This window comes from Pseudonaja textilis, chromosome 2 (assembly GCF_049901715.1).
Source record: "Pseudonaja textilis isolate UNSWEBS1 chromosome 2, rPseTex1.2, whole genome shotgun sequence".
Taxonomy (NCBI): domain Eukaryota; kingdom Metazoa; phylum Chordata; class Lepidosauria; order Squamata; family Elapidae; genus Pseudonaja; species Pseudonaja textilis.
The window spans coordinates 192,700,634-192,772,722 of record NC_141991.1 but is presented as its reverse complement, the minus strand read 5'-3'; the positions used below and the strand labels follow the sequence as shown (position 1 = coordinate 192,772,722).

The following is a 72,089-nucleotide window of genomic DNA, read 5'->3' as shown; positions in this document are numbered from 1 at the left end:
TTAAGGTCATTTGTTAATAATTTGTTATCGGAATTTATTATCAGTGGGTTCAGTAATTCAGTTACCAAAAAGAGCTGAAGTTGTTAAAAATCTTAGCTTTATAAAAATTCCAGTCTTCGTAATAGCACTAACAAATTGCTTTCATTTTACTGAATGCAAGCAGAAATGTGCCTGCTGCCGCCTTGCCTGTAACACAGCAAATGACAGAAATGAGCATTTCAAGAGAGGAGAAAATAATTCCGAAAACAGAGACAACAGAGCCAGGTATGCCTCTTTGAAAGTGACTTCAGTGCAGTTAGTACAGTGGGACCTGGCACGTTTAAACATCTGTAATCAAGGAAGAAAACTATAATATTTGATATTTGAACACTTCTTACACAGTTAGCCCAGCTATGAGGCAGCAATCTAGCCAATTGTGGTGGATTTCATAAAGCTAAGTAAAGCAGGACTTGGATGAGAGGCACCAGGAAATCCCAGGGTTGTGTACCAAGTCCAAAGGGGTGGGTATGGGTATGGGGGGGGAGGGGTTATTGGAAGAAGAAAGGGGTAAACCACTTGCAAATAGTTACCAAGAAGAATATATTGTCACAGGGTCACGTTCAGTTCAAAGGAAACTTTATTTTTACCTTACATATTTAAGGAAAAAAGCATGCATGAAACTACCACAATGTTATTCTTAAATCATTGAATTTTCTTCCTATAAAAATGCCTAAGTTTGCTAATAAATTCAGTAGTCGAAATACACCAAGAACCCCATGCAAAATGCTTACTGTGTGTTAGAACTGAGTACATCTACTACTATAGTTACATTACAAATTTTGACAAGTTTTAAAAGTTCATTTGTAATATCAGCAAACTTATATTCAATCATACATATGTATTCATTTTCATATCCACACTCTGCTCTTTAATCAGTTTTTTAAGTGGGTCATCAAATGTTTTTATCAAAGCTTTATCATCATCATGGTAAATAGTATTTTTAAAGTAAACTTTCTGCAACAAATATTTAATGTATGGTGTAAAAAAAACCTTTTTAAATGCATTAAATTGAATATAGCTTAAAGGGAAAGTATTGGAATAACTTGATGCAGAAACTTTAGCTAGAAATTCAATAATGGGAAGAAATTTCTTGACTGCTTAAATAATGTTTTGAAGGAATCTTATAATATGGGAACGTTTCATATAACATTAGATATGGTAGAAGGGGAAACATCTACATAAAAATAAAGATATATTTCAGTATAGGCAAAATCTATACAGGTAGTCCTTGAAAAGTTACTTATGTCCATTTTTTTACGTGAGTATTGCGGCATTCCCGTGAACCTATAATCAAAATTCAGCTGCCTGGCAACTGACTCGTGTTTATGACAGTTGCAATTTCCTGGGCTTTGCAGCTTTCTTATAAGGAAAGTCAATGGGGAAGCCAGATTCACTTAACAGTTTTACTAACATAACAGCTGCAGTGATTCACTTAACTATGGCAAGAAAGGTCTTACCATAGGGCAAAATTCGCAACTGTCTCACTTAACAACAGAAATTTGGGGCTTGATTGTGGTTGGAAGTTGAGGACCTGTATTCAAAAGTCCACAAAAAGTATATTCTGAGCGTTTTCCTTTTCTCAAGTTCTGAAAATTAGCACTTTATATGGTTACTTGGCATAAGTGGAAGATAAAGTGAGAAATACATTTAGGCTTTTTACTTGAACATTAATACCAATATTTTCTTAAAAATAAAGAAATCCTTCGATAATAGCAGCTTGTTTATAACAATATTTTAAGATAATCAATGCATTCATAATTATGGCCTATGCAATCTATTTTAGATATAAAACAGTTTTATGAGCAAACAAGTTAGATATAAATTTAATTAACTCACTTTATATCTATAAATAAAGGTTAATTAAAATTTGCACACACCCCATGTTCAAATTTTTCCTCCATAGATTATAACTTACACACCAACTGGAATTGATTATGCATTAGATATTTTGCATGAATTACGTATTGATATAACTTACCACCTTGTTTATATTCGTTAATATTAAATGGATGGTTAATGTGGACGTACTTATTTTATTCATTTGAACTTTATACTCTCCCAGTACTTTGAATTATAATTCTCACAATTTCTTAGCACTATTTTTGCTAGTTGAGTCACATTTTTCTGCAATATTTTGTTCTTACATATTTAATAATTGAAACATCTAAAGAGTTTTCCCAATAGTGTCATCCTTGGTGCACTTTATCATAAGGTGAATTAGAGTTGGATATGAGACAAAGTAACTTTGAGGTAAAAAGCAGCTCACATGCATACATATTGACAATGTTATTCATTCTTGCGGCCTTTCTTTAAAAGGAAATAAATTTTTTAATACCCAATCCTGTCTTAACTCAAAATTTTAGAATGATTTGATATAACTTTATATAATTATGTGTGAAACATTTCTACATCATTAAAAGCTATTACAATGACAGCACAGTGGCTATTTTAATTCAACATTTAAATTATATCGGTATATGTCACCCTGTGGACGTTTAATGCATATTTCAGTTAGCTTAATAAAATGAACTTTCTGTTATGTAGGCAATACCATAAGTGAAGGAGATAATTGATCTCTGTCTGGAAAGTGGCAGAGGAGTCTCTAGTTTATCCGTACAATTGATTATAGGCCTGCACTCATCCTAGCTTTATATTGAAACGATAGCAACATCTCTATAACATACATACACATTTTGAGGTGCCTTTCTGTTTATTCTGAACGAGTGTAAGCAATTGCAACTGCTATGTGAAACAGTGATGGAGGAAAAAGCTACTTCAAAGCATTTTCAGTAAAAAATATTTTTCTAAAAAGGTGGCATAAGTAGAAATTAAAATGCTGTAATAACTAATAAACATTATTGTATGTCTGAGAACTAGAAAAATGTTAGCTTTCCAAATAACAGATCATAAGAGTCCCTCCATTATTGGATGTCTTGATTGGGGTTGATAGAAGTTGGAGTTAAATAATATTTGAAGGATTCTCCACACCTGTTTCCTCATCCCCCAGCATGTATTGCTAGACTGCAGAATTCTGAATCCACTGGTTAAGTCATTGCCAGCAAATGTCATGGTTCTGAATCTTAGTGCCTTTGATAAAGCTCAGTGTTGGAAAAAGTTCTTCTATTTCCAAAGTAGTTGTACGTATTTATTACAAAATTGTTTCAAATTGTTCAAAGTATTAAAACAACTCATATAAATATTCCTCAAGATAGTTTTAAAAAAGAAATGGGAAAGAGGAGAAAAACAACAAGACTGGTTGTACACCCAATATGTTCAAGAATGTTTTTCACCAAATAATTTTTATTGAATTAATTGTTTCAATATTAACATTGTCCATGAAACAACTACAGCAAATGTTCCACTGCTTCAAATCAATTGTTTCTTGATATGACAAAGATAGATGGGGTATTGGTTTCAGGGTGCTATCTTGCTATTGCCCAAATAAAAACAAATGGTAAAGAGGAGAGGGTGGTTCTTAATATCTGAGTTCAAGGAACTCGGAAGCATTCTGTTTTTTCCCCTGGATCATGTTGATCTGACTATTCCATGGATGGTCTGGCTATTTTCTACAAGTTAATTATTTGAGTGGGAAGCAGTTTATGGTGTTCTAAGCATAATCCAGATTGAAAAACAATTCCCAAATCTTCGCAGTTTAATTGTGGATTTTTAATCCTCTATTTTGCAGTTTAATAGTAATTGCATTAAAACCACAACAATAAAGCACCACTCTTGCATCAACAGGCAGGAAAATTCAACTACATAGATAATAGTTGCATAATACATTCAATGCATGTGCACCTTTTTGCACTGATAATAGTTGCACAAGCAACTGCAAAACAGTTAACTTATTCTGAATATAGAGACAGCACCCTGTCTGACCTAAACAAGTAATTAGTGCTCAATAATAGCAGTTTCATCCTATGTTTAGGTAATCACTTTTTCCTTTCATTCCTGCATCACGCATCTGATAGCATGGATGAAACTGGTCCTGCTACAGTACTTGGTAATACATATTTTGCTAAAATAATAGAAACTAAAGTTTTAGCACTCAAAACACATTATTTTAATAGCCAAGTTTTGCTTAGGGGGCAACAAATTCAGAACATTTTTGTTTCGGTCTCAAAGTTCTGGGACACTGGTCTTTCGTTTCACATTGAAATGCTGGAAACTTTCATTTCAAGTTCAATCAAACAAATAGGGATGTTTTTTATATCCTATTTAACAATGGAGCATGTGAAATGAAGATGATGGAGATGAAAGTTCAGAATAAAGCAGAAATGTATATTTAACCAACTTCTGTTGTTCTTTTAGTGGTTACCCAACCAAGTCCTTCAGTTACTCAACCTAATACATCTCAGAATGAAGAGAAAACACCTGAAATGCCCAAACCAAAGAAGAACAGATGTTTTATGTGCAGAAAGAAGGTTGGACTTACAGGTAAGATACTGAAGTTTGTCTTGTCCAGCTCCTTGCTTTAAAATAATGTACTTGGGAAACATTTAAAAGTCTTTCAAACAAAACAAACATTCTTAGAGGTTAGATGTACTGCTTAGAAAGATAATGCCATAGTTATAAGATTTCACCATAATTTACTTAAAGGTACTATTTCTTTGTTTCAGGATTTGACTGCCGATGTGGAAATCTGTTTTGTGGACTTCACCGTTATTCTGACAAGCACAACTGCCCATATGATTACAAAGCAGAAGCTGCAGCAAAAATCAGGAAAGAGAATCCAGTTGTTGTGGCTGAAAAAATCCAGAGAATATAAACTAACCTACTTGGTGCAAAGACTGACTTCCCTTGTTTTTATTTTAAAATATCCTAGGAAAATGTTAAAGAGCAGATGCATGGCCATTTTCCTTTGATGTTCTCCAGAGTTTTACTTTAGTTTGTCTTATTGATTGATATTTTAGAATATTGTGGGTGTTACAGGCAGAATTGGATAGATACAGCCCTTTAAAATGTATACATGCTCTCCCCCAAATGAATGAAAGAGTAAGACCTGCATTGGAAAACAGACATGCGCAAAGGACAGAGTTGTCTAGTTCACATGTGCCAAACAGATGCATAAAATCTGCATGTTTGCAGCAGATTTGCCTTTTGGGATTGTTGATAGAGGTATATCATCTTTGGATAGTGCTAATGTGCCTGTTTGATTAAATGATACACCAAGAAAAATGAGTCTACTTTTACCATAGTTAACCGTAATCATCTTTAATTTCCACACTTCATTGTTTTAAGGCTGAACTGCAGAGGAGCCAGTTTCTAAATGGAAATGGGTGTTCAGGTGCCATAAACTGCAGTTTAAGATTACCTCCTAGAGGATGTAATCTTTGGAAGTGATAAAAGTTGTTCAACTGTTAAAAACTAGTTCCTGAAGGAAACTTCAGAATTTTATGAACTAGCCTACAACAAAAGACTTGTCTGCTTCTTACTCTTAAGTAGCTAAATACATTGTGTAGCACAATGCAACAAGAATTGATTCCAGTTTACAAAATAGACTACATTTTTGATAAAAGTTATCCACAGCAGCTCTTTCAAATAAGCACCTGCATCTGATGAACCTAGTTTGCAAATGTATTCAAGCCTTTTAAGTTTTTCATATGCATCTTAAGTTGAATGTGTTCTGGTTTGAAAAGAAGGTTAGCCTTTTAATTTTCTATAGTTTCCAAATGTAGTGAGATTGCACCCTTTTGCATGGAGAAATCATACCCAATATGGCTGCTGTACACTTAAGTGGTACCTGGAACCACTCTGAGGGGCTGCTTTTATCATTTTAATAGTATTTGGGTGTAGGACTGTAGTGTTCTTGGGTGTATTGCATGGGCTGCATTATCTACAGCATTGTACAATAACAACTCTAGAAAAGGCAGTATACTTCACTGATGCTTGTCTGGTAATATCACTTCTGTGTTATAATGGAAGGGTTTTTTGTGATGTATGAAACTTGTGTTTTTTATATAAACAAGTACAGTTTAGAGTAGTATAGTGGTAATGCCTGTTCTCATTTGTAAATAGTTGTGTATACATAGGGCACTACTTCTGATTTCTATTGCAGTGTTCAGTCTTAGTTTTCTTCATTAAAAGCATCAGGTCTTTGCTTTAAATTTTGTCCTCAGTTGAGTTATTAGATAAACAAATGTGTACAGATAGTTCATATTTATGTATTGCACATAATCATGCTACCCAGCATCTATGCTATATTGTATTATGTAAATAATAAAATCATGTACAGAGGGATATAGTTCCTTTTGTGATGGTTCATTGGCATGGAAACTAATTGAATAACGAATGCTCTGCTGGTGGGGAAGAGGTGGTTGCAATTTATTCAAGCTTTATTGGTTTCTAATTTGGGGATTTAACTATAATAGTATATATGTTTCTCTCCTTGCTGAATTTTTAAATTATTGTTTCCACTTTCAAAGATGATCTAGTCAGCCTATAAGCAGGAATATATAGATACCTGATAGAAATTCAAAAACAGCTGTATCAGTATGACTGAAAGGGGAAATGTCTTACTTTCTACCTATTAATCCAGTTGGCATTTTTCTAGTTGACATTTTGGCAGCAATTCTGTAGCCATAATTGCAGCCCTTGATGATTCACTAACTATGGACGTAACTATTTTGTAGCTTGGTTAATTCCTGATGATTTGAACAAAGAAATGGAAAGGCAATTTATACCGTATGTAATGTTAATATATTTTTAAAAATATATTGCCTACTATGCACACTATTGTTTTGCATTTATATAAATTAGATTTATTTTAAGTTCAAATTGCAAAGAAAAGATCTTTTTTCTGTTCCAGTTTTACACAAATCACAGGCTCCATTTAGTAATCCCATGAGTCAAAATTCCTTCTGGAAATGAAGATTTACTATACTGATGAAATACATTTTGACTTGGAGGGTATTTGATATAAACGGCAATTAATGTTGGGTGTTAAAAAGTGATGGAAACTTGTAAAAAGACTGAATCCTTCTAATTTTATTGTGGCTTTGTCAAAGAAAGGGGGGGAAAGTGTCTTTAGTAGTATACAAATATAGACTTCTGTTTGGAATAATGAAGTCACTGGGCAATTTATGATGAGCCTATTAGCCCTCTAGTATTGAAAGATTGCTGCAGAGAGTTTATATTGGTGAAAGCATTATATAACATCATGCTTTTTCTTTTCTGACTTCAGAAAATCTTTGAAGGAACTTTTGAGTATCAAATCTAAGAAAATAACCTTAGCATTTGAGTTTTCAGTGTTCTGAGAAAAAGAAAGGGCAGTCAGTGCATGCTTCAGAAATGATGTGTAAGCAGAGCTTCCTGGGATAAGCATTTTACCAGTGCTGAACTTTAACTACTATTGGCTCATAAGATGTGCAATATCTGTTTATTATTATTTCATTCAATCATATCCGATTCTTGGAGATTGCCTGGACAAGTCCCTGCAGTTTTCTTTGGCATTTTTTTTTTTCAGAAGTGGTTTGCCATTGCTTGCTTCCTAGGCTGAGAACATGATCAGCCCAAAGTCGCCAAGCTGGCTTTGTTCCCAAGACCTGACTAGGGCTTCTAGTTTCTAGCCCAAACCTATACAAAATTTGCAAACGATAAAAGTTACCCAAGAAAAGCTTTTATAACTGGTACCAATATTTTGGAAATGCTACCCCTTAAAGATAAAATGTACTGTTGGAGTGCAAAAGTTTCATGAATTTCCAGTTGATTATTCTGCTTTACTATTTCACTTATTTCCAGAGAGATAATTGTAACTTAGTATATCTGATGAAGTAGACTAATGTATGTAGAAAAACAGAAATACTTGGGGTTTTAGTATCTTTTGATGTAAAAGGCTGATTTGTGAAATAGAGAAATATAAGGAGTTGAACTTTAAAAGCTAATTATCCCTTAAAATTACAAGTAATCCTTGACTTCATTTAGTGACTGTTCAAAGTTACAATGACGCTGAAAAAGGTAGCATGACCATTTTTCACACTTACGACCATTGCAACGTCCCTGTGGACATGTAATTAAAATTCAGGTGCTTGGCAATTGATTCATATTTATGGTTGCAGTGTCCCGGGGTCAGGTGATAATTTTTTTGACCTGACAAGCAAAGTCAACCATGTTACTAATTTGATAACTGCAATGATTCACTCATCAACTGTGGCAAGAAAGGTCATAAAAATGAGCCAAAACTTAGCAACATAAATCTTGGGCCTAATTGTGGTCATATCAAGGACTACCTGTATTATTTGGATTTTAATTTCTACAATGGAAAAAAGTGACAATAACTGATTGGTGGAGCACATCTTTTATTTCAGTGGATTCAAATACAAGGTACATTCTTGTTTTTTCAACGCTGGAACACTAAGGATATATTTCTCAAAATGAAAACAGAACTTCTCTAGTTACCAAGAAGTGAAAGACAAGAGTATTTTCTTCTCTGATAAATTACCTAACTGCACTTTCAAACCAAAGTACAAGCTAAACTATTTCCTTCAAAAACTAGTTCTTTGAATTTTGCAATGTTCCAATATAAAGCAGAGAATGTGTATTAGAACAGTACACACAAAAGCTAAAGAGAGTGCAGAATTGTTTGCAAAAATGCATCCCACCCAGCCAACCTCTATAAAAAAATTGACATGTATTTTAAATACTGTATATTCTTAATTTTTAAAAATTCAAATGTATGTAAAGCAGATAATGCATACTAAATTACAACGTGTACTTTGTATAAAGTAGGACATAATGAACTGCTTGAAATAGTTTAGGGAATCCTTCCAGAGAGAAAGAAAGAAAACCAATTCTTTGATCCTATTGAAAAAGATTCATAATTGTCAACTTGAATATCTTAAGATTGTATATTTTCATATTTAATCTGACATGGAATTCCTTTTTAACTTTCATTTCAGCATCTTTTAGCAACATAAATTGATTCATATGATTTTGAAAATCACATAATTTTAATTTTGACTATTTGTATGGACTGCATTTAGCAGTTCCTTGCATCATAGAAATGGGTATCTAAAATCTCTCCCGATTCCATTTGTTAATTTTTCTAGTTATATTGCATCTTTTAGCAATGGCAGGATGCAACCACCTTGCTATAGCATGCTTTTACATTTAGGAGAAAATCCAGTAAGTTTTAGAAATCAAAATCACATGTCTACTTGTACTTACTAATTTTAAAGATCACATTTCTGTAATTAGTGCTGAACTTTTAGTAGCTTTCTTACTGCTAAAATTAGCATTTTGTTCGATTTTTTGCATATCTAAAAATTATACCAGTTAAATACCTCAGCAGGGATGGTTTATTAAGGATGTTTTAATTAAAGCTTAGTTATGCATCTGTCTTGCTTGTGCCACTGTAGTTTGAGAACTAGAATTATCAGTAGAGTGTAACACTTTAGTAACAGTCACAGATAATTTGTTTTGTTTCTCATTTTCTCCACATATCCATGCTCCCTTAGTCTGGCTCAAATTTAGCAACTTCTGAAGAGCTATAGGTTGCCCATTCCCTTAAAATAATCTACATGAGTCTCATAGCATCTCATTCATGTATAGGTAGATGTTCTACCTTACTCCCAAGTAAGAGTTCTGTTGAATGACTTCCTAATAGATGCTGGGTTTTATGACGGGAAATCAACCAGGACATATGTTTATAAAGAGTAAGCTTCAGTATTCCAAATAACTTTAACCTAGATTGTAATCCTGAGAGCAGAAATTATCAAAATTGTTACCCACTTCCTAAAGCTAAGGGCATGCAGCAATCAGCTATTTCAATCAATTCATATCAGAGTCAACTCATTGTCTGGATCCAGAACCAAACTTGCACAAGCAGGGTGCCTTAAATGTGAGGGAAAGACTAATTACTGCAAATGTTTGTTATTGTTTTCAAGTGGAATGGTTTGGAATAATCATGCAAAGTACAGCTTTATACGAATATGGGGTTTATTAACTTCACTGTAGTCTTTGTAATGTTCTGTGTTTTGTAACCTATTCAAATGTTCCAAAGCTGAAGATTTTGCCTTGCTTGTTCCATGCACTATATAAAACTAATCACTTTTCAGCTGTGCCTAAAATGGCAAGAGGTTTACAATTACAATTTACAATTCTAGTAAATGTGTCCTCCGTGTCTTCCACCTCAAAGAACTTGGAGATTCTTCCCTGTTTGCTAAAGAAGAAATAAACGGTCTTGTTTCAATATACTATCTAATTTGAGCATAGGTGAGGTAAGTCATCTCCATTCTGGTGACTTCAATCATTCTACACCCCATGATGCCAAAGCTATAGCAAGTTCACACAAAGAAACCTTAACCCTGGAGTTACAGAACTGTTCCTTTCTTCTCTTCGCAACCCCAAAAGACAAATGATCCATATCTTTTTACATGGCTGTGAGCACAAAGAGTTATGCATATTTCCAGCTTAAATGCTTTCAGCCATTCTAGTGTCCCTGTATTCAAAATAACAGCTAGAGCACCCAGAGAGAAAATGGCTACAGAAATGAAAGCCCAACAAGTATAAACATATGTATGCTTCCCTTGTACTCTGACCTATCGAATTTAAGAGTTTCTTATGCCCAGGTAAGTATGCAGGAACAGCAAAAAAGGTATGGAAACTGCTCTTCCAGGTCTAATTCCAGTTGTCCACTGGGAATGTTTAATGGTGTTGCAACATGAAGGATAATGGTTTAAAAGGGAAGTCCTTTTCACTGCACATTATAATTTCCATCCTAGTTTACTTACCAGTAGGGGGTTATAATTGTATTTGCTAAATTAAAAAAAGTCAAATGAGTGATCTCAATTGCTATACTCTGGTGTCCCCCCACCAATGATAATAAAAGAAAGTCAACCGGCAATTTTGCTTGTATTCATGAATTTTATGTATGCCTTACAGACCAAGAATTCTATGGGATCCAATGATAAATGCAAAGGAAGTGCCTGCAGACTGGTCAATTGTGCGAGTGTTCCCTAACAGTACAATCAGGAAATTACAGCAGTTTGGCCCACTACGAGATCAAGAAACAAAAGACACCTGGAGGAAAAGCTGATAAAAGAGTATATATGTCTAAATATGGATGTGACCTGAGGAAGATCAGCAAAGCATCAAGACTTATTCTTGCCACCCAGCCCTGCTTAAGCCAATCCAGACCGATCTAGGAAGGATGGGTAGAAGACTCGGATTCTATGAGAAACTTGCAACGCATATGGAAGATAAAATTTATATTCAGCCTTAATTGGAATCTTGCTGGACAAATTCTTGACAGATAATAAAAACCATATGTTAACTGAAAGCCATTTGATTCTGTTGATCCTGAGGAAATAGATCAGATTCTTTGTTGGTTCTGCCATATACAGATTACATCCTGGTACTCATTGGTGAAAGCTACCTGGAAGATAACAAGAGACTGGATAAGGATGGCATGTGATGCATTAACCTGCCTGTGATGACCCAGGGTGGGATACAAAACAAATACAGAAAACAGGTGAAGCCCCTTTTATTCCTTCACTTTGCTTCCAATTCCGAATATCCTTGACTGAAGACAAAAGACTCCCACACAAACAGCTACAAGAAGGAAAAAACCAACAAACAAGGCAAGATAAGGCCTGGAAGACATCCACAGATAACAGAACACACACTGGGAAGAGAGGAACCACTAGAGATATTTCCATGCTTTGTTCCCAGCGTTCACCCGTATGCATGTCTGTCCTCTTATTCAGTTGTCACAGCTGCAGCCCGTGAAGACGATCAAGGCCCTCTCCTCCTGAGTAGACCACATCTCTCCCTTATCCTCTCCTCCCTGCATGCCCTAGGATGGAGAGGGGATGGGCCTGGGTCCTCCTCTGACTGTTCAGCTGGCCTCTGCCCTTCCCCAGCCTCCTCCACAACCTCTGGAGCCACTCCCTGTCGGCTGTTCCTCCTCTCCCTCAGAGTCAGTCTCCACCAGGGGCATGACACTGCCTTAGAAGAGGAAGACAAGTCTCAAGCTAACTGTATTTTTATTACAAGTAGTACTCAATTTGTTTAGTGATCATTCGAAGCTACAACAACACAGAAGAAAATGATTTATGATCGTTTCTCACACAGTCATTGCCGCATCCTCATGGTCATATGATCAAAATTTGGATATTTGGCCACTGGCATGTATGATGGTTGCAGTATTCCAGGGTCATGCGATCACCTTTTGCAACCTTCTGACAAGAAAAGTCAATGGGGAAGCCAGATTGTTCCTAAGTTAACAACTGCAGTGATTCGCTTAACAACTGTGGCAAGAAAGGTCATAAAATGGGGCAAAACTCCCTTAATGAATGTCTTGCTTAGCAACTTAAATTTTGGTCTCCACTGTGAGCTATAAGTCAAGGACTTATCTGTATTGGTTATCTCCAACCTCCCATTGGCATGGGACAGAGACTACATTAATCTGTCTGTAGATCAGCAGTCGACAACCAGTGGGCCACAGCCCACTGGTAGGCCGTAAGAAAATTTTGGTGGGCCACAGAGAAATCTCACCTCAAAAACACCACCACCCCCCGAAGCAATTAATCCAGGCTGCTCATGTTTTCTAGCTAAGCAACCTCCCTTAGGACTGAAGGTTTGCTTGCAAGCAAATTCAGTGCAGACTCACAGCAAGCAAATTTGAGAGACTGAGCTAGCCGATGGCAGATAGATAGATCTCTGAATGAATCTGTGATTCTGTGAGCAACTCAATCTGCCTGCCTGCTTTGCCTGATTTTGGGTAAAAGTTGCTCTTTTTTTATAAAAAATTCAATATTTATATACATATTTATAATATTTACATACAAGCCATGCCCAGCCAGTCACATGACCATCAAGCCACACCCACAAATTAGGCCACGCCCACAGAACCAGTTAGTGGTCCCTGGGATCCAAAATTATGAGTTCGGTGGTCCCTAAGGTCCAAAAGTTTGGTGACCCCTGCTGTAGATGATATATGCTACAGTCCAGTTACATGGTGTGACACTTCTTTTACTATGCCCCTATTCTTATGATGCCTGCATTCCTCCATCCAGATAATGCTGTAAAGCACTGTGGGATGGTATATAAGTGCTATTGCTAATATTGGGCTTTATATAGAAGTATAATTAGATTTTTTTCCAATATAATTGCTGGGGCAGATTGATACAAGCATGGCTGAAAGATTCTATTTATTCCCCAGGAAGACAGCTAAAGTTCTGGCAAAGTGTATCTGTCATTAATGATTTGTATAACCCCAGCAGGTTTCATTCATTTCTGGAGTAAGTTAATAGTAAGCTCTACACTGATGTTTCTGTTTAATCATTTAAAGATGGTCCTACATCAAATAATCGTTGCACATTTTTTCTTGCAGTGTTCGAGAATTATCCCAGAGGGATAATACAAATACAGTATATTGCAAGCGTAGTGATTTTCAAGAGTTGCTCTGTCCTTTTAAAGTTTTTGTATTTATGTGATTTTTTTTCCCAATAATTATTGAAAAATGCTATCTTGCCTTTATTCAGAAAATGCTGTTTGTGATTATACAGGTACACTATTGTTCCTATTTGGGGCGACAAAGATTACTTAATCAGATAGCTTGAATTATGTACTCTGCAGACAAGTGGAAGAAAAAAAGATGAGGGGACTCGAGGCTAAAAGATGTGAAGAATAGTCTAGTTTAATGAAAAGAAGGACTAGGGGTGACATGATTGCAGTGTTCCAATATCTAAGGGGCTGATACAAGGAAGAGGGGTCCAAGCTATTCCCCAAAGCACCTGAAGGCAGGGTAAGAAGCAATGGATGGAAACGAAGCAACCTAGAACTAAGGGGAAATTTCCTGGCAGAACAATTAATCAGCGGAATGGGTGTGGGTGCTCCAACAGGGAGGTTTTAAAGAAGAAATTGGACGACCATTTGTCTGAAATGGTATAGGGTCTCCTGGTTGAGTAGGGGGTTGGCTAGAAGACCTCCAAGGTCCCTTCCAACTCGGTTATTTTGTAGCTGTTGGAGTGGCTTATTTGAGTATTCTGACTCTTGTAGTGACATTTTGGTTATTATAAATAGGTCCTTAGTATTATTACAGAAGAAATCAAAGGATATGTAGTTGTTGTTTTTAAATATAGCCTATTGACAAATATTCTTATAAGTTGTAGAGTGTGTGGTTTTATTGCAGTTCAAAAGCCAAATTCTTTGACTTCTTTCAGTAGTTCTGCTGAATTTCCTTAGTTTGACATGGTGAAGATCTGGAGAAAAGAGTGCCATCTTCTGAAGGAAGAGCGCTATAGCATATCAAAATATCCACATTTGCCTTTCAGACAGAACCACTTCTTCAATGAAAGAGACATATGCTTTATTCTTTATATCGTTTGATGGGTCTCTCAGGATAGAACGTATGGGAAGGACAAGAAGAGGAACTATGTGGACTTCTTCACCTAAAAAAAATTATCCAGTAAATTTTATGGTTATATTCATGATTTATAAATATTTCAGACTGAAACAAATGTGGATTTAGAAAGCTAAATGCATCCTAGAACGTATCTGAGGAAAACAAAATGTTTTGTGCTATACTTGTGAATGAGACAGACAGTTTGGTATAGTGCAGGGGTGTCCAACCTTGGCAACTTTAAGATTTATGGACTTCCAACTCCCAGAATTTCCCAACCAGCCAATTCTGGAAGTTGGAAGTTCACAAGTCTTAAAAGTTGTCAAGGTTGGACATCCCCTGATGTAGTAGCTAAAGTACCAGGTTAAAAACTGCTTTAGGTATAAGGGCAGTTCTTCCTTCTCAGTCCCAGAAAGGAGACCGTGGCCAGCCACTTCTGAAAACTTGCCAAGAAAATGACAGAGATCTGACCCAGCAAATCACCAGGAGACAACAAGGACTCGAAGATAGACACACAAATAGTCACAAATACCATTAACATTTCAGGAACTTTATTTTCTTTTATTAAAACAACAAATCAGTTTTAAAATGGGGAATAAGAATTTGCAAGGAAAGATTTGCATGAATACATTTCAAGGTGAAAGATGCTTTCTAGTCTGAAGTGTTCTGGTTATTTGATAGTGGGGAATAAGAAAAGTATCACCATTTTTAAAATTCTTCATATTCAACTGCTTACATGAATAGTGGAAGACTATTCTCAGGACAAGGGTGGTATGTTGCCGGTTCACACTGGTTCTAGCAATCTGGTAGTGCCGGTCAGCAGTTGGCCCCGCCCCCTGCCCTTTCCTGTCCTATATTTCCTTTGTAGTTCAGCTGATAGGTGCGGGCGCACCTCAGCTGTTTTACTCAACAGTGCTGACAGGTAAGTTTTCACGCTTAAAATTGCCCATTATAGAATGTTCCCCATGCATGCGCCCACAGAACCTGTAGTAAAATATTTTGAATTCCACCACTGTCTCAGAGTAAATCAAGGAAGCATTCAAGAGAGAAAAACCTGTTGAAACTAAGCAGAGAAGAGCTGGCTAATACAAAACACCAGCTGGGCAAAAAGGAATTTGGAAAGAGCAAAAGCATTGTAATGAGAAGATTCCACCAGCAAATGCACCTCACTAGAATAAAATAAAAATAGGAACAGGAATAGAAATAATAGGAATAGAAATAGGAATAGAATAGAATTCTTTATTGGCCAAGTGTGATTGGACAAACAAGAAATGTAGAGTTAAGTAGGGCTTCAGGACTATTATCTGCACTGCTTTACTTTTAATGGCAGTTTTTTTTCTTTTTTGCAGTGGTTTGTCATTGCCCTTTTCCTGGGGTTGAGAGAAAGTTACCGGCCCAGAATCACTCAGTTGGCTTCATACCTAAGGCAAGACTAGAATTCTTGGTCTTCTGGGCTTACCTGAGTGCCTTAACTACTATGCTGTCTTACTAACTGATATTCGTATTTGTTTCAGTATTTTATTCAGTATTTACTTGTATTCCAGGAAATAGCTTGGCCTGTTAAGGAAAACAGGTAGTTGATGACGTGATGTATGATTTAAAATGAGAGTGAGCAACTCATAGGCTGACAAGGATGTGTGGCTCCCAAGCTTCAGGGGTGTCCAACCTTGGCAACTTTAAGACTTGTGGATTTCAACTCCCAGAATTCCCCAGCCAGCATGCTCTAGAAAATGTGTTCTTGAATATTGTCAACAATCTGCCAAGAAATGATTGTGTGGTTTTTCTACTGGACTAGAGGGACTAATTGGATATTGTCTGTGAGTGGTTGAATAGGTCTAATTCATTCCCTTCCTAACCAAAGAAAAATATGTCAGCAGGCTTCTCTCAAAATGTGGCACATTGCAGGGATGTCACCAAGTTACAGTTCTCTCATTTGTGGCCCTTAGCAACCTCCTTGAAATATATCAAAAAACCAAGCCCCTCTCCCTCTCTTTCAGCCATCCCCCCACCCAAAAAAAATCCCTTGATTCGAGAGAATCAAAAGGAGAGAGATTACATGTTTGGATCTATTTTGAGATATTTAAATGTGATATTCTTTTCAGTAATACAGTAATTTGAATATGAATATGGGAGGTTGTGTTGTACAAAACAGATTAGAACATTTCACTAGCTAACTCTGGAAACGTTTTATAGACTCTATTATTTCATTGCCAATGCAGCATCCTTAACCTTGTATTGATTGAGGTCACATATCTCCACGTTTTATGGTGGCTGGAGGTATGTATAAAAGCTGTTCCTTTAGGAATTCAAGTATTGTAATGGATTCTATGAGTGTAATATTGTGGATGAATAGATTTGATTCAAATGAATAGATCCAAATTATGTGTCTGCTTCAGAAAATAAAACTATTCAGACAAAAAGAAAGCCACACGGCTGCTTTTTTTTTAGGTTAATGTTTATATGCCAAAGTACTGACTATTATTTTTCATATATGCAGGAAAGTGGCTCATTCCAGTCTTTTCTCTAGTCCGTGTGCTGTCATCCAAAGCTGAGTTGTGGAAATAAATTCATGAAAAGGCATTTGCTCTGAATTCATCAAAAGGGTTGGATTCCTGCTGATTGTAAAAGATTCTGACAACAAAGAGCAAGTTTCTAGTGTTTCCTTCCCAGAGGGAATGGTGCAACCCCAACGCAATTTGAATCTATTTTTGTAAAAAAAATTGTAAAAAAAGAAACCCAACTTAATTCTCAAGGAGATGGTAAACAAGCTATTTTCAAGACAGGTGAGCAGATGTTGCTTTTTACCAATGGTTGGTTTGTGGAGGTTTAAAAATATTTCATGAGATTATTGCTCTGTATTTTCCACTAAAGGGTTTAAGGTATTGATAAAGGAGAATATTTATAGCTCAGGGTTGAAAGGAGTGGTCCTTGCTGCTTCCTGAGCTTGGTGATTTTCTTGCAGACATTTCATTACCCAAACTAGGTAACATCATCAGTGCTAGTAGGGAATAGGGATTGACCTCTTGATTTAAGATATTGCTGTTCTACAATATTCAATAGATTTATTTCCAAATTTCTATTGGTATGGAAGCTTGTAAATTAGTTCAAATACTTTTTTTTTCTTTAGATTGGCATGCCATGGGGGCCATTTTTCTGTGGTTTGTAGGATTGGATTCTTTTGGATAAAATCTCACTAGAAGAGGAATATCCTTGTCACTGGTGGTAGGACTAGATCCTAAACTGGCGAATGAATGTTATTCTTTCTCTCTTCACCCTTTTTATCCAGCATGTAGCTGACAGACAGGCTCCTTGTAAGATCCCTGCAATGATTACTTGTAGAAGGGAAATTAAACTGACAGCAGCAGAGACTCTGACATAGAAGGATGGAGCTGGACTCTATATTAATGCAATCCTGTGTATATTAACTTAAATATATTTTCCATTTACAGCTTTCTGTTCAGTTCAGAGTTTGCTTGTTAACAATATTCACGAGCCTCCCCTATCCATACAAACATTGGGCAGCGAACAATTTCAAAATGTAAACATTAAATGTAAACATCTATGACAAGAAACTACCAACAATGGCCTTCCAAGCACAGCCTGATGAAATAATACAACTTTACCTCATTTCCAAAAAGCAAGAGGGTTGTTTAGGCTAGGCTGAGAGATTTACTTGAGGCCATTATGAGCTGTGTGTCACCTGACATAAAACAGGCCTGGTGTGACATTTTGTCCCCAATGGTAATCCTCTCTTGCCCCTAATAACAAAGCACAGTGCCAGGGCAATGAATGAGAAAGCTTAACAGATTTTGTACACCTTAAAGCAGCCCCTGGATGATGCCAGCATAAATGGGGGGTGGGGCAGCTAAGGAGAAGTTAGGGTTTTAATTAAATTAATAGTAGTTTAGGGTCAATAGTTAAAGCTCATATCATTTCGTTTCTACACTCTGAACATTAATTCCAAAGCACGTTTCAAAGCAGCTGTTTTAAAGCAGGGTTCTCCAGACCTGGCAACTTTAAGCCTAGAGGATTTCAACTCCCAAAGTTGCCAAGGTTGGAGATTCGTTTTAAAGGATGTGCACAGCCTTGGTGACTAGACAACAAGGGAGATGGGCCTTATGCAAAGATGTGTTTTTCCCTCCGTTTGAGTGGTTTGGTTTATTTGAGAACTTCAATGGATGTGTTCCTCCAGAGTCAATCAGCAGATTATGGTTTTTCCACTTCCTTCAAAACATTAAGAAATGAACCAATGTAAACATAGTAAACATATCTTTCTTTATTCTGTTAAACAAGCACAGAGGGGCTCATTTATAATTACTGACAATCAAGCCATTGGAATACACAGCAACGCATTATTTTGGGGAGGAAGGGTTGTACTTCTCACCTTGAAAGTATACAGTCAGAAAAATAAAAATCTGGTAAGATTAATTCACATTATTTATTTTTTCATCAACCAAAAGCTGTACAATAAAATTATAGCACTCTTCATGCCAAGCACTCTTCATACCAAGATTGAAAAGTGGTGAAAAAGAGAAAACCATCTATCTGCAGGAAGTGTAGGGAAAGAGGCGGGGCTTCAATTCAGACTCCACAACCGCCACTTTGACCATTTTGACCCCTCAGTTGGCTGAGGCCAACTTCTTTCCTACACATTCCTGCTGTCATTAGCAACAAATAAATCCAAGCGGCTTTCCAAATCTATTAGTGATATGATAATGTTATACTTTTATAAACAGATAACATTTAAAGGATCATACTTTTAGTCACATTGATTTGAGGACCAGACAAAACAAGAGATGAGAAATGTACTTGAATGGTTTTAGGTTGTGATGGAAATCAATACATGACAGGCAATATCAACAGCACGACATAGTATCCTGGTAATTGGTTTTTCCAAAGAGTATAAATGAGAATGTTTACTCCTTCACTTCTACTCCAAACACATACTTCTTTTCACACTAAGAACAAAGTCCATCCAACTGGGCAATTGGACTTGTATGTGATGCTAATCTATCGCTTATTCGGTTTGTCGGAAAAAATGAATTTGTATATTTGTAAAGAAGACTTGAAAGTTTTGTTCTGTCTTAAATTGTTTATTATTTAATTTTCCAAGCCTTTTCCTCTTTTCTTTATTCCTCCATTTCAATTTTATATGACTTCATCAACACATATGTATAAATATATTTTTAGTTTAATATAATTAAATAGTATATTATTGATACAGTATATATTATTTACTCTGTAGTATGTATTAAAATAATATAAAGACAATTTTTAGCATATCTTATGAATGAGGCCTGTAATAGGTTAACAGATCATGTTAAGCCATGGTTTAACCATCATATTTCATGGCTAGCTCTCTAACATGCTGATACTCATAAACTTTGTCTATAAACCAAAATCAAGTCTAACTTCTTAGTGCAACAAATATAGTTCTGTGAAATATTATATTTCTCCTTCCTTGACTTCCAATGCATATTTGACTTATTTTTTTTATCAGCAGGAATAAAAGTTTATTTTTGGCATAAATGCAGAGGTTAGACCTTTTTTCCTCCTTTATTGTGCAAAAAATGCACAGACTTACTATTTTGAAAAAATAAAATAGATAAGTGAATAAAGTGCAGTTCCTTTCCTGAGTTGCCCTAGCCTTCTGTTTTGTAAATATTGTAAAGCATGCATATTAAAGCTAAGTCAACATTTTATACTGCTGAAATCCAACTGCCACACCAAAATCATTCAACTAACTCTACAAAGCACAAATTATATTCATTCTCATTAATATTTTCAAACGGAAGGTTAATAAATGGTACAGTAAGATGGAAATTCAAATAATTTCAATTTGTCATTCAAAATGCTTCTTGCTCACAAAACAGACATTTGGGCTTCTCTTTTCTCCCAAGTAAATTTCCAAGGCTCTTTTTCTGATTGTCCCAACCTTTTCAGCTAAACTTCATGCTGAGAGGGAACAAAGAGGTGAATGAAGAAGGCATCACACGTGCTGAGAGATAGTTGACAGTTTTCAACAAGCTTTCCAAAACATTTAGAGACATATCCCTTTAAAAAGTGTTCTATTTTATTTATACAATTATGAACAAAAGTTTATTTCCCACTGAGAATCTCTCAGAGGCCACCGCTGCACAGTAGAGTTCTCCTAAAATTATCTTCCCCAAAACTAAAATACCAATAATGATTCTAAAAGGCATACATTCCTCCAAAGGTGTTTTGTGCAAACCTATCATATTTATACCTGTCATCTCTCTTTGCAAAATAAAAAAAACAATATTTTTAACATTACCTACTCAGTATTTATCCTATGTACTTCATATACATAGGAATAGTGCAGTTATACAAATATTAAGAGATCGGGTTCTAAAACAAAAGCCCCCTTTTACATATTGATTTGATTGTCCTGATTGCTTTGAACTGTAGGGTAAGAATGAATTTACAATTTGAACAAACACTTCCAATTAGATTGCACCCAATTGACCCATATCAGTAAAATATCAAGGCTATAGCCTTATCCTCGTATTAAAAAGGGCCTTTTTCTCACTTGAAACGCATGCATAATGAATCCATCATATTAATCCAAATTTAAATTAGCCATATAACAGCTTTGCATTATGTGTGAACAAAGCCATCCTGGGTGACATAAACTATGAACACGGGATCTGACTCTTCTTTTGATATCCTCCTTCATAGCCACATTCATATCCTCATTTATATCCTCCTCATATTTGCAGTTAAGCAATCTGCACTCTAAGTGGACAAATCACAAATGTATGAGTATAAAGGTGGTGAAAGTTTCAGAAGACATGTCACTCCCCAGAAGAGAAAAAACAGATTTTTCCATTCCTGATTGGGCAACCCTGCCAAGATCACGTGATGTCTATTCAAGGAGGAAAATTGTAGAAAATGGACACCACCCAAAACAAGTATGTTTTGTTTCTAAGTCAGAGAGTAATAATATATTCACAAATAAGATCCCTAAATTCTCATCGGATACATTTTTAGGACTTGGGTTTTTATATTTGAAGAGAGGAAATACATTCTGCAACCATCTCTGGATATTCTTATTAAGGTGTAGGTGAAAAGATTGGTTCCAAATGCAAGTTCACTTCTTTATTTTAAAAACTGAGGCTGCTTCCTATCCTGCTCAAACAAGATAGATTTTTGGCATATATTTTGTTTTGTGTCACTGCCAAGTTGACAACCTTTCTTGCGCATATCAGAAACATACTAAATAAAATCAGCATAACAACAAGGCACTGCATTTCTACCCAGTTTTTCCAAACCAAACAATAACTAGTTGAGCATTTTTCAAAATGAGAATCCAATCTACACAGAGCTTGAAAATGGAACCACCAGTTTACCAGCCACATATACACCCTCGATATTTCTGTCATCACCTGAAAATAAAAAGATGAATGAGTATTTCCTTAGTATGCATTCACTACTACTAACTTCTGCAAATTTTCTTAAATGATAAACATATAATTCTGAACTTTATTTATAAACATGCATAGTTCACGTTCTTCCAAAAACTTGAGTTTGATTATATTTTCTCTGCTGGATATCTATGATCTGCTTTTTATTTATTTATTTTCATTCTTCCTGCTTTTTAAAATGTAAGCTAGCCAGGATTGCTTGGAGTTGGACAGCTTTTAAATAATATAAATAAGTTACAATAAAATGGAAAACTACCCATAGTAAGGCTGAGTTCCAGAGTATATGTTTGTAGCAGATTCTTCAGATGCAATTCTGTCCCAGTGATTTTTTAATGAAGCTCGTGGAGTGGGATTTGAAGTACTGAAGGATACCCAGAATTAAGCATTCTCTGACCGTCTGCTTTTACCCAGAAGTTTGTTCCATTGTTTCTCCCCACCCCCACGAGTCCTCATATCAGAAGTGAGATTTTATAGTTAAAGACATAGTTTGGTGCCATTATGCACAGTTTATATCCAGACTCAGTTCACATATAGAATTCTGAACTCATCCAAGCAATCTTATCATCTCCTAACTATGCTCCTGCATAGATAAACCAGAAAATCCTGGACATAATTGCAGGGACTTTCATAATGGCAGGAAATATCGCCATAGTGCTATACTTTGGAATGTTTGATTCTATTAAGCTTGGGTTAGCCATAACAAGAATTCCCATGTTGGCTGCAACAAGGCTAAAAGACACCAGATTGGGGAAAGCTGCTCTGAATACATTAAATATTTTAGAAGACATACTGGATTCAGTTCAAAGGCAATATAAAGGAAAACGGTGGTTTGTATAAGAAGACATAAATGAGAACCATCCATAATATTCCTTTCAACTTCAATGGCAATATATATCCTATGAAACACAATATGCCAAGAATTCAAAGAAAAAACCAAATAAGTTGTCTTGAATCTGTAAATTCATCTTGTCCCAGCATTTTGTACTGCACAGAAATCAACTTTTTAACAAATGATTTAAAAAAAAAACATTTCCATAATGGAAGAATAACATTTCATTATACAATAAAACTAATAAGCATTAAGCATACACACACACAATAATATTTTAACAATTTTTTAACAGTAAAGGGGAATACGTTAACTGTAGAAGAAAAAAACTACGTTGCAATCATATGAAACCATCTGTATAAATTATAACTGGTATACGTACCGAGGTACAGGAATTTTTCAATTATATCCTAGGATGTAGGGGAGAAAGGGAAATATTCAAAATGTAGTTCTTTTTTATTGTATAAGTAGATAATAAAATATTAATAATTTGTAAAATTTAACAAACATGCTATCACAAAAAGAAAAACTCAAATACAGTATGAATCCAAGATTACCCAGCACTGTAAAATATTGAAGAACTAGAATAAAGTCTCTTCTGATGCAAATTATTTTTCAATAAATATTTTCATTTCTTTTTTTGTTTATATTGCCAGGGTATCCTATTCCTTTCTTTTAATGGAATCTTTGAATTTTCAGGGTGAGGACCCGCATCAAAAGACCTGTTCCATGAAGTGAACTGATATTGATTCAGTTTAATTGTTGCATTTTTCTAGGAATCTTCTGAGATTGTTGATTTAATCAATTAACTGTTAGAGCTGATACTTTTTCATAAGTAAAACACTTTTTTAACTTCACAAAAAATACTACCCAATACACTGCTGGTGAAGAAAAAGGGATTGGCAAGTGAGCTGTTTGGTCAAATGGAGTCAAATTTGTGTTTCCTCAGTCTCACTTCAACATGTCTGTTAGAATTGATTTTTTCTCAAAAAATCAAGGTTTTTTAAAAATATACGTTTATGGCTTGTGAGGGAAAAGATTATGAGCTTCTCCAAGTATTTTTATATAAATTCAGCATCAACCCATCCAAACGTTTAAGAGATAGGAGTGATCTCACAAAAACTGTATACTTGGAGTTTCAGAAACCCTCAAAAATTTTCAGCAAACAATTACAACAGTGAGATCACGATCACAAGTTAAGAAAAGGAAACAAAGAGTTGGAATCAACACATTTTAGAGACTGTATTGGAGACATGCAAAATGGGATCACCAGGGATCAACATCAGGATTGGCACTTTTTAACTTGGTAATAAATGGTGTGAAATTCTGAGAACTAGAGATGCAACAAATTTAACCTTTGAGTCCAACAGTAAGAGTTCTAATCTCAATAAGAAAGTGCAATAATTCCAACAGTGCTTTTTCAAATGAATGAATTGGCTTTTAAGTAGCAAATGCTGTGAAATCAAATCAAGTGGAAAATGTTCCACATTTCTTCTTAAAACAAACATATTAATATAATTTGGACTGACTACAACTGATAAAGATAACAGGGAAGTGAGAAAGTCAGTCCAGTAGATTGCTACTATTAAAAAAAAGGAAAGTAACGTTCATGCCAGCAATCATTAGGAAAGTAATGAAAAATTGGAATGCCAATAGTTTTGTATCAAAATAATACAAGAGTTCTGACATAAAATCTATCGCATGTCTGCCAAATATATTGTAGATCTGGAAAAGATGCAAAACAAGATCCAAAATGATCAACTTGTAAGAAAAATTTGCAGCTTTTCTGGTGCTTCAACTTAGATTAAACAGCAGTAAAAAGAGATAAGATAGAGATAATAGAATCCTGGATGGTGTGAAAAATATAGACCAAGATTTCTTTTTCTTTCACAATGTTAGAACTTGGAACTAACTATTCATTCAAAGTAAATGGAGGGAGGACCAGTAAAAGGAGCTACTTTGTTTACCTTTCCAAAGGTAAATTATGGAATTTGTTATGAGCTAATGCAATGATTGCCCTTAATTTAGGTGATTTTAAAAAGATATTAGATACATTTATGGAAAATTCTGCTGTAAGCTAAGCACTAGTCTTGATTAACTACCTCTTAAACTACCAGATGCATGCCATAGATATCATCTTCTAGGAAATAACAACGCAAAAGGAATATCACATCTTCATGTTTATGTCCTTCCTATTATATCTGTTTGACTGCTGTGTGACAGAGGATGCTGAGCTGGATGGATTTGTTGCCTGACCAAGCAAGACTTATATTTTTATGAAGCAACCAGAAAACTCACTTGGCTTGAGTGATACGTGTGAGGCAGTCAAATTCAGGAACAAGAATTATTAGGGTTTCTGGGATGGTCTACACTGCTAGTAGGATAAAAGTATATAACCTTAAAAAACTGTTGAAGGAATTGTCTAGATCAGTGCTTTGCAACCTTGGCAATTTTAAGATTCTGGGAATTGAAGTCCACCCATCATAAAGTTGCCAAGATTGAGAAACACTGCTTAGATCAACTTATACTTTAAGATACAGATAATCTGGGTCTATTTCTCATGCTCCTCCTCCCCATCCGCATGGCTGAGGCGTCTCTCTTGCATTCGTTTCCTTCTTGCCTGTTCCCAGGGCCTACGAGACATTCCATCAAATGTGGATTCCTCCATACACATGCAACGTACTTCAGTTACACAGTATTTGATTACCTCAATTTGGTCAGAAGCAAACAGATCAAAAGGACTATCTGAAGCTTTGGCGTTGATCAGCAGTGCATCAAATTCCTTGCCAACTTCAAAATTTCCAATTATATGATTTAATCCTAAAGCTATAAATAAAAAAACACAAATCTCTTTATTTATACACCATGAAATTAAGTAGAAGTGATTATTTTTGAAATCAATAGAAAGGACCCAACAATACATTTGCAAAGGTTATATTTGTGTTCTTTGTTGCAATTCTGTTGTGACTATAATTCCAGTCTAAATAAAAGAGGAGGAGAAAATGACTCAAACTCTTTAAAATAAAATAAAATTTGATGATCAAAAGAAGAATGAACATTTAGCATGGAATTGATCCAGCATCAATTTGGAGAAGTACCTTTTTTAAATTCCAACTTTTAGTAACTTAGTACTGAAATAAACTCTCAGAGTGCCTTTCTATGGTGCTTTTCCTAATCTTTAATATAGTTTCCACATTAAACAGCAGGGGGCAGTAGAATATCAATAGCCACATGCCTGTCAAACTTTAATAAGAGAAGCAGAAGAGGATCAAAATAAATTTATGGATATATAGACCATAAAATTATCTATTTCAAACTAGGAAAAGGAGTTTCAGGGGAACAAATTTGAATCCCAGCCATAGAAGAAGGAAAAAGTTAATGTGTTAAATCCTTGTAGTATGCGAAAATATCGTTCAAATATTTTAAACATTTTAAACTTATTTATAGAGCTCAACGAATGAGAATCCTGTTTGTTCATTCATATAGATTTATATTCTCCCTTATTTCATAGCATATTGGATCAGTGCTAAGTCATCTCCAATCTTCCAGACAAAATAGTCATGTGAGAAGGAGAAATAGGAAATGATCCAAAACCACCCTTTGAATCTTTAGAGTAAAAAATAGCACTGAGCAGAGCTCACCTTGGTCCTCATTCAGCACTGTATGTACCACACCACATGGGGACACACATGTTTTAGCAGATTGGGTAACAGCGTCACATTAAGCTATAGAGAGTTAGTATGTTTAATTTTGTCTTGTTTGATGTCTGGACTTGTTTTTTGTTTTTTGTTTTTTGCAAATCATGAGTGAGAAAACTATGGTTATACATACAGGGTGCATTTGGTCAGTATAATGAAGTGATCAGGATGTAAGCTATGTTAAGGTCTAAATGAAAAGTTTATTCCAAGCCAGACTAGAATAATTTCTGTGTTTTAGGGATAGTCAATTCAAAAGAAGAGAATTACCTTGACTTCCTCCAAGAGTTGCTAGTCGGAATGCCTCCTTCAGAGTTAAGCCTTTTTCATCTGTTTCACTATTAAGGTGAAGGACTTCAGATACCACAATCGTATTTCTGATAGCATCAAGCATGGAAACAGAATAACCACCAGCAACATCTAACAATAGGGCAGAATATTGCAATCAATCTGGAAGGCTTATGCACTAGATGGAAACAGGCGTTTCATTAAATATGCAGGCAGATGCTTATGATTACAACATAGGTATGATCCCATCCTAGCTTTTTAGCATGCTGGCAACTTAAATGTATCTCCCTGGAATTCACTATGTACAGGAGGATGTCCATGCTCTAGGTCAGAGGTGCAAAAAGTGTGGCCAAAGGTCAGGTATAGCGTGCCAGCCTATATCCGGGACTCCCAAAGCTTGAATGGTGAGACAAAAAGTTTACTTTTTTTTTTTTACATTTTATTTGATTTGTCAATCGCTTACAAGATACGGGTATAAGAATAAATATAATTTTGAATACATGAGATAGATACTTATAAGAAAAAAAAAACAATAGGACAGGGACGGTAGGCACGATTGATGCACTTATGCACCAATTCTCCCTGTTTTGCAGTGAAGAGTTCAGAAACAAAAGAGATCTTCAAAAGAGAGCCACCCATTTCACCTCCTGAATCTTCTCCTCCCAGAGGAGCCCAACCTCCACCCACTTATGAGGGACAGGCCTGGTGATGCCAGTAAGGTGACAGAAGTTGAGCATTTTTGCCACAGGCCATTCCAGTTCAGGATGGACAGTGGTGCTGCTATAGCTATAATCTCAAGGATAAAGCCAAGACTCTGTACCACAACTGCTCCTCAGTGGATGGATCCTCAGACAAATGATAAACACCTGAGATGATATGGTGTGATGGGGCTGATGTTTATAAATATTTGATAATCAGGCAGAGGTTGAACAGGACCGTAGATGGTTGCAGCTGCTTGGTTTATTATGTTTATTTATTCATCATATTTATATAGCTGCCATCTCACAATCAAGTGACTTTGGGAAGTTATATAAATATATGAAATGTGTGCTGTAAAGATATTTTTATAAGACAGTTATACCCTTTCCTAAGCAGCTGTCAGAAAAAGTTCCATTTTATTTATATAATTCCATTTTATTCATGAAATATTTCACATTCCTATTGATATATCTTTTTACATAAGTTTGAATAGTGGTAATTTCAAATGGTCACTGAGTGAGTTGTCAGTAAGCAAGGATTGTCTGTATTCACTATGCATTGTGAGCTTATATATGTGGATCATCTCTTTTTTAACCTTTTAAAACAATACCTGAAAGAAAACACTTACATAATAAATCACTAACCTGTGCCTAATCCAAGTTTTACATTGTGGTTCAGAATCTTCCTTGTGTTTAAAAGGCCACTCTTTAATCTAGATTTGAAATAGAAGAATGAAAGGATATCATTTTTATAAGTAAAAAAAATTGATGCAGCAGATGTGCTGATGCATTAAAAGCTGTTCACAAAGTGCTAGAACAAGATGTAAAACAAGCCTTGCCGCTGATTTAAGTATAACTTCATAAGTGTTATTGCTATGAGCATATTCCACGTTAACTAAACTATGCTATATTTAATGCAGCTGAAAAAGATTCAGTATGCAAACCTAATGAGAATATAGTACCTCAATACTGCTCGTTAAAATATTTTCAACCTTCTGTGTGACCTGGAAAAAAGATGTGGCTGCTTTAAGAAGCACATTAATTTTAATTGCCGGATCTCTTAAATTAATGCCATTCAGACTGCCACATAAGTCTGAAAAAAAGGCATGGCTGCTTTAATGAACAGGAGACAAATGCTGGGGTCCTATGAAATTTTAAAAAAAGTCTTTTTAATCATTTCTGAAATGTCTACAATCCTGGTATTTCAGCTTGGGCATAAAATCAATAAAATCCAAGCATATAAATTAGATTTTTCTGGTATATAAATATGTGAAAGAAGATTGAATGAATCAACCATTGGAAACAACCAGAATGAGTGTTGAGGTAATTCCCCATTAGGAGAATGAGCGCATACAGGGAGACATATTTGAGAGAAGCGTTTGAATAATACACACACAGCACACAGATACACTGTACAGTAAATGTAGGTTTTTACTTCCAGAAAGTTTTAAGCAAAGTTCAAAACAAGCAGTCCAAAGTCATTCACAGGTAAGTCAGTCAGTTTTCAGTTCAGGGATAATCCAATAACAAAGTCCAGTATCAAAAACAGTTCAGTATCAGACTTACATCAAATCCAGGAATAGCAGTCAATTAGAAGAAACGACAATACTCTCCAACAGAAGGAAAAACAGAGACTCACTCACACTCTCTTCTGAGACTAAGGCTAAGACTAAACAACCCAGGTTTCTGGCTCCATCTTATGGCCGTTTGAGAAACCACACCCAATTACATTTTTGCATTTCTTAAAGATACAGTTTTAAAATGTCTATCCTGGTTTATAAATTGTCCAACCCAAATAGCTGTTAGGTGACTTATATTCCTAACAATGTGTTTTATGGAATTGATGAGTATATTTTAGGTTCCCCATCTCACTTTAAGATACCCAAGATTCATATCTGAAAAACCTGACAATCAAATACTTTCAATATTTAATCCAGATGCACCTGGACATGTGGCCCTGGACATCTAGTAATGCAGTCCCTTAAGATTGTCAACTTTTAACAATATTATATCATTTATATACATTAATTATGTTTATATATTTTATACATGACCCAAGCAATTTTTTATCACTTAATGCAGCTCATGCAAGCCAAAAGGTTGAACACCTGTGTTTTAACTCATGACGGATATTTTTTAAACGACCTACCACAAATCTGTGCTCTCCATCTTTATCTTCATTATTTAGGAGTATGAGAATAATTTAATACGTAGCCCAAGAGCACCAGATTGGGAAAGATTGAACAGAAAGGGCATTGGTACTTACCTGATACGCCCATTCTCTGTGAGCTGTGAAGAGCATCCAGTGATGGGAAGATGCTTCAGTCCCTTCTAGGAAGGCTGGGCTTAAACTTGAGGACACTCCTCCTCCTCCACGAGACTCCTCCTTAGCGTCCCCAGTTTTGCGAAGCCAAGGTATCGATACCCTATATGCTTAAGCCTGTGTAATAACCCTGGCCAGAACAGACCCCCTACCAGAGGGAATAAAAGGGAGGGGCTGGATGCTCTTCACAGTTCACAGAGAATGGGCGTATCAGGTAAGTACCCATGCCCTTTCTCCCATGAGCTGTTCAGAGCATCCAGTGATGGGACATACCAAAGCTTGGCACTGTCCTAAGGGAGGGACTCCATCTGGGTTGCAGACCTAACTGTCTCTGAAATAACTTGCTGCAAAACTCGCCTACCAAATGAAGCCTCAGCAGAAGCAAATACGTCAATTTTATAATTTCTAATAAATGGAGATGGAGAAGCCCAGGTTGCAGCTCGGCAAATCTCCTCTATTGTAGCTTGGGTCGCCCATGCTGCAATGGTGGCTGCACTCCTTGTGGAGTGAGCGGTAATGCCTTGGGGCACTGGAATCAAGTGAGAGTCATACGACTTGTGATGGTGGCCCTTAGCCATCTACCTATGGTAGAGGATGAAACCTTGAGCCCCAGGGTATTAGGCTGAAAGGACATGAAGAGGGCTTCTGTCTTTCTGGAGGGCGCCGTGCGCTCTATGTAGATGCGTAAGGCTCTTCTTACATCCAAGTGGTGCCATTGGTGTTCGAGCCTGTGTGATGGACGTGAGCAAAAATTTGGGAGCACCAGCTCTTGAGTTCTATGGAATGCCGAATTAACTTTTGGAATTAAGCAGGGATCTGGTTTGAGAACCACTCTATCCGAATGGAAAATGCAGAGATCTTTGCGCACCGATAATGCAGTTTGGAGATTCCTTGGGCAGATGTAATTGCTGTCAGGAAAACTACTTTGTAGGTTAGAAATCGAAGCGTCGTGGTCCTTAGTGGCTCAAAGGGACCTGTAGTAAGGGCCAATAGTACCTTATTTAAGTCCCAAGTTGGATATCAGTGCACTACGTGGGGCATCAAGTTCTTGGCACCATGCAGAAAACTGCGAATGCGAGGGTGATGAGATATGGAGATAAGATCATCCCAAGATATGACTGAAGCCAGGGCTGCCACTTGTCTTCACAGAGTATTGGGTGATAACCCTTTGTTTAGGCCCTCCTGTAAAAATTCTAATAACTGCACTACTGATGGGGAAGTGGGGTCGATCTGAACCCTTTGACACCAATGGCAGAAGCTAGACCAGATGGCCTCATAGATTCGGTTTGTCGAAGGATGTCGAGCCGACTGAATAGTGTGAATAACTTGACTAGAAAGGTGTTCACACCCCCATCCAGACCTGGCACCTATATGAGGGCACAGAGGTCTGTAACTGATAATTAGATCAGTTTAACTGCACTTATTGACTGTGGAATCCAGCAGTTCAAGTCCTCTATCATCCAGTGGACTGGTGGTAGGGACCTCCCCTTTCCAGGTCCCCAAGAAGGGAAACCTTGTTGGGTAACTTGCCTCACAGACAGTAACAATTACTCAGCAAATTTAACCATGTGGCCTTTAAAATGGTGCCTGCCTTGTGGCAGAATGAAAACGAAAGCAGCTATCACCTCCCGGCCTGCTGAAAGCAAAACCACTCAGTGGGAAGGCGCAGGGGCTAATTCCCTGCCCTGAGGTGTTCTGCGGGGAAAGCCTCGTAATAAAAAGGAAAAAAGGCTGCACTTTTAAATGGAAGTTTCAAACCTCGAAGGGACAGAGCGTTTACTCAGCCGGCTGGGAGATCGGAGAGATAAGCCTCCTTGTTTAGAAGTTTAAGGCAGCGTGTCTCTGAAACGAGAGGCTTTTAGTCTCAGGGCAGATTGGAAAGATAAGCCTCCTCGTTTATGAGGCTTTAGCCTCAGGAGGCTGGAACGTAAAAACAAAATAAAAGAAAAGAAAAAACCGAGCAAAATGACTTTTGGAGGTTCCCAGGGGCGTGGTTAGTGACAGAAACTATGGTTTTACCTGACCTGAGAAATAAATCAACTAAATCAGCTAAATCGCCAGTGTTCTGTTCTGACCAGAGAAACAATAACACAACCTGTCTGAAGAAAGGCTGAGCTAAAACTGGGGACGCTAAGGAAGAGTCTCGTGGAGGAGGAGGAGTGTCCTCAAGTTTAAGCCCAGCCTTCCTAGAAGGGACTGAAGCATCTTCCCATCACTTTATGCTCTGAACAGCTCATGGGAGAAACTCATTTCTTGAAAGTGTTATTACTTTGTGACACTGTATTACTCACGATATGTTTGAATTAGGACAATGTACAATGGCAGCTCCTCTACGTTTAAATATGTCCAGCTCTTCATCAGAGAGATAGCACCCATGAGCCATTATAGTCTAAAAGTAAACACAGTAATATCACCTTTACTTATTTGAATTATTTCATTTTGACAATTCAGGTTTTAAAACAACAATTTTAGGATCTATTGTGAAAATCACCATAGCAATAACCCGTAATGCACCAATATTGCTCAACATTTTTAGTAAAATTTTCAGTTTCCCAATTCCTTACTGAAAGGCAATTAAAGTGGCATCCATTTAGGGTTACTAGTTAGATGCTTATATTTAATGCAGTTCCTTCAGATGTTCACATCTGCAGATAAAGTAAATAAACATTCATCTTAATAGGTCCTACCGTATAACCCTTGACAACCACTGCTTACTTCTATGGTAGCAATACACAATGAGCTTAGTGAGAGTTCCTTCTGAACTCATGAATGTGCTATTGATATATTGGAAATTTTCATGCAATTCTTACAATATCATGTGAAAACTGGGAGCAGTTAGAATTTTAAAGTTGTGAGCTTAACATAATAGAACAAGGTTAGATTACAAGGAAAAATATAGGAAGCTTAAAAAAAGGAAAGCATCCTTTTTTAAAAAAAATCTAAAAGTAGTCTACTATGTATTTTAAATGCATTTTTATAAATGGTAGCTAATATATATAAAACATTTAACATTTTGTCAACTACCAAATTATTTGTCTTATTGGGTAAGTACAAATGAACTAAATACAGGCAAAGTACAGAACAATACAAACTCAAGGTTAACCGCACCAAACTTGACTGCAGAAAATACGACTTCAGCAACAAAGTGGTCAATGTTTGGGATACTCTGCCTGACTCTGTGGTTTCTTCCCCAAACCCCAAAAACTTTAACCTTAGACTGTCTACTATTGACCTCACCCCCTTCCTAAGAGGCCTGTAGGGGGTGTGCATAAGCGCACCAATCGTGCCTACCGTCCCTGTCCTATTGGTTTTTTTAAATTTTTCTTATAAGTATCTATCTCATGTATTAAAAACTATATTTATTCTTATACCTGTATCTTGTAAGCGATTGACAAATCAAATAAACACTTAAAATACTTATATATATTTTATATGTTCAGCCAACTGCCAAAGGGATAGAACTTTCTATAACCCTTTGCCACTACCTAGTAATCATCTGAATTTATGAACCCAGAGCTGAATGGTAAATAGCTTCTTGAAATAAACGTTGGGGTTTTTTTAAGTTTGTTTTTCTAACAAAACTAATTTATACACAAGTTTTAAGATCTTTATAAAAATAATGAGATAAAGAAAGGTCAGAACACCAAAAACTAAGCAATGCCCTTTTGTTAGCTTGATCAACATTGATTCTACTTCAACAGTAACTCAACACTTGTAACTCCAAAAGCAGCATTACTCAAAATATTTTCATGATTGGTAAAAATAACAAACCTTGTTTGTAAGTAGCTTATTTTTATCATATAGCTCTGTATAATGTTGATAATGTGGAAACGTGCTTTCTATAAGTCTGACCTCCCCTTTAGACTCACTTATGTGGCTCTGTAAGATGGGAGAAATACAGAGAAAGTGGTCAGTATTTCACAATAATATGAATGTCTCCATACATGCAAGTTATTGAAGCTATTCAATACAAAGCACTTACAAAGTTACATATTTAATGAAAACAATATTTATAAAACTTCATAGCAAGTAAAGTATTATTGACAGTTTTATGGTAAATTAAATTATTATTTGAGAACTTCTTTAGACAAACAATGCCAAAAAAAAATTAAAAACAGAAGAGAAACATTTTGCTTTAACAGATTTTTAAAACCCTTACAAAAATTAATGATATAAAGAACTATGGTAGCATTGCATGAAGCAAAGCTGCTTAATCTAGACCACATTTTGAAAAGTTGGAATATTGAATTTTAGATGTTTAATATGAAAAAAGAGCTTATGGAGCTCCCTCCATAGCTGAGAACAGTATTTTAAAGAGAGATAATATAGACAGCATAGAAGAAGCCTGAATAATGTTGGGCTCCTTCAATGCATAGCAGAATAGTGCTGTGTTTATTCAAGTTTTAAAATATTTCTTCCACGTAATTTTCAATTGGCACACACCAATATTTATAATGTAACTTAATCCTGGGAAACAAAGTTGAAGTAGGTCAGCAGGAAGTCTTTTCAATTTACTGTAAGTGATGAAATTCATGAATCATACTTTACAGAGAAAAAAAGACTACACATTATAATTAAAGACTGAAACAAATGGATATTGAAAAGCAGTGACTTGTGATTTAAGGGATGTAAGAGCAGTACAGGATCATAACAACAACCTATAGAGTCCAGTTGCCATCATAGCAATGCCCCTCTTCATCTGTTGACTTCATATCTGTGTCTTACTTAGCTACTTGCATATTTTCAGTATGGCAAATTATTGCCTTGTGTTGAGTGAAACATGATAGCTATTTAAAAATGCAAGGATTCCTATCAAGTAAAAATATTTCATTAATAAAATTTAATTGCACCGTTCCAATACACTATCGGGGTTTTTTTGTTTGTTTGTTTGTTCTAGGATAGAATGCACATTTGATTGAGTACAGGTAGTTCTCAACTTATAACACATCTCCCCAAGAATGTATTTATTTATTTATTTATTTATTTAATTAATTAATTTTATTTGCCTGCCCATCTCATATCCAACAATATAAAACATTGAAAAACATTAAAAATCATCCATTATAAAAACACAGCAGATTAAAAACATTAACAGATAAAATCAAGGAGAAAAGATGGCAAAGAAGGGAGCCAGAATTTTCCCACTGGGTCCCCAAGCCATCTGGTAGAGCCAGGTCTTGAGGCTCTTTCAGAAAGGTGGGAACCGATTTCATTTCAGGCAATAAGATGTTCCAGAGGGCAGGAGCCACGGAAGAGAAGTGCAGGATCCTGCCAGCCGAAATTCCTTGGCTAACAGGATCCGCAGTATGCCCCCTTTGCCAACACTAGGGGGTCAATCCCATCAGGATGAGGCAGTTCCTCAAATAGACTAGACCCATGCCATGCAGGGCTTCAAAGGTGATGATCAACACCTTGAATGCACCTGGAAGTACATTGGGAACTAGTGCAGCTCACGAAACAGTGGTGTAATATGAGCCACTCTAGGGGCCCTAAGAACTGCCTGCACCACTGCATTCTGCACCAGCTGTAGCTTTCGAATGCTATTCAAGCGTAGCTTATGATCTAGTTTTGAAATTCCAATGGCTGCTAACACACTGTGGTCACATGATCACATTCTGGGTGCATTTAAGGCTTTTTGCATGGCCCTGCAGTCACATGACCATGATTTATGATTTTGGGGATGGGTGGGTAAGAAATTAGCTTTTACTTTTGATTTCTGGCAAAAAAAAAAGCCCAGTGAGTACAATGGGTTCACTTAACCACCACCCTGTTCACTTAATGACTACAGCATTCATTTAATAACCATGGCATTTGCTTAATGATTGGTGCAAAAATGTCATAAAATTGGGTCTGGTCAAATGTTGACTTACTTAATGCCTGGCAATTGAGCCACACCTTGGTGTTTTCAAGGCTCAGACACCAAAAGTCAATTTAACCCCATCAACTATTTGAGATTACAAAAACAAATGCCAAGTCAGATTGAGAAAAGGATGTGTGTGTGTGTGTGTGTGTGTGTGTGTGTGTGTGTGTGTGTGTTCCAGGAAAGGTAAAAGTAAAAGGCCTACAGATGAGAAAGTCAAGATGACACCTGCAAATTGGCAGCTATTACAAGCAGGCAAGGGGACTTTCATTCAATCGCCAGTACCACAACCAATGGTGAGCAGCCTATCCTGATAGGAGTCCTGCCTGGACCTTTACCTGGAGCTCAGAGATTAGGAACAATCACACTGAAAAGCAACTCATCCCAACTAGAATAAAAATGTCTGGGAAAACGCAAAAAGATTGTGTGTTACTTTAAAGCAGGGGTGTCCAACCTTGGCAACTTTAAGACTTGTGGACTTCAACTCCCAGAATTCCTCAGCCAGCAAAGCTGAAGTCCACAAGTCTTAAAGTTGCCAAGGTTGGACACCCCTGCTTTAAAGACTTTGAGAGTTTTGCTTGGACTGAATATCAAAAGATTGAGCATAAAGGTCTCATCATTAAAGACATTCACGTGGCAACGTCGCCTTTCAAGATCCTAGAAGGGGGGAGTGACAATACAGAGCAAGAGCTTGTTGTTGGGGAAGGTGTGTATCGTAATAAAGAATTCTGTGTAGATCTGCTCTGCTGTGGTGTGTGCAATTGTTGGAGAGCAAAGAGCCATTTTCTTTATATTAATAATGAGCTGTTATTTCATAGACTCAACTATCTTTTTCTCAAAGAACCACAAAGTGAACGTTGAATTGTGTTCTTTGAAGTTCTCTCGTGTTTTGTTGCATGAAAGGAAAGAATTAATAATTAATTAATTAATAACAATTAAAGAACCACTTTGGCTTAGTAGTTAGGTCTCAAGGTAGAAGCCAGGACACCGTGAGTTGCAGTCCCACCTTAGGCAAACAAACCAGCTGTGTAACCTTCGGACAATCTCACTCTCTTGGCCCAACTCACCTCACAGGGTTGTTGTTGTGGGGAGAACAGGAGGAAGAAGGACTTATTTGCTGCCTTGACTTATTTATAAAAAAAAGTAATCAAGGCAGGAAATAAAAATAAATAACTCCATTCCCAGCTTACCCAATCCATGAAACTATAACAGTACAAATTTTAAAGCGATATGAATCACAACCTGATAGTAATGAATTCCCATTTCCCACAAGTTAAATGTCAACATAATAGCAATACACCAGTCCTAAGCTCTCGCATGTGGTTTATTTTTCTCAAAGGAAATGTCAGAGGCTGATTGACTCATCAGAGTGCTTTTGAAAGAGATCTATTCTACCTAAAAGACAGGTTAATGGAAAAACAAGGAAAAGGAGCAACACAATGGTATCTAGCATCAAAATAGCCTTCTCAAATTACCTAGAATAGTTTTCTGTTCTCATCTCAAGGCCAGCTTACAAACACAATGGTCTTCAAATGCTGCATCTGAATAGATTCATGCCACTGACTTTTACGTAGGCAGTAGCGTGTATAGTAAAAACACAAGACAACTGCAGCAAAATCTTTCTGGGTGATTCTCCTAAAAAAGTAACCTGCTTCCAGGACAGAGACATGTGGACTGAGGGAGGCTGATGGAGGGAGGACTGAGGAACTGAGGGAGGCTGAGAGGCAGAGTAACCTGCTCTTCTCAACTTGATCACTGGAGCTTCCAGAAGGAGAACTAAAAAAATATAAGTGAATGAAAGGAAGCCCACTGTAACTACATAGCCAAAAAGGCATTAAGAGTTGTTAACCTAATTCTGAGTAGCTTTTTCTCTGATAATATCACACTACTAACTAGAGCATACAAAACATTTGCTAGACCAATACTCAAATACAGCTCATCAGTCTGGCATCCGCATTACATAATGGATATTAATACAGTTGAGAAAGTCCAGAAATATTTCACAAGAAGAGTTCTCCACTTCTCTACTCATAGCAGAATACCTTATGCCACCAGACTTGAAATTCTACACCTAGAAAACATAGAATTATGCCACCTTCGGTCCGATCTAAGTATAGTATATAAAATCATACATTGCAATGATTTACCTGTCAATGAATACTTCAGCTTCAACCATAACAATACAAAAGCACACAATAGATACAAACTTAAGGTAAACTGAACCAAACTTGATTGCAGGAAATACGACTTCAGCAACAGAGTGGTCAGTGTCTGGAATACATTACCTGACTCTGTGGTTTCTTTCCCAAACCCCAAAAACTTTAACCTTAGACTGTCTACTCTTGACCTCACCCCTTTCCTAAGAGGTCTGTAGTGCATAAGTGCACCAATGTGCCTACCATCCATGTCCAATTGGGTTTTTTTTTATTCTTATCCATTTCATGTATTCATAACCATGCTTATACTTATACCTGTTATCTAATACTTGCTTGACAAGTAAAATAAATAAATAAATAAATAAAAGGAGTGTGTGGGAGTGTTGTGGCCCTTCAGCTGCCAGCACTGACTTGTTTGAATAGAGAAAAGACAGTATATACATCTACTTGTGACTGGAAAGCCCTTATGGACTTTTTCTGTTAAAAAAATGAAGTTATGATTGAAGGTTTGAAGATTAGATAGGGCCAGAAGTGGTATTCAGCAGGTTCTGACCAGTTCTGAAAAACAGGTAGTGGAAATTTTGAGTAGTTTGGAGAACTGGCAACTATCACCTCTGACTGGAGATTTTACAGTAGCCTTCCCCTGCCATGCCCACCAAGCCATAGCCACAGAACCGGTAGTAAATTTTTTTGAATCCCATCATTGGATAGGGCAGATTATAAAAAGAGAGAGAGACACACAATTTAACTTTAGAGAGAGAGTATTAGTACTATGAAAACTGCTGGATGAAGAACATTTTAGTAAATACAATAACAAAAGGTTTACCTGTATATGAATATCATGAGTCTCTGCCAGGTTACCAAGGCTACTAAGTAACTCCTCTGTACAAGATAGCCCAAAACGGGGTGTTACTATAGGAAGTATTCTTGGATACTAGGGATATTCAAGTAATAGAACAAATAGACAATAATTATGTGAGCACAACAGCATTTTAAGCTATACCTGTTGCTGCATATGTATCATGTATTAAACCATTATTAAAAGAGGCTTTAAGATCATTTTCAATCCCATTATTATGAAAAAAATAATGTAACCTAGCAAAATAGTGATTATCACTAGTAAAAATAAAGCACCAAGTGTATGCAAATTCAGGCTTTAATTAATAATTATATATATATATAGTGATATTTGATTCTAGAAAGTCTGTTAATTCATACATAGTACAAAATCAATATGTATATAAAACAGTTATTATTTTTATATATTTATAATGATAACTAAATGCAGTCTAAAAGATATACTGTGGGAAGTTATCTAGAAAATGAGTTAAATAAATAAGGCAGAATTGCTATTTGGGGAAAGCACCAGTGATGAATACTTTCCCATCTCTCTATCAAAACAAAATATCCACATAACAAGCCTGTGAAATAAGCCACTGATATGGCCTATTTCATAAAAATGGTTTATAAAAGAGACAATGAAATTAACCTTCATTACATTCACTGAAATTAGTGTTCTTAAGTTCAGAATTCATTCCCGCCAAAAATGTGATTGTAACTGAAGCAACTCTTTGGCTGTCATTGTGGCTACTTTTTTGTTAAAGATAAAGTTTTCTATCTCCTCTCATCACCTGTGGCCCATCCTTTGATCTACACCCCAACATTACCCCAACATTTTAGAAGTCAATCTGAAAATGAGAAGAAAGCTATGTAACGTGAAAGAAAGATTGGTTCCGTACGGAGTCCCACACACAAAAAAAGAAATTGGATTGGAACTGAAGAATAAAATATAAAGACCAGGATAAAACTATAGCTGCATAGTGTTCACATGTAATTAAATGTAGCTGATGTTTAATAATGTTCTCCTTCTAATAGATTAGAACTTTCCGTTTGATTTTCACTTTTGGCAGAGCTTTAAAAACTAACGCAACACCTTCTGTAGACTGATACCATTCTAGGCAAAACATGAGACATCCTATTGTCCTATCTGAATGAGCGCTTATAATCCATGACTTATAGCAGTTATAGGAACAGGAGTTCAATATAAAACATCTAGGCAGTACATGTTTCATATTGCAAGATCATTTTGTTGCATAAAAAACCTAAACATAAGATATAAAGTAATTATATATACTGTTCTATTGAAGAAAACTCAGCTTACTTACTTTTTTCCCCAGTATTCCTTGAACAAATCTGAAAAGATCAAAAAAGGGAGTTAGAAAAAGATGTATAAATGAATGTGCAAGTCTGGTGATCAACCATGAAATCAATTATTATTTCAATTTGATATGCTTCACAAGGGTCTTGACTACAACTTCCAGAATTCCCTGTTACTTTAATTCCCAATATATCCAAGGGATGCCATATTTGGAAAGACTGCAGGAAATCAACACTTCCTGTGGCAGTTAATGAGGCTGTACAAATGTGCACCAGCTAAAGATTTTGATCTTAAATGTGCACAAGCTGTTGATAATTAACAGTAGACAACTGGTTATTACTATGTTTCCTGTGACAACTAAATAGATAACATACAAAATCAAGTGAAAGCATAATTGTATGTTATAGTTATGGGCATATTTTTTAGAAAGTAAAACTGTATCAGCTCTGTATCAGAAAACTGAAATGTTCTATTTTGATAAGCGGCATTTTGTATGGCATAAGTAAGTTTCATCGACAATACCCTGAAAATGTGAATTCTAATTTCAAATCTGTCCTACATTTACTTAATTGATACTATCTCTCTCCCCGCCACAGCTTTTTTAGTAATATTTATCTGCTTTTGAACAATACAGAGATACAAGCTTTGTTCTTAAAATCTTAAAATAGATCAGGTGGGTTCCACAATTATTGCATTGGAATGTCTAATATAATTCTTGAGGTAATTCAGAACTTTGCTCTTTCTAAACTAATTAGAGGTGCCTACAAACATTTCTGGTTATAATGCAGGCTATTTATGAATGTGGCTACTGAAGTCATGCTTCTGTGCAATGCATAAAAATATTTCATTACAACCTACCTAGAAAAATATGTGAACTGGTTTCTTGGCAGAGCATATGGAAGCTTGGTGGTGCTGGCCCCCACAGTATAAACACAAACCATTTGTGCCCCTTTGTGCCTTTTCTGTCAGATGACGGTGAGAATCCCTGATCTACATGAGCTCCTCTGGAGATCTTTTCTCAAGGCTAGGTAAGGACAGCTACACTTGACAAAGATGTTTGCTAGTTCAGTGGGCAGAGATTCTTGTTAGCTCAAGCTCTAGTTTTTGCTGTTGTTAACTATTATAAGACACAGTTGAATTACTTCCTGAATGTCTTGTTAGCTCATCCAGAATTTCATCTGCCAACCTTTCCTGATACTGATTGATAAGTGCTGCTTCTTCATCCAGGCCAGATCTTGGGAGATTAGCTGGAAAGCTCTTACATAATCACCCTTGTTTCAGTTCTCAAATTTTGTCAATGTGTTGTCACAGGGTCAGAACAAATGGGTTTAGATCTGTTAGTTAAATTTAGCAGACATTGAGAAAGGGGCTCTGTTGTGTTAACAATGGTGTGGCCTAGTAGTAACAATTCCAGAATAAACCCACCTTAATGTCTGTTGGAAAATCCTCCCCATGCATGTTCATATATAGATTGAAATATGCCCCACAGGTAAGAAACTGATACAGCATCCCATGAGACTTTTGTAGACAGGCAATAGGAAATTTTCTACAAGAGTGGGGAGTGGTTGCTGCTAAAGTCACTGCTTATGTTGACTGGACTTGTAATGTTTGCATTTGGGCTGTGAGTAAAGCAAGCTGCTGAGTCAGCTGGGTGTTCCCAATGGCAATTTCTCTGTGCTGTTTATTTTTCGCAGTGTGGCTGTTAGTTAAAGTTTCACTCCAAAGTCAGCTCAGGGTTAATGAGACTGGAAATAAACTGTTCTGCTTCTGATTTCAAATACTGACCCACACAAAGTTGCGGTGGTAATTCACAGGCTACTCAAAGTAAAAGAGGTAACTACAACCAAAGCATACAAGTCAAAACAGAGTGTTTGACTAATGAAGAGTGAAGAACACTCCAAAACCACTCCAAGAGCTGGGTGAGGATTGTCAGTCAGTCCAGAGATCAGAATTTTGTGGGAAGAATCCATGTGAATTGTTATGCAAGAGCTAGAAACTAGACAATTGTTTCCAGCAAAGACATGTGTGTCAGGGCTGGGTCTTAAATCAAACTGCAGTCAGCTGCCATTATTCAAGAGATTTGTCCCTTTCTTGGCGACCCCTCTGCTTTGCTTTCCTCTGGGAGGCTCTGGGACGCCTTACATCATTCTTATCACATATATTCCACCATAACTTATTAGTTTTCAAGTTCCCAGCAAATAGCACAAAGTAGTTTCCAATGGAATGCCAATGTGTTAATCTTTCTAAAATCTTTGAAGACATAAATATGTTTCAGGCTTGGGAATCAGGTAAATAGTGGGATATGGTTATGGTTAAAGTTATTGTAGAGATTTATCTTGTCTGCCTTCATAGGGTTTTTATGCTGTTTTATTATTTATTCGGATTGTGCTTTTATATATTGTTAGCTGCTTGGAATTACTAAGGCAAGGTGGGTGACTATATCCAATGAATTAATTGATCGATTGATCAATCAAGCTACACAGAAGTTGAAGAGGAGAAGGATGTTTCTTCACATGAACAGAAATATATGACTATGCTCATATATACATAATCAGCCAGTGCTATCTGAAATACATTGTAAGCAACCAAAATTGCTTAAGAAGGGCAGCCTATAAATAAATAAATATCTTTAATACTTGAACTTTCATAAAAGTGTGGCATTGTTCTGCTTATACCTTTATGTTATCCACACGAGCTTTGAGTTCAGTTCAATGACCTTTAAGATGTTAGAAAAGTTATGTGCCCACAAATGTGTTATATAAGAGCTGTGGTGGTGCAGTGGTTAGAATGTAGTATTGCAGACTAACTCTGCATTCTACTGCCAGCAGTTCCATCCTGATCAGCTCAAGGTTGGCTCAGCCTGTCATTCTTTTGAGGTCAGTAAAATGAGAACCTAGATTGTTGGGAGCAATATGCTGATTCTGTAAAATATTTAGACAGGGCTGAAAGCACTATGAAGCATTATATAAGTCTAAGTGTTATTGCTGTTGCTATTGCTACATCAATACAGGCATCAGTTTCTCTAAAGTTGCTTTTCTTCTTTTTTTCAAAAAATTTGGTAACATTTTTGAGAAAATCCCAAATATTGTGAAATTATTCCTACTGTGGTAGGAGCCTATTAGAAACATTTAAATAGAAACAGATGCCACATGTTAGTCTTTGCTTTAATTTTTGGTAATCCATGTCCTCTTTCTTTCATCATGCTTTAAAAATGTTGCTAATATGGTTCTGCATTATATCCTACAACACCTTGAATATCCAAATACCTATGCAAGGGTCCTCTTTGTAAACTTCAGTTCAGCATTCAATACCATCAGTCCAGACATACTTTTAAATAAATTAAACCAACTAGGGGTACCTGAACACACTTGCAAGTGGATCATAAGGTTCCTAACCGACAGGAAGCAGCAGGTGAAGCTAGGCAGAATCACATCTGATACCTGTACAATTAGCACAGGGCCCCCCCAAGGCTGTGTGCTTTCTCCACTTCTCTCTTCCCTATATACCAATTACTGCATCTCAAGTGATCCATCTGTTAAAATATTGAAGATTGCTGATGACACAACAGTGATTGGTCTCATTTGAGACAACAGCGAATCCGCATGCAGACAGGAGGTTATACAACTTGCCTTGTGGTGTAACCGGAACAAACTGGAACTGAACACACTCAAAACCAAACAAATGGTGGTAGACTTTAAAAGAAACCCTCCCATACTACCACTTCTTACAATACTGGACAACACAGTATCAAGAGTAGAGACCTTCAAATTTCTAGGTTCTATTATATCACATGACCTAAAATGGACACCTAACATCAAAAACATCATCAAAAAAGCACAACAAAAAATGTTCTTTCTGAGCCAACTCAGAAAGCTCAAACTGCCCAAGGAGCTGCTGATCCAGTTCTACAGAGGAATCATTGAGTTTGTCATCTGCACCTCTATAACTGTCTGGTTTGGTTCTGCAACCCAACAGGACAGATACAGACTTCAGAGGATAATTAGGACTGCAGAAAAAACAATTACTACCAACTTGCCTTCAATCGAGGCCCTGTATACTGCATGAATCAAAAAGAGGGCTGTGAAAATATTTACAGACCCCTCATATCCCAGACATAAACTGTTTCAACTCTTTCCCTCAAAATGATGCTATAGAGCAGTGGTTCCCGAAGTGGGCGGTATCGCCCCCTGGGGGGCGGTGGGATGCCTTAGGGGGGTGCTAAGAGGCAAGGGGGCTGGCAGGGGGGCTCTAAGAGATGGCAGGGGGCATTCGAGGTGCCAGCCCTGCAGGTTCACTCATTGACTGTAGCACCGGTCCAGAGCCGGCGCCTCCAATGTGGAAGCAGTGGCACGTTATGTGCTGCCATGGCAGCGTTCAATGCACCATTCCCCTGCCACCTCTTAGTGTCCCCAAGGGGGCCAGCAGAGGGGTGCTAAGAGGCAGCAGGGGGGCGTTCAAGGCACCAGCCAGCCCTGCAGGTTCACCCATTGAGGCGCCAGCTCCGGAGCAATGCTACAGTCAGTGGGTGAACCTGTAGGGCCGGTGCCCTGTCACCTCCTAGCATCCCCAAGTGGGCCAGTAGAAGGGTGCTAAGAGGTGGCAGAGAGCAAATGCGGCCATGGCAGCATGTAACGTGTGCCACCGCTTCCGCATTGGAGGCACCAGCTCCAGAGTAGTGCTAGTCAATGGGTGAACCTGCAGGGCCGGCGCCTCGAACGCCCTCCTGCTGCCTCTTAGCCCACCTCCGCTGGCCCCTTGGGGATGCTAAGAGGCAGCAGGGGCGTTCGAGGCGCTGGCCCTGCAGGTTCACCCATTGACTGTAGTATGCTCCAGAACCGGTACCTCGAATGTGGCAGCACATTGGGAAAAGCCACTGCCACCGCTTTCCCAAAGTGCTGCCGCTGTCGCATTCTGTCTGTCTGTCCATCCGTCCATCCATCCATCCAAAAGGTCTATCTATTTGCCTGCCTGCCTGCCTGCCTGCCTTCCTGCCTACCTCTCTCTCTCTCTCTCTCTCTCTCTCCATCCATCCATCCATCCATCCATGTTCGAACTGCCAGCCCCGCAGGCACATCCGGAAAGTAGAGCAAAGCCAGTCTGAGAGGGAGGAAGGGAGGGAAGGAGGGAGGGAGAGAGAGAGAGAGAGAGAGAGAGAGACAGAGACAGAGACAGAGAGAGCGAGACCTGATGCATCAGATTGAATGAGGCCTAGTTTAGACTGAGGCCCTTTTCCACACTGAAAAATCTTTGCCAGCACATTGAAACCTCTTTGGCTGCTATTAAAGGTTTGGTGGACGAAACATGGTCAAGACTATCAGGAAGCTCTCACATTTTGTTGAGGCTTTAAACAGGATCCATTGGACCAGATCTCCACCCTAAAAGTTACTTTTCCCAATGTATTACAGTGCCAATTCTGAAGAAGGCAAAACTGGTAAATTACAAGAAGAACAGACACACACACACACTCCCTTCTAACCCTGCTGGAGCAGGTGATTGGACTGGAATAGATATATCATTATCTTTCTCCTCCCTCCCTCCTTCTTTATTTCTTTTTCTTTCTGTCCCTTCCTTCCACCCTCCCTTTCTTTGTCCCTTTTTCTTTCTTTCCCTTTTCTCTTTATTTTCTTTCCCTCCTTCTTTTCTCTCTCTCTTTCCCTCTCTCAGGCTCATCCAAAGGATCAGGGGTCGCCAAACTTTTGGACCTCAGGGACCACCAAACTCATAATTTTAAATCCCGGAGACCACTAATATGAATTTTGACTGACGGTGGCTTTCTGGTGTTGGTAGGAGAGAGAGAGAGAGAGAGAGAGAGAGATCTGATCCAACCTCTCTCTCTCCCTCTCTCTCACACACACAGGCAGGGGTGGGATTTAGACCCCTGATCTAAAGCTGTCAAAATTCCAAAAACTGGTCAAGTAGCTCTGGGGAGGCCAGTCATAAATTAGAACACTTGCTAAAAAACTGGTCATAAAGTGAGGACCACTTGTATTTGGTTTGCCAGTCACCTGGCCACGCCCACCCAGTCACTGACCAGCAAGCCACGCCCACCCAGTCATGTGACCAGCAAACCACACCCTCAAATTAGGCCACACCCACAGAAATTTGAATCCCACCCCTGGGTGGGGGGCACCGAGGATGAGTTTGTAGCACCAAGGGGACATTGGACCGAAAAGTTTGGGAACCACTGATATAGAACACTACACACCAGAACAACTAAACACAAGAACAGTTTTTCCCGAAAGCCATCACTCTGCTAAACAAATAATTCCCTCAACACTGTTCAACTATTTACAAAGTGTACACTACTATTACTGTTAACCTTCTCATCACTCCTTATCACCCATCCCCTCCCACTTGTGGCTGTATGACTGTAACTTTGTCGCTTGTTTCCTTACGGTTTATATTGACTGTTTCCTAGTATGATTTGATTGCTTATTGTACTCTATGACTATCATTAAGTGTTGTACCTTATGATTCTTGACTCTTGACGAATGTATCTTTTCTTTTATGTATACTGAGAGTATTTGCACCAAGACAAATTCCTTGTGTATCCAATCACACTTGGCCAATAAAAAGTATTCTATTCTATACAGGAAGAACTACCTGGCTCACCTTTCAGTTTCCTCAATTGATTCTTTGGTGGCTTCCTTGTATTCTGGGAAGCTTTCATTGATATCCATGCAAACTTTACCCACAAATGCCCTCTGGCCAAATTTATCTACAAGATAAGAAGGAGAACAAGATTAAGAATAATTTTCTTGATCCTCATTTTCAACAAGTCTTTTTTTTTAATGCCAATAAATTCTGACATTACAACATACCACACAATTCCAGGCACTCATTTGGAATGGAATAGAAGAGTTCCGTGCACTTCATGATTATCTCTCTGTGTAATTTGTATCCTTTAGTCACACCATTATTACAGTCCCACCCACCCCCAAAAGCATTTACAAAATATAGGATATAACATAATATAGTTACCATTGTGAGATGTGAGTTATAAGTTCCTTAGTTAAAACTTATTTCATCTATACACAGTGTAGATTCTTTTAGAGGAATTGAAAGCAAAACAAAGTATTTCAAACATTGAAAAAAATGCTATATAAGTAGTAGGAAGTAAATAAAAATAACGGTAGAAAAATGCATATTTTATGGAAATATTTTCTCATAAGGATGAAAACTATAAACTTAATTGGGATTTGTTGGTTTGTTTTTGGTGATTAGATGAATTTATGTTAGCTTTTGATACGCAGCTTTCACAGACTAAGAGCAAAGAATAACTATTTTCATATTTAGTTGGGAAGCTTCCCAGATTTATTCACTGCCGTTGAAGCAGAACGTACAGCTTGAATGAGTTATGACTCCAGAAAATAAATCTAGATTCCACTAACCCAGAAACCAAATACAAAATAGTCATGTGGGCGCACAGACATATACTAAGAAAAAAAATATATGATGCCTCATACACTTAGTCCAGGAATTTGAAATCAAAAGTAGTCCTGATTTTCCTTCATGCGTTCTTTTACTGGCAACTAATTTGAGAAGGAAATACACTTTAATTATTGTTATTATTAGATAATTGCACTTCAGAAAGGCTTACCAATCTACTTTTAATCACTGACCAATAAATCCCAATTTATTTTCTGCTAGCCCATTCTAAAAGTTCTTGACAATCTTTCAGTCTTACCTATAATGTCAGCCAGAAGCAAAGCAGCATCTGTGTGAATTGTGGCAAAATAGCAAGCTGTAGTTGTACCATTCTTGAGTGTTCGCCTCTATAGAGGAAAAAAAACCCACACAATTAATTTGTTTCAGGAAAGAATAATGCACTGAATAATGCTACCATTTTCTTAAAAAAAAAAACCTGTCATATCTATATAATCAAGGACAACTGGCAGGACAAAAATATTATTATAGAAATTACAGAAAAAATACCTTTATTATACTACCTCATGTCATCTAATTTTAAAAAAGTCTTAGTGGTGTATTAACATTAACTAACGTGTCCTAGGGTTCTAGCTTTCCTTGGCGGGCATGTTTCTTCCCTTCTGTCTCTTGAGAACTACTAAGGATTCAATTATGGCCTTCAGCAAACAAAGCAGAAACTATTATTCTTTTTCCTGTACAAAGATTTAGTTCAAATTATGCAAAACAAATACGCTGTTTCTTGCCTCCAGTTTAGCATATTGTTAAGCATTATAATTTATTCAATAAATCACAGTGAAACAAATCCACTGTGCAAATATAGCCAGTGATAAATCAGAATAGCTGGTTTATCTCTGTTTAATCTGAATGACTAATATGTGGGTATGTACAGTTTTAGACTCCCATTTTATTTTTTTTCCTTTGTACAACTGTGTTAATTTGTCCTAATTTTTTCCTGAAATTTATGTTTTTACAAATCATATCAACTTGTATCTTGTCTTTTCATATAATGAAGGATTCGATTTCGCAGAGAAAATAGAAGAAAAGCAAAGAAGAGTGTATATTAAAGGGAAGCAGAGTGATAGGATTGGTCATTTTTAAATTGATTATAGAACTAAGACTACGTCGTATTTAAAGGACACTAAGCAGCAAAACTGTGATTCCATTTCTAACCTCTCATTAATCTAATCTATTCAAAGTTGGCACCCTTTTTAAAATCTCACAAATTTCAAAGAGAAAAAAAACTGCATGCCCCGTTTCAGCATTGAGATTAGTTGCACTTAAAAATGGCTATATCATGAGCAGAGATTAAAAATGATGCATGCATCTAATAAGTGTTTCATAAAGTATTTTATCAAAACAACAGTATTATATTTACTTAGCCTTTCCTGTTTTATAAATCAGGTGTAATAACTAGGACATCATCCATATGTATTTAAAGAGTTGAAAACTACTCCATGCAAAACTAATTGTATAAAAATTGATGTCCAGCTGCATAAACATGTATTCATTAAGGCTAGGCAGCATTTTGTATTTAATTCTTCAAAGCTGTTTCAGAAATGGCATGGTATGAGCTCTTTAAAGGAAGCATGCTTTTCCCCCAGAATTCTACAGTTGATCTTTGCCGCTATTTTAAAGAGCTGCAGATGGATGCAGTGTCCGTTCTGCAGTGCTTTCCTGAAATCAAGTCCAAATAATTACTCAAGTTTTTTTATCTTTCTGACTTCAGTGGGACTTCTTCCAAACAACCGAGTTTTGCATTTTATTTTATTTTATTCATCAAATTTATATGCCATTCATCTTACAAACTAAGTGACTCTGAGTGGTTTACAAATCAACACCGTAAAATCCTACAGAAATAGACAAAGTTGAAAAGATGGAAAGAGCACTCTCAAGCCACCAACCACCCCCAGGTTGCGTTCCACTCTTGGGTATCCAGGCTAATTTACAGAGCCAGATCTTAATGTTCTTCCAAAAACCCGGAAAGTGGAGGCCAATTTTAAAGCAATCTTAAGCTTTATTTGCTTATGTTTGAATTATCTAGGACAATTAAACATAGAGGCTTAATTATTCCAGCTTTAGAATAATGTTTATTATACTGTATATTCCAATTGTTCCTGTTTATTGATGTTCAACATGTTGAACCATAAGGAATCAGGAAGATTTTTTTTCTTTGTATGTTTGTATTGAATTAGAAATGAAGAATTCAGAAGAAGAGATAAAGGATTATCAAATTATTATATAAAATTCAGCATAACCTTTCCCAAATAATCTTTTGTATATATAATTGTAAAACATAATAATAGTAGGGAAAGAACCCCAAGATGTTTATGGTGATAAGGAAAAGAGGTACGATAGATGGGACAAACTGACAAGCAGACAGACAGATCTGTCTTACCACAGCTCTAGTGTACACTTCTTCAGCAAAATCAATTTTTTTGAATTCAGCCTCTACTGGATAAGTGGTTTTTTCCAACCATTTCAAAAGAGTCATATTTCCTCGTATCCCTGTAAAGGAATACTGTGGGGCATGGATATGGGCATCAACCAAACCTGGCATGAAGAATTCACTGGGAAAGAAAAGTATGAGAAACAAGCACATCAACTTTCCAATGTTATTATTTTCATTTTATTAAATCCAGTGATTTCAGTAACAGTGATATTAACATCATATATTCATGATGATGTAATCACACAAATGTTGCAGTTACATACAGTACACTATTACATCATGATGATGTCTGACACAAGTGTGTATTTGTGTTATGATATTATCATGTATCATTTTCTTCTGCTTCTTCAGAGGCCCTAATCAAATCTCACCTGGATGTCTTACTATGCTTGTGAAATAATCTTAGCTTGAAATCAAAGCACCTGAAGCAGAGGTGGTATTCAGCCAGTTCTGACCAGTTCTGGAGAACTGGTAGCAGACATTTTGAGTAGTTCAGAGAACTGGCAAATACCACCTCTGACTGGCCCTGCCCCCATCTATTCTCTGCCTCCCCAGTCCCAGCTGATCAGCTGCCTCCCGAGTCCCAGCTGATCAGCTGGGACTCCTTTTGTTGCCCTGCGCAGGAGAACGGAGCTGGAAAGCAAGTTAGTGGGGTGGGGTGGGGAGGGAATGGGGATTTTACAGTATCCTTCCCCTGCCACACCTACCAAGCCATGCCACACCCACCAAGCTACACCCACAGAACCGGTAGTAAAAAAAATTGAATACCACCACTGACCTGAAGACCATATATATATCATAGCTGGTTAGAAAACAGTAGCCTACGGGTGTCCAACCTTGGAAACTTTAAGACCTGTGGAGTTCAACTCCCTGGATTTCCAAGCTGGGGAATTTTGGAAGGTGAAATCCATAAGTCTTAAAGCTGCAGAGATTGGATGCCCCTGAGTGCATCAGGGTGGTTTCAAGTTGAAAAAGAGGCTCTTAGCCAGGAAACAATAGACCTGTATTGTAAGCCTTTCTTATAATTCAGCCTTTCTGGTTAATTTTGCACCCAGAAGCAGTGGATAATGAGAAGTCATAGCAACGATGCTGACATGGCAAATTTTGGATGTTTAAGTGAAGTATGGGGGGGGGTTAGTTTTGCTTCTGCCATTGTTTAGTTCATTGTTATCATTTATGTATATTGTATTTTTTGAGTATCTGGTGCTAATTGATAAGAACACCAATCTTAAACTATTTATCATGGTTTTATAAATCATATAATAATTCCATATGATTTATCTTCTGGTGGCTTTTTATAAACAATTATTAAGAAATCTTATCCAGAAGTCATGCTATCTAAAATGTACTGAAGGACACACAGTGTTTCTTGTGTAACTTCCTTGTTCTTTGTTCTTTCTTTACAGGGCATATCAAGGTGTTTATTTTAAAAAGCTGTTCACTGCTAATGAAGTGAAAGTCACTGCAAACATAAATAAGCTGTCATAGATGCTACATGGATTATGCCCAAAATAAACTGCTTCAATCAAAACGGATGACTTGCACAGTATTTAAGAATTTATTGCAATTATGTTCAGAATTATTATGTACTAGTTTTAGCCCTCTTGAATCCTGCAGTGTAATCATCTGGGTCAGAGTTTCTCAACCTTGGCTACTTTAAGATGGGATGATTTCAGTTCCCATAATTCCTCTGACCGCCATCCATCCATTTTAAAGTTGCTGAGATTGAGAAACGCTGGTCTAGGATTTGCCTAAAATCGTGCTTTCCAGTGGCAAGTTACACTCTGCTCAGTCTGCTGATAGAAGCAATTGTAGTTTGTAGTAGGGCAGCTGAAGAACTTGTCAATACTGTGCAGTAAACTGGGAAATCTCATTGATTTAACATGAGTGTGTAGTAAAAATAATTGTTGATTGGTTGACATAGTCGACAGACATCCTGGCATTCTCTACCCACAAAAATGGACAAGACATTTTGATATAAATTACAGAGAAGGAATGAAAGATCTGGATAGTTTTTGGTTCAAACATCAAGTCACGCTCAGATAATAACATTTTTCTTGAAAGGAATCCTTGGTATCATAGTTAAATACGAAGTATTTCAAATTATAATTTCTTGTGGAGTAAGATTGTGGCAATTGTAATATCAAGACTTCATAATCCATACCAGCAGGCAGTCTGTGCCCATCATAGGATAATTCCTTAAGTTACATAATACTGAACCAGCTGAAAAAGATTTTTTTTTTGTTACACCATATATTTTGTATATTATTGTCAACATTGCATGTTATGTGATTCATGAACATTCCAGCAAATATTCTGGAATGAATGGTCAATGTCTCAGTGGAACATGTTTTTCTTAAGCTTATTTAAACCAGGAGCAGCTTAAGCTGTAAGATAAATGTTCTTTATGTCTTTCCATGTGCAGTAGCTGTGATAAACTCCAAGCTGACATCAATACTGTATTGGTGTGTGTCTGTATGTGTGTGTGTGAGAGAGAGAGGGTTTATTATTGTACATTTATACAGTGTTTAATATAAATTTTTATCAATTGTTTGAACAGTTTCTCTTAAGTGCAAATTGTTAGGAGATTTTTTTGTGCAATGCATTACAGAAATAGTTTAAATAGATAATCAAATGATACAACTGATTAATAATAGAGTTGCACACAGTTTGCAAATTATTCAGAAGTGTTTCAGATTTCCCATCAGCAGAGCCTCCCTCTAATGTTCATAAATATAATTATAGGTTGAAGCTTTAAAAAAGATGTGGCTGCTTTAATGAGTTGTGTGACTTTCCCCCCCAAGACCAAACAATGTCCAAAACATTTCTGCAATAGTTTCAAAGCCTGTACAACTCTTATTAAGTTAGAAAGCCATAAAATATTAATAAATTGGAATGGCTCATGGCAAAGGAAGGGAAAGGAAGTTACATAAATGGATTTATTTTTTTCAGCCAAGTAAAAAAGGACAAGAACAAACAAGAATCAACAGAAATAATCTTACAAAGTCTCAGGACATTTAAGATTTAAATTCTTGCATAGTGATCCTTTTCTAACACAATAAAAACAATTGTAGTGGTGCATAGTATTTCATTAATCCTATTTGGCTTTGTCCTTAGCTTCTTTGCTATTACTGTATATCTAAACTGGTGCCACCAGTTGTTCTGCTTTTAGTCAACTAGATTTATAGCCACAATTTGTTCTTGAAAAAAATACAGACAAATAATTTGTTGAGAATGTAACATAGAACAAATGCATACTTATTACTGAGCTCTTGTATATCAGATGCTTTAAATCCCCACTTCTTCACTAGTTTGTCTTGTCCATCAACTGGTTCAAAAAATGCGATCTAAGAAAGGGGTAAAAGAATGAAATATATACATTATATCATTCTGTATGCAAGACAATTTAGCATATATTTATTCTATGTTTTATTTTTGTTGATGATAAAAATTAATTCATATGAAATGTTTCACACTACTGTTTTTTAAAAATAGGCAGTTGGATGACAAATCAGTTGGACCATTCTTCATTGTGGCACAAATCAGTCCATTTTCTTTGCGCTTGCAGCTTTTAGATACATTAAAAACATGCTCACTTTTCTACTATTTTACTGCTTTTAGGACATCTACCAGTGCTAAAAGATCAGAAGATCAGTGTAAGCATTTCTTGTAGACATAGCCATCAGTTCAAATTCACAGATACAGTAACAGTGATGAATTAAATATCTTGTGATATTCTATAGATCAGTAACAGCTTATTGTTTGTGTCGGTGTATAGAAATATTCTGAAAGAAAATATTCTACTGTATATTTGAATACAAAAGAAATTGTACAAGTAATTTCTGTAACTGTGGAGTATTTAATGTGTTTTAGAGATGCTCCTCCCTCCAACACCTGGGGAGAGCTACCTAAATATTCTGCACCAGCTGTTTAACTCCATAGAAATATTCTCTGCCACCATAAACATTTGCATCCCATTATTGTTTGGGATTTCTTTAACCATGGCTATTTTAATTTTCTTTACTGTGCAAGCTGCCAAGCACCTGGACACACTCAATCATTCTATTAGAAATACATAGAGATTCAAAAATTCATATCATGTGTATGAGATGGGCAGCTAATAAATTTACTAAATAAATACAATATCAGAAATAGTTTACCAAACTATTTCTTCCCCCACCCTTTTCCTTCTTCCAATTTTCTTTGTGGTTTTTTTTTCTCTTCCTACAAGTTGTGTGTGTGATATATTACCTTATCTTGGGACTTTGAAACCAGACAATAAAGAACTTACAGTGGTTAACTTTTAGGAGCCATGAATTTACTTGTTGGTTTCATTGCATAGTATTAAGAGGAATGCCTACTCTTCCTTTACTGAACATTTCTACCGATTCTGCCTCTCAGCCTGTAAAGCCAGCCTGCTTTTTCTCCTTTCCTCAGCCCTTCCTTTCCTATTCCTTCTCCCACCCTCCTTTCCTATGTAATAATGATGGCTGGACATTTTGTTTAAACAAAATTACTAATTACAAAATTTTCTAATTACTGTAATCAGAAGTTTCCAATTGGAAATCCAGACAACTTTGCTGGTGTTTTAAAGAGCAGGGGAGATACATATGTGATATTGCAATTAAGATACATGTAATTTTTCTGCATTATATTTAATATTATAAAGAATGCTGCATTAGGGCGTTGTCTGAAATGTAATTTAATTCCCAGGCATCTTTGTATAATACCATACTATTTTAATGTAAACTGTGATCATTTCAGGCTTCCCAACTTGGGCTTAGATTTAAGTTTCATGACAATTCCTGCTTAGCTTGACATCTTGGCTTGTCTTAGTTGAAAACTCAAGACATGGATCAGTTAAATCAAAATCTTCATTGAAAAAAAAGAATGAAGCCTCATATAATGGATCATTTCTACCTGTAAGTGCAAAGATGTAAATGAGGTTGATACACTCAAGACTTTAAATTTGAGGTTTGTTCTTCCCATCATTCTGATTTAATATATATTTGGAGCAAACCTTGCTTGCTTGAAAACAAGAGACTGTTTTATGTTTATGAAATGACCATCTGACTCTAGTTCGTTCATCCTCAACCTCAAGCCTTACAAAACTTTTGCAGAGATCAAGGTGAGCAAATGTTGCTTGCATGTTTGGCAGTTAGAATATGGAATCTAAATATTGATTGATTACTTTGCTGCTATCCTTCTCAAGCACGAATATGTTAAAATGGCTTTCTTGCATAATGGTTTGCAAAATACACTGTATTAATAATAATGTATTAATTGATGTAAGGAAAGATAACAGGAATTCCTGCTGTAGACCAGTGGTCACCAACCGGTGGGCCTCGGCCAACTGGTGGGCCATGAAAAATTTTGGTGGGCCACAGAAGAAATTGCCCCCAAAAGCAATTAATCTGGGACGTGCAGTTCTCTCACCTCCCAGATCTTTGAGGGACCCCCGAGTCAGGTCCCTGAGATGCATTCATCAACCATCTCCCACACACGGCGGCAGCAACAACAGTCCCCACCCCCAGCACCCACTGTTAGCTCTCCCCATTAGTCCTCTAGCTTTGAATTGCTCCTGCCTCTCTTTCCTTCCCCCGCCCCCACGTGCAGGCAGGCAAGGAAAGGGAGCCGGAGCCATGTGCAGCTCTCCGCTCTTCCAGCCCTCGCTGCCTTTCCCAACATCAAAGCCTCGGAGATGCAAGCAAAGCCGCCGCAGCGGTAGCGTCCTGAGTTGCCTTAGCATGCTTGGTTAGTTAAGAATCGCCCTACCCAGAGAAGGAGGTGCTGGAGGAGGAGGAGGAGGAGGAGGCAGTAGAGGAGAAGCAAGCAACTCAGGGCACTACCACCGTTGCCTGTGTTTCCGAGGCTTTGATGTTGGGAGAGGCAGCGAGGGCTGGAAAAACAGACTCACACCCACTCAGAAGATGAGACACGACCATGGACCAGAAGCTGCACTGCAGCTGCATCACTACCCACTTCAAACCCCTCCGAGCCATACATGAAGCAAACCGACACCCACTATGAAGATGCAGCACGACCACGAACTCGAAGCCAAACAGCAAGATCACAGCTCACCAACTCAAATCCCCCAGCAACTAAGACTAACCTGAGCACAACCAAGCCCCCACCTGAACAGAACACGCCTCCAACCAATCAGAACACGGCCAACCCCCCAACCAATCAGAACACAGCCAAACCCCCTACCAATGAGAACACCCCCCCACCCAATCAGAACACAGCCAAGCCCCCACCCAATCAAGTCCCACCCCCACTAGCAGTTAAAAGGAAGAAGCAGCTGCAATCTCACATCACTCTGAGAAGCAAGAGCTGAAGACAGAAGCCTGAAGATGATGAATGAGACTTCATCGAAACGTTGCCTAGATACTTCGAATCTTACGCGGGAGAAAACCCGAACAACCAAAGATCTATATATATATATATATATGTATGTATATATGTATATATGTATATATGTATATATGTATATATGTGTATATATGTGTATATATGTATATATATGTATGTATGTATATATATTCTGAGGTTCTCGCGGGTATTTGTATGTGGATCTTTGGTTATTCGGGTTTTCTCCCGCGTAAAATTGGAAGTATCTAGGCGACGTTTCGATGAAGTCTCGTTCATCATCTTCAGGCTTGTGTCTTCAGCTTAGTGCTTATTTTTGTATTTTGGGGTGTAGGCTGTTGAGGTGTGTGAGGAAGTTGTTCAGTTTTTCTTTCCCATGTGGCCAGATTATGAAGGTGTCATCTACGTATCTGAGCCAGAGTTTGGGTTTGTGATCATATTTTTCTAGAGCTTGTGTTTCAAAGTGTTCCATGTAGAGGTTTGCGATGACAGAAGAGAAGCACAAAGCTGAAGACACAAGCCTGAAGATGATGAATGAGACTTCATCGAAATGTCGCCTAGATATTTCCAATTTTACGCAGGAGAAAACCCAAATAACCAAAGATCCATATATATATGTATGTATGTATGGTTTTCAGCTTTGTTTGGGTATTTTCCCACATCATTATAGTTGTGCTTTTAAAGTTGTAGCAACATTCAGCAGAATCTCATCTGCCATTATCAGGCTTGTGTATTGTGTTCGTCTGTGAGTCAGGCTTTCATATACATATATATATATATATATATATATATATATATATGTATGTATGTATGTATATGTATATGTATATGTATATGTATATAATATATAATATATAATATATAATATATAATATATAATATATATAATATATAATATATAATATATAATATATTAGCTTTTTAAAAAAAATCGTATTAGTGGTCCTCAGGATTTAAAAGTATGAATTTGGTGGGCCCTGGGATCCAAAAGGTTGACGACCCCTGCTGTAGACCATAGACAGGCCAATCTGAAGAGCTGTCACCTCCAGAAGTGACTATATAATTGTCACCCAGATAAACTTACTCTGGGGATTGTGTGTAACTTTAGACTTCTGCTGCTCTCCTTCAAGGTATAACATACCATTGCATTGAATGACCTAAAAACTAAAAATAAAAGGAAAAGAAGAGCTTCTTTTTTAAAGTTCTTATCTGTTTACTTAGTTATTAATCATTAAATGCTGTGTACACATCAGCATCTATATATATATATATATTATTCCTTTTATCATTATTATCATTTATTATTCCCCTCTTTTGGATTTCTTTTATTCTTCCACTCCAGAGCTGATAGTCGATCTTTCTCTTTCTCCCTGTCTGTGCTCTTCCTCCTCTCACTGCCTCTTTGGATGGGATATGGCATAATCTGTTTATCTTGATCGATCAGTTCAAGATACTTCATTTGGAATTCATTTGATTCATCTATTTAATTATAGTTTTTTTTTTCTTCCCATGTAGACTGAATTCTAATCCGAAGGGGAATATCAAGAGATAAATTATCCTGTATTTTCTAAGGTAGTTTTAAGTGGACCTCTTTTCTGCAGAATTTCAGGTGCTAAATCTTAAAATATTTGGACTCTCTTTCACTGCAATGTAAATTTTCTCATTGTTTTAGCCTTTGGATCGATAGCTTTTTTAACATAATAAACTTAAAACTTATTGTCTTGATTTGTTTTTATCACCAGATGATTATAGTGCCCTAAAGGGGGCACACTTTCCATGTCCTGAGGTCTAATGTTAATATCTAGGAATAAATCATTTAGTAATTTACTGCAAAATATAATGTATTCTGATTTTCATATAACTGTGTAATAGTTTTAGCTTTACTGATGCAATGATGCTTGGCATCCAGATTTCATAATCTCACATTAAGTCTTCAAAATTTCTTATTGTTAGATTAGTTGCAACTAAATTCCTTTCAGTCAAATGGTTTATTTGCACTATCAGCAATAATTCTTATAGCAAAGAACAACTTGGAAATGTCTTCCTGTTTCATTAGTTTTGACCAGTCATTAGATACATTTTTTTTAACTTAGCAAATTGTTTGGGTGGTGAAAAAGAGGCAGTTTTATTACCCTTTTTTGTGCTGTAAAACTTTCATTTCTATGATAAATTGTATCTCCTATTCTTCTAAATAGCATTGCCAAGTGAAGTATCCTAAAGGAGGATATTTACATTATATATTTTAACTTTTTGTATTTTATGTATCTAGTTTTATTTATTTCATTGAAAGCCACGCAGAGTCACATATGTGAGATGAGTGGCTATAAATCAAATAATATGACATAATTCCACATGAGCATGTAATTATATAACTTACATATACATTCAGACTTTTTGATAAGAAATTAATATAATCCTTGTAGTGCAGAGATGTTGAAGTAAATAGGAGGAAAAATTAATACTCTGATTAAATACAAATTTCATAACTGGAAAAAGTGAAATAAAGATAAACATATAGCACCAGATGGTAACTGTTGAAAGCAGGACTGTTGTCATGGAAGACAAGCTGCCAATGCTATATTTATAGCAGAGCATTTTTGTATTAATGTTATTATGGAACAGCATATAGTACAATAATGTATTTATTATGCGAATATCATTTGATGAAGAAAGCAAACGGATATGGCCCACAAAGACTAGAATTGCTAAAAAGAAATTGCAAAGATTGGTCAATAGAATCAGTTTTGCTTCTTTTGTTTATCAGCAATGTTTGATAAGTATACATTAATCAGATTATAAGGCAAACCAATATACATATACACATCATCTGATTTTTTCAAATGTTCATCCATTGATGTATCACAGTGAACCCATTCCACTGAAAAAACATGCCTGATGCAAGATCATAAAATAACATTTCTGCCACTATACCAGCTGACTGTTCAAGAGCCAGCTGCGTTGCATTATTCCCAAATTGCTCAACTTGAATGAATTATAAGATTGTGTAAGATAAAGATAAATAAACTGAAACCAAGTTAATTATAAACTACCTAAAATATACATGTGTTGTGCAGACAAAGGCATATATCTCTGGAATGGAAAAGGTAGCAGGCACTCTAAAGTAAGGATTTCAGACTAGGATAGTGACAGAAGTATAAAAGTCTAATTTTAAATTATACTTAGACTGATGAAAAAGAGAAAGGACATGTTGGAGGAACCTAGAGAAAGGTGTGACTTACATCATAAGAAGGTGACTTTATTTCACTATACCTATATCTTCCAAATAATATGTCCTATTGAAAGATATTATATCAACATCAGTGCCTTACTGGTGTATATTTGAATTTTTAAAAATAGTAATAATATCAATTCAATAATATTGATTCAGATTGATCCAATTATTATAAATTGTCTTAAATGAAAAGCCTTCCTTTATCTTCCAAGCCTGATGACTGATTGATTAGTGTCCATGTGCCTCACAGCTGTCTAGCGAGGCAAGCAATCCATGGCATTACAACAAATACAGTTCCAGGCGGCTCCCATGCCTCTCAATTCAGCATAAATGACAGTCGTTCACAAATCCATCAGTCCCCCAGCCCCAACTATGTGTCGGGCTCCAAGCGAGTGCCATACATGAGTAAATTCCCAGGGGCCGACACCAAGACTTTTCCAACTGTCACGGGGAAAGTATTCTTCAATAAGATATCCCATCCATATACACAGAAGTTAGGTTCAACACACTGAATAAATCTAAAGTGCAGTTTGTCTTGGTTTAGTATAATGTACTATATGTACCAGAGTATTCAGCAGGTTCTGACCAGTTCTGGAGAACCGGTAGCAGAAATTTTGAGTAGTTCAGAGACCAGAAAACGCCACCTCTCACCGTCCCCACCCCCATCTATTCTCTGCCTCCCGAGTCCCAGCTGATTGGCTGGGTCTTCTTTTGTTGCCCTGCACAGAAGAACAGAGCTGGAAAGCAGGTTAATGGGATGGGAAGAGAATGGAGATTTTACAGTGTCCTTCCCCTGTCATGCCCATCAAGCCACACCCACAGAATCAGTAGTAAAAAAATTGAATCCCACCACTAATATGTACCCATGTACTCACACAATTTTAGAAAACATTAAGAATATGATGGAACACTGTGTGAACCTTGCCACAGTTGTTTCAGATTATTTATCTGCAAAAAGTTAAAAGGCAGACAAATATTCAGTTCACTGAAAATGAATGTGTTCTTATATAGTACAAGTAGTCCTTGACTTATACCCGCATTGGGAATCACTGAATCATGCCCAATTTTATGACCATTTTTGCCATGATTGTTAAGCAAAAAAACACATAGCCATTAAGCGAATCCAGCTTTCCTCCTTTGACTTTGTCAGAAGCCAGTTTGAAAAGTTATGAATGGCTATCACGTGACCCCAGGACACTGCAACAAATACATGCTGATTGCCCAATTTGTATCATGTGACCATGAAGAAGCTGCAAGTCATAAGTGCAAGGATGGTCATAAGCACGTGCTGCTGAATAGTTACTAAATGAATGGTTGTCATTCTATCTTTACATCCCAGTAGCTAAGCTTTCAAAGAAGGTTTCAAAGAAGGAAAACAAAGATTGTAAAAGTCAAAATTAATTATTCCTATATCTCCTTTTTAATAGCATTTTCGAATAAAGGTTCTTGTATTTTCACTTTTATGGCCATTTGTATTCTTGTGAAGAACTCAGAGCAACATAGCTATGGCTGAATATATGCCAAATGTTAACTGAATTAAAAGAACAATCACATCGGGCTGCTTCCATCCTTCAAAAAAAGATATGAAAGATGCAGCCTTTTACTCCAGCTAAATGTGCATGAATAGTGCAGAAGCGTCCCCGTTTGTCTTGTGGGTGCCTCTGTGTGGATGTACAGGGAGCCACTTCACTTTACACATAGAGAGGCAGCCAGGAGCAACTTCTGCATTAAACCTTCAAAAGGATGAGATTTGAAATGAGGTGCTTCTACATTTCAAAGAATTTGCATAGGCATACTAAAACAAAATATTAATTATTTTTAGGTTCGACTATTTCTTCCAAAGCATCACTGAACTCCGTGAGATAAAACAAGAGATACCAGTTTTTCAGACACTCATCCCTATTAAGTAGGTATTTTCCATTCTGGCTCCAAGCCTAAAAGTCATTGCTATTAACTGTTTTAAGCAATCATTACTGTGCTAGTTCTGAAAAGCTTGCACATTGCCTAATTGTACATTGCCTAACTGAATTATTGATTCTTTCTATGCCTCCTTTCTAATAGTACATCTACAACCATTACAAGTAATAGGAGTGTCAGCTTGGAAGCTATTTTTCTTTGAGGCTTCTGGGCATTCAGTGCCTGGGAATTTGGGAGAGGGGATTTCAAGGAGCAGTGGAAGATTAGCCACAACATTCCTTTCTCAGAGAGTCAAGGACATGTCACCCTGCACCTGAAGGGGAATGGCTAGGAGTAGTCTCCAGTTAAAATGAAGTAACAATTGGACCATGTTATGAATGAGTGCAGGGATTTTTTGTTTTCTTTGAGCTAGGAAAAACCTGGAATTCTCAGATTGGGGTTTTCCCCAGATGTGCCAATATGACATGTCTAATAAAATGGATCTTTGGGAACAAGATATTCTTGGAGCCTTTTTCTTTGGAGGTTGTTACTTGGAATGTTGATGAGGAAGGAAATAAGTCATCTAATTTTTGTTCTTAATTGGGGATGCTGATGAAAATCAGGGCAGTATCCCATCGTGTCCCACTCAATAACCCAGCCTTTTATTTTCCCCTCTTTGTAGCATTAGAACGTTAGACTTTACCTTGTCTTAAGATTGTTTCTGAGAATAATTGCATATATTTGTTTAAAGAAACCTTAAAAATATTTTAAAAAATCTGTTTAACAATCTTCTAAAAACAAGAGTGGGGCCCAATCACAGCTCCCACAGGAGCATGTTTTATAGCCCAGGAATGGAACAGGAGAAGCCCATCTGCCTGCCATTTACTGGAAGGTGGTCTCACTGGAACTTTTCAAAAACCAATCTTCCCCCTGTAGAGTCCTTGGTGCTCTTTGAATTTGGTTGTTTGCTTACAGGTATTTCATTACCCAGCTACGTAACATCATCAGTGCAAATGAGTGTGGGGTTTGCTGCCTTACTAGTACCTAGTATACACCCTGAGCTACATGCAGTATATTCTCTAGAACCAATCATCTCCTTCTTTTTATACCTTTCACATAGCCTTGTCTCCATTGTTCTGGGCACCAACTAGATATGTCAAATGATAATTTTCATAAGAGAGTGGAAGATAATAAGTCATCAAACATAAAGCAAAAAAAACCCAGCAAATTTCTGTCAGATTATCACTTTTCCCATGTCATTTTTATCACTATTTCATTGGAACTGATAGCTGCATGACACTCCTCTCAGGATTGTTCTAAAACCAAAGTCCACTGAATTCTCTCCTCAACTATAGCTTAGTAAGCAGAATAATATATAACTGTATAAAAAATGTGAGAGAAGACTAGCTCAACAACTTGTTCACAGAAAGATGGCTCCTTTTCTCCCCTACTATACACAAAAGCTGATGGAGCTACAACTTGTCTGTTGTAATTTGTGCTCTATGTATGAGAAAGCAGTAAGTTGTTTAAGATGTTCTGTTGAATCCGTCTTCAATAAAAGAAAACATAGCTCTGTCTTCAATAGAAGAAAATTGGTCAAAAAGTTTCAAGTATACTAAAAGAATACAACTGCTAACCAAAACCATCTGCTAGAGCAGAGGCCTCCAACCTTGGCAACTTTAAGACTTGTGGACTTCAACTCCCAGCAAAGCTGGTTGAGGGTATTGTTAGGAATATAAGTCACCTAACAGGTATTTGGGTTAGAAATATATAAACCAGGATAAACATTTTAGTACTATGTCTTTAAGAGATTGCAAAAACTGCAATTGGGTGTGGTTTTTCAAACAGCCATAAAATGGAGCCAGAAACCTGGATTGTCTTAGTCTTAGTCTCAGAAGAGAGTGTGTCTGTGTGAGACTCTCTTGTTTCCTTCTGTTGGAAAGTATTGCCGTTTCTCCATTTCTTCTAATTGACTGATATTCCTGGATTTGATGTAAGTTTGTTACTGAACTATTTTTTGACACTGGACTTTGATATTTGGATTATCTCTGGATTGAAAAACTGACTGATTTACCTGTAAATGACTTTTGGACTGCTTATCTTGAACTTTGCTTAAACTTTCTGGAAGTAAAAACCTACATTTACTGTACAGTGTACCTGCGTACTGTGTATGTATTATTCAAACACTTCTCTCAAATACGACTCCCTGTATGCACTCATTCTCCTAATGGGGAATTACCTCAACACTGGTTATGGGCCCAGACCATACCAGGCTCAGATAACTGAGAGTTAGTGTGAATGCACAGTACTGTATACAGACAGCTGTTTACTGTTTAATTGTGGTTTACTATCCTGATAAAGATGGCACAAGTCATTTCAACAAGTCTATCACTGATAACTCGGTTGGATGGAACAAACTTATGTTTCCTGGTCTATGAAGTGCAGTCTACTTCTGCATAGAGAAGGTTTATGGAATGTAGTTCAAGACCCACCAGATGTAAATGCTGGGGATCCAGAAAATGAGGATGATGCCAAGAAGCTTGCTCACTTTAACCAGAACAACGAACGAGCTCTTTGTATAATTGGACTAACACTGAGTGACCCCAGCAGCTAGTCCATATTCGTGGAGAAGAGTCTGCTTCTAGGTGTTGGGAGAATTTGAAGAGGATTTATGTTCGTGACAGTGTAGGTGCACACATACATCTTACACATAAACTGTTTAGTGCACATCTTCTGAAAGGTGGAGATATGTTAGCTCATTTAAACTTCATGAAAAGAACTTTTCAAGAGCTACATGAAAAAGAACTGATATTTTCAGAGCTGCATCAAGTTTACATCATTCTTTCCTCACTGGATGAAAGTTATGATGATTATGTATCTTCACTGGAAGTCCTGCCCAGAGATAAACTGACATTGACTGACATAACCAGAAGATTGTTAGAAGAAGCAAGAAGACGGCTGGAAGTTGAACAGAGGTGTCATTCGACCGGTTCGCACCTATTCGGGTGAACCGGTAGCGGTTATTTGGCATGGGTCACCGAACTGGTGGCAATCCCTGGCTGGCCTCACCCCCAACCCGGTCACCCTGTCGCTCACTTGCGATCACTCTTCTAGCTTTCCTTTCCCCAGGGAAAAGGAAGAAAGTCATGAACGCTGCAAGTATCACTTTCCCCGTGGGAGTAAAGTGCCTGGAGTGAGAAAGAGTGCAGTCTGACAGAGGGGGTGGGGGTGAATCGAGCCTTGGAGCACTTTTGCAATGTAAAAGAAATGCATTTTGGAAGCAGGTCTTTTAAAAACTTCTCCAAGGATTCCCCATGGATGCTGCAAGTATCGCCTTGTTTCCCCTTGTGAGTTAAAGTGCTGGAGTGAGAAGGAGTGCAGTCTGATGGAGGGGGTGGGGTGAATCAGCCTTGGAGCACTTTCGCAATGTAAAAGAATCCACTCAAGCCTTGGAGAAATTTAAAGGAGCTGCTTCCAAAATGCTTGTCTGTTAAGTACTCTGTGTGTGTTTGTGTGTGTGTGTGAGAGAGGGGGGGAGGGAGAGAAAATAGGGAGAGAGAGATAAAACACTTAGAAGGGACCTTGGGGTGAACTATTAACTACTATTATTTTTAATTGTTCCATTATTTACCATGTGCTAATGTTTTACACTGTCCCTACACCTAGAGTGATTTTTCTGCGTTTCTTTTGCCCAGGACTACCACATATTTTTCAGGGTTTCCATGCATTCAATGTCAATAGTCCAGAGCATAAAATACACATGTGTTTAACAAGGGTTGAAAGGGACTTTGGAGGTCTTCTAGTCCAACCCCCAGCTCAGACAAGAAAACTGAGGATGCCAACTCTGAGTAGAGGTCCTGGGAAAGGTGTCAGAATAATACTTAGAAGGGACCTTGGGGGGAACCCTGTACCATTTCAGAGAAATGGCTGTCCAGTCTTTTCTTAAAAACTCCCAGTGATTGAGCACCCAGAACTTCTGGAGACAGGCAGTTCCACTGGTTAATTGTTCTCACTGTGGGGAAGTTTCTCCTTAGTTTTAGGTTGCTTCTCTCTGTTCAGTTTCCATCCATTGCTTCTTGTTTGCATTCTGCTTCTTTGGAAACACATTGTCCCCCTTTCTTTGTGGCAGCCCCTTAAAAGCCTATCACACTCTTGAGTAAAGCATGTGAGCCATTTCCTCCTTTCAGTGGTCCATGAAAGTACATCTATAGTATGCAGATAATAAAGTCAAAAAAGGTGAACAACATTTTCACAGAACTATAGATAAGTTGAGGCTGGGTGACAAGGAATGGCTGGGAGGGGAGGGGCCAGGTGAGGCACCCCTTGATGTGAGTTACATTGAGTTGGCCATGCCCACCCAGTCACATGACCACTAAGTCACACCCACCCAGTCACATAACCACAAGCCACGCCCACCAAATAAGCCACACCCATAGAACCAATAGTAAAAAAAATTGAATTCCACCACTGGAGTTGAAGTCCACAAGTCTAAAAGTTGCCAAGGTTAGAGACCCCCGTGGTAGAGTACAAAAATAGCCTAGCAATTTCCCTTCTGTGGCCACCACAATATTGGTAGAGCCAAAATTTGGAATCAGTGTTGGCTCTTACGGGATGGAAGGAATATCATAGGACAAAACAGTTGCCTAAACCATTGCAAAAAGGTAAGGCACCAATTCATCCTTTATACCTCTTGCTATTTCTCCTTCATACCTCTTGCTATTTCTCAAAATGGGCCACTCCAATCCAAACCATTATTGAATGGGACCTTGGCACCTTTATCAGAGCCTAGCTGATATAAGCTGTATACTGTAATCTAACTGCATGACTGCTTCTTATTTTATGAGAAAAAGTGCCACATCATAAAGTAACTATTGCAAGAGGCACAGAGAGCAAAGGAAATATGTGGTACTACAGCAAAAATGGAAGGAGTTAAATTAAATGATCTGCAAAATCAAGGGCCACCAAGTAGATGTGGTTGCCATGCCAAACACATTCATATATTAGTCACTGCAATCATCTGTTCTCTATACACATACACATATTTGAAAGTGTATGATCTTGCACAATAATATGCTTCATTAAGCTTTTAACTATATACCACAATGAATATGGAACATATAATTACACTTCTTGTTAAATGAGTATCTAATTAGACTAGAGTTGTTGGCATCTAATGATATATAGAGCCAGATGGCTAAAGTATCAAAGCTTGGAAGCTTTGTTTGATACTGCTTATCTAATAGTTAAACAAATATTTGACTTTGCTGATTTTGAACCAAAAAATGGGAATAGGTGAAATAGTGGGGGGAAATGCACCTGAAACACTTTCTTCAGGATTTCATACTATAAGGTAATATTAAACATGATGTTAATGTAATATCTTAGATTAGAGCAATCTGGTGATCTGAACAAGAGGATCAGCACTGAGCACTGTCCTGAAATATCTAGTCATTTATTTTCCAATAGTCTCAACATTTTTATAGTTCTTTATTTTCCAGTGCAAATGATGCAAGTTCTCAACACTCCCCATACTAACTTATTCCTCCCCATATACAAACCCATCATGATGTTTTCTAGGAAATGAGCGCAGGTGATTTTTTAACCTGACCGAATATAAATTAATTCCTGTTAAATATATTCATAAGCGCAGAATTTCTCTTCTATGTTGACAGATAAAGGACCGGCCCCGAGAACAGCAGCATTTATTATTTATTTCTATCGTGTTTTCTTGCCCTGCTTGATAATGGCCAGCACTGAAAACACTCGGTGTGACCCTTTCAAACAAACAAACAAAAAAAGGGGGGGGGGAAGGGCAGAGTATTGTGATGGGATATCTCTATCAGGTCTTCTTTATAGTTGGCATAATTTGCGCAGCTTGCTAAACTGCCATTTACAGGCGGGAAGAAATTTTTCATGTATTGGAGACCACCAGCTTTCTGTCAATAACATCTCTCCATCTTCTCATCCCTATTTCTGTTCCGTTCCGATCATTTACAGCGATTCTGAGGAGCCCGAAAACTAGCTCTCCCTGCTTGGAAAATGGATTGGATTAAACCCAATTTCACTTTTTTTCCCTTCTTCACAGTTGTTACATAAGTTATGTGAATCACTACAACCACCCGCCTTTCCGCCGCCTCCTCCTCCTCCTCCTCCTCCCACTCTTTCTTCTTCTTCTTTTTCTTCTATCTCGGGGTTTCTACAACCGCCGAGGTTTTCATGCCAACCAGCGGGGTAGGCGGGGTAGGGGGGAAACGAGTAAAAAATATCACTTCCACACACACACACACCCTGCCCGCAAACGTCTCCCTCGGTCCCAACCTCGATCGCCTTTTCCCCTTCGCAGCCCTTCACCTCCGCCCGGGCGCGGCACGCGGGAACCCTCGCCGCGCCGAGCTCATGCTTTCGCCCCCTCCCCATCCCCCCGCCGTGCCAGAAAAAGCAGCGGCAGCGAGTCGGGAGCCCTCGTGCTGCCCTTCCCTCCTTTCGCCCCTTTCCCAAGCTCACCTTCCCGCTCTCTTCTACACCCAACAGGTGGCCTTGCAGGATGACCATCGGCGAGGTGCAGGTGGAGTGGACGAAGGTCCCTCTGAAAATGTGCGCGAGCGGCGCTGCCCGCGGGGGGTCCATGGCGCGCGCCTCTTGGCGGGATGGGCGCAGGCGGCCGACTTTGGGGTGGGGGGTGGGGGGCTGTAAAAAAAAAGGCGAGGAGGGGAGAACGGTTCAGCTCGCCGTTGAAGACGGAGGCTGCGATTGCGGGAGCTCCCAGCAGTTGGTCCCGGCGTGCCAGGAGCAGAGCCCACAGCGCTGTCGCTAACTCTCCTCCCCTATTTAAGGACTCTCCTCTTTAGGGGTGTGATTACAACCAATTCAGGTTGCTCCCTCAGCCCCATCCAGGGGAGGCTTCTTTTGGCCCGCCTGCCGCCTTCTCCTCAGCCCGTCCTGAAGGCAGCAAAATTGCGATCGGCTGAGAGAAATTGAGACGAAGCAATTAAGGCTCATCCTGGCAAGGAGTTGGAAACGGGCGAGCTCAGCCGACCGCAGCACGTCCTTGCCCAGAAGGTGAAGAGAAGGTTGATGGCCAAAATTAGATTCAAAACAAAATACTATTTGACCAGAGTAATAATCCCAGTAATAATCCCAGTAATAATCTAATAAAAGTATCCTGAGTGGGTGGCTAGCACCTATATGTACTTCTGAGCTGGTGAGGTACAATAAGACACATCTTGAAAGGCAGTTTCTGGAGCAGTGTTTCTGAACCTTGGAAGTTTTAAGATATGTGAACTTAAAATCCCAGAATTCCCTAGCCAGCCACCCTAGGAATTCTGGGAGTTGGTCCAAACACATTGCCAAGGTTGAGAAACACTGTTCTAGATCAGTTAAAGTCCACACATCTTAAAGTGGGCAAGGCTGAAACCCTAATTCTAACAAATAGTTTCCATGGGCTGAGAGATCTTTGAAAATCCCTGATTTAGTTCATACTTTAGTAAAAACAAAAACAAAAAAAGCATTGTGAGAAGCCCTTAATTGACCAAAGCTAAGGTGAGTATTAGGCTTAATATTTGTGATCCCATTTAATGATGGCCAGAAGATGTGACTTGGAATCAGAAAGGAATAAATGATGAAAAGGATGAGTTAGATGAAAGAAAGAACATAAATGGTAAAATGAAGAGAAAGGGTAGTAGATCAGTTTGAAATTAGCCCAGTCTTTTGGAATAGAGATAATGAAGACATACAGCGGTGTAAAGGTATAAATTTAATGATAAATAAATAGTTGACATTCATCTTCAAAATTGGCATTCATTTTCAAAAGTCCTGAGCCATCTCAAGCCCATTCTGAGTAGTTGTTCTTCTATTCCAATCTAACAACATCCCAGCTCCAATGCCCAGTATACCCAGGCCCACCAATGGCTGGTTGCTGCTTTGTATTTCATCTTACTATATTTTACCTGATTAATAATCTCTTTTCCTTTTCTTCCAACTGACCCATTCTAGTGACTCATTCACTGAGTCCAAGTGAGATGTACTGGTTATTGCATTTTCCCCACCTTTGTTCTATTTTTAGACTTGCCAATGAGTAACCTTTTGGGCAGCATGCATGAAGCATACTCTTCCTTCTTTCCTATCTTGTGTACTATTATAAAGGTAGGTCCATACACAGGTACTAATTTGGCTACCAATTAAGCAATAACATTGCGATCAATGTAACTTCTTTGTTTCTATCAACTAGAATCATCAGTTCTTCATTGCTGCAAACTTTCTGAGGACCTAGGAAAGAGGGAGCAGCATATTCTCTTTGAATTAATCTTTGTAGTAACAATGATGATACAAAATTGTATCACCTCTGCTACATAAGCTGCACTGGGTTCTAGTTTCTTTCTAGATACAATTAGAGACTTTAAAGTCCTATATGACACGAAACCATGTTATCTGTAGGACAGCCTTTCCCTAAGGACATCTATCCATCCCTGGTGAGATGGTGGCACAATGGTTAGAATATACAGGCAAACTTTGCCCACAGCCTGGAGTTCGATCCAGACAAGCCTCAAGGTTGATTCAGCCTTCCATCCTTCCAAGGTCTGTAAAATGAGGAGCCATATTGTTGGGAAAAATATTCTGACACTATAAACCAGTCAAAGAATGCCGTAAAGCTCTGTGAAGCAGTATATAAGTCTAAAGACTATTGCTATCCTACCAGGTTAGATAGGGTGGGCATGCTCTTAGTCGCTTCCCTTAAGCATTGCTACCTTATGGAAACTAGGGAGCATGCCTTTCCTGAGGCATCCTTTGTCCTGTGGAATACTCCTTTCTCAGATGCTTGGCAGACCACTACCATCTTAGTCTTCTGAAAAGCAATGAGTTGACTGCATGTCAGAAGCTCCCTTTGGCACAGGGTTTTTATTTTTAATGCGTTTTGTGTTTATAGTTTTAATCTATTTTTATGTCATTTTAATTCTTGATTTGGAGCTGCCCAGGGTTTGGTATAATAAGCTTGGTATAAGATGGGCAGCTATATAAATGTTTTAAATAAATAAATAAAGATATCTGCATACTCCACATAGTTGGGTCAATATCTATCTTTGGTATTGTCTTTGGAGTAACAATTAGAAAAAGATGGATGCATTTGTAATAAGGACTGGTATGTTGTTGTTGTTTTGAAAAATCCCTCTGTTGATGCAATTTAGGATCGGTTTTTCTGGCTACTGACACACTGCTTAACTGACTTTATTAGCTTTCAATCTATGTAGGTTTAAGTGCTGGTTTTGATAGTTCTTCATTCTTTGGAGTATTGATTACCTTACTGGTGATACAACACTTAATGAAATGACACATTTCCCTTGATTTTACTAAATTAGCTGACTGCCTATGTAGGTAGCAGCACAGCTGATCTTCATTGCTAAGTGTTCTTGATTAGTTGCCAAGAAAATTGCATAGATTTTAGGGCATGTCAAATTTTCCAAATTTCAATTTCCAAACATTAGGAGTGCTCAAATGTTGTGACATGCCTTGGGAATTGTAAAGATATTTTGAATATTTTAATATAATTTAGATGTGCTTAGTAAGTAACTCTATAAATATCATAACTTTTTTAACATTTTTTTTGTTTCATAGATATGTACTTTAATTCACCAGAAGCTAAACTGCAATTTGGAAAAATATTTACTTTTAAATTAACTCATAAAATTACAGAGACACATGTCCATGTGAGAATTTGGTTTAATTAGGGGAAAGAACTAAGATTTTGAATAATAAGTGCTGTTCAAGATTTATTGGCACTTTTCCTAGAATAAAAAAACTACCAGGGATATGTTGGATACTTGAAAAATTATCTAGAAATGAAGTCATTTGAGGGCATGGTATGGATTCTTTTTTCCTTCTGTTCAATCATGTCTAATTCTCAGAGACTTCCTGGACAAGTTTCTGCAGATTTCTTGATAAGGTTTTTCAGAAATGGTTTGCCTTCCTTCCTAAGGCTGAGAGAAAACAAGTGGCCCAAGGTCTAGACCTCATGGTCTCTTGGTTTCTAGCCTGATGCTTAAACCACTGTACCAAACTGGCTCTCTAATGGTAAGGATATAATATGTTAAAACAGAACTTTCTTTCTTATTTTATGTAATATGCTGCTACAACACATCATTTACTTAGATATGGTTCTGGGTTTATAATGGGTAAATGGGTATGAGTAATATACTTTAGCAAGAACTCCATAATCCTGAACAATGGTTTTCATTATGGGTATTCCTATGCATTGCACATTTTAAATGAAATGGACATCCTTAGTTTTAATAATTAATGCCTGCAGATTATAGACTGGCTGGCTCCTATGGTATTGCATAAATTACTCTTGGTCAAATGCATTCTGAACCTATTATCTTCTTTAAGACATACACCTGGAACTTAGTTTAAAGTTTTCAACTTGCCCTGTAATAAGATTCATAAAAACTGTTATGGTGTTATTTTTATGTGTTATAATCTGTTTGAAATACCAGTAAAGGGTCCATCATTGATTAGATTACCAAGAAGCAGATTACATCTGCCAGTAAGGCTTTATCTATGAAGAAAAACTTTAAATTGACCAATCTAGAGATCCATTGGCAAAGCAATCTACTTCTGAAAAGTTCAAAATAAATTTGCTTCTGTCTTTCCCCCTCTTTTAATGTAGGTTTAAAGCAATTAGAAATGCAGAGCTTGCTCATGATGTAGTCAATCTCTTCGTTCTGACTTTGTTCTTAAGTTCAGGTTCAAAGTCACAATTCCCTGGTGATAGTTACGTAAAAGATGATAAAAGCTTCCTAAGTATCCTATCTTGCTAAATTCTTTTGTCTTACATGATCTTGTCTAGACTCTCTCAATACTGATTTGGCAATAGTCTGATTCAGAAT

General features: G+C 37.4%; 2 protein-coding genes across 5 annotated transcripts in view; one reads left to right on the top strand and one right to left on the bottom strand.

The window, feature by feature from the left end:
* The window catches only part of ZFAND5 (zinc finger AN1-type containing 5), a 10,908-nt gene extending 4,629 nt beyond the window's left edge, over positions 1-6,279 (top strand). For all 3 annotated transcript variants that reach the window (XM_087926730.1, XM_026703802.2, XM_026703803.2), the window contains exons 4-6: positions 164-264; positions 4,351-4,476; positions 4,659-6,279. In XM_087926730.1, coding sequence (XP_087782856.1) covers positions 164-264; positions 4,351-4,476; positions 4,659-4,807 — 376 coding nt within the window. In that variant the 3' untranslated portion in view covers positions 4,808-6,279. The remainder of the gene's footprint in view (positions 1-163; positions 265-4,350; positions 4,477-4,658) is intronic.
* A 12,358-nt stretch (positions 6,280-18,637) lies between these two features.
* Positions 18,638-68,040, bottom strand: GDA (guanine deaminase). Of its 2 annotated transcripts, XM_026703800.2 has the most exons (14): positions 67,714-68,040; positions 52,971-53,059; positions 49,659-49,830; positions 47,523-47,610; positions 46,448-46,553; positions 39,843-39,870; positions 38,504-38,611; positions 33,433-33,540; positions 31,953-32,050; positions 27,984-28,051; positions 26,623-26,772; positions 25,365-25,483; positions 23,040-23,067; positions 18,638-21,789 (listed from the first exon to the last, which is right to left on the bottom strand). In XM_026703800.2, exons 1-14 carry the CDS (start codon positions 67,834-67,836, stop codon positions 21,719-21,721), a joined length of 1,356 nt encoding a protein of 451 aa, XP_026559585.1. In that variant the 5' UTR covers positions 67,837-68,040; the 3' UTR covers positions 18,638-21,718. The 2 variants fall into 2 exon arrangements, with proteins under 2 accessions (XP_026559585.1, XP_087782855.1); XM_087926729.1 differs by lacking the exons at positions 18,638-21,789; positions 23,040-23,067 and having other exon boundaries at positions 23,310-25,483; positions 67,714-68,012.
* Positions 68,041-72,089: the final 4,049 nt, after the last annotated feature.

Bases quoted from the DNA above. Each gene is read 5' to 3' on its own strand.
- GDA (XM_087926729.1), bottom strand. From the start codon at position 67,836: ATGGACCCCCCGCGGGCAGCGCCGCTCGCGCACATTTTCAGAGGGACC. The intron at 53,060-67,713 runs GTGAGCTTGGGA...CCCCTTTCTTAG, and splicing joins GTGTAGAAGAGAGCGGGAAG to ATCGCATTTTTTGAACCAGT. The intron at 26,773-27,983 runs GTTAGTGATTTA...CCCTATTGTTAG, and splicing joins AAAACTTGGATTAGGCACAG to ATGTTGCTGGTGGTTATTCT.